General features: G+C 35.9%; 2 protein-coding genes across 2 annotated transcripts; both read left to right on the forward strand.

Moving 5' to 3' along the window:
* Nucleotides 1-4,201: 4,201 nt before the first annotated feature.
* Nucleotides 4,202-5,240, forward strand: Smp_200940 (uncharacterized protein; the record flags this gene model as incomplete). The annotated part of the gene is made up of 2 exons (XM_018793004.1): nt 4,202-4,224; nt 4,826-5,240. The coding sequence occupies 2 exons, from the start codon at nt 4,202-4,204 to the stop codon at nt 5,238-5,240; spliced, it is 438 nt and encodes a 145-aa protein (XP_018647560.1).
* Nucleotides 5,241-26,248: 21,008 nt separating this feature from the next.
* Smp_196600 (hypothetical protein) lies at nt 26,249-54,914 on the forward strand (the record flags this gene model as incomplete). Its single annotated transcript, XM_018793005.1, has 14 exons — nt 26,249-26,261; nt 27,954-27,987; nt 30,087-30,311; nt 31,221-31,448; nt 32,631-33,288; nt 33,555-33,677; nt 35,064-35,154; nt 37,309-37,425; nt 40,892-41,065; nt 42,392-43,079; nt 45,421-45,894; nt 49,530-49,662; nt 52,979-53,099; nt 54,571-54,914. The coding sequence occupies 14 exons, from the start codon at nt 26,249-26,251 to the stop codon at nt 54,912-54,914; spliced, it is 3,423 nt and encodes a 1,140-aa protein (XP_018647561.1).
* Nucleotides 54,915-66,649: the final 11,735 nt, after the last annotated feature.

The raw sequence follows: 66,649 nt of genomic DNA on the forward strand, positions 1-66,649 counted from the left end.
CATCATATCACTCAGTTTAATGCCCATATCGCAACTTGACAGATGGAATTCGGAAATGGTTAAGAGTTACTCTAAATACTGCCCGATAAATTTTAGTTGATTGTCTGTTCAAATGGCTCATTGTGGTAGTATGTATGTGATAGTGAGTATTGTGTGTGATGTGATAATGTGATGTTAGTGGTTGTGAATAGGTATGTTGATGGTGGGATTCGAACCGGCGCCGTTTAAAGGTGGTTCCCCATCCAACGCCTTAGACCACTCGGTCACACGGAAAATGATTGGAAATACACAAAACTTACTCATCAATTTCAACATTCCATTTCACCATCATCATGCAAATACACTCTGCTATTCACCACAACACTACACACTACACAACACATACTACTCACTCACTCACTCACTCACTCAATCACTCACTCACACACTCAATCACTCACTCACTCACACACTCAATCAATCAACCACACAACCACTCACCACTCATCACCCCGTGTCAATCCATCCACCACTGTCTGCTTCGACAAACTACGCAGTGTAACACGTTCAGACGATCAGTCAGTGAGGGAGAGTGTGTTTCATCCTGTCTGTTTGACACTTGTCCACTCAATGTGTCTGCATGCCATCCCACGTGCTGAATCAAGTTCACACTGAGTTAAGCAGCAATCGGCACACATCACAGTAGTAGTTGGATACAGTGAGGAGACGATGTTGTGTGTGAGTGGGACTAGGCAAGTGACTGTGACTGGTCGGTGTTGTGAATGAATTAAATGAAGTGTGGAAGTAACAGGGGACACGGGAGTGAGAATGTGGAGAGTGTGACGTGGTGATTGTGGTTTTGTTTGTGGTTGTAGTACTGTTTTTGTTTTTTCGTTGTATTTGTAGTTGTAATTGTAATAGTCGTAGTGTGGTGAACAACAACAACAACAACAAGAACACGAGTGGGGACAATCCAATGTATTGGAAGTGAAAATTGCAGAATATCTTAGTAAAATGTGAGAGGAAAACAGTAAATACTTAATTTGCAAAATATCAATGAACCTTGACTGTTCCTTTGCGAATGTCAATCAATCGTCTCACAATTCACTGTTCCTTCATTTCATACGAATCGCTTTCTGTTCCGTTCTTTCCTCCTGGAACTTCACGAATTTCTGCTGCCACACATTCTATTCCTGACTCGCCATATATACTACTTATATAGATATTAGTAGTAGTAGTAGTAGTATTCGTTGTTGTTGATGTCTGTGATGATGTTGGGCTGTGATTGTGTGATTGTGGTAGTATGTATGTGATAGTGAGTATTGTGTGTGATGTGATAATGTGATGTTAGTGGTTGTGAATAGGTATGTTGATGGTGGGATTCGAACCGGCGCCGTTTAAAGGTGGTTCCCCATCCAACGCCTTAGACCACTCGGTCACACGGAAAATGATTGGAAATACACAAAACTTACTCATCAATTTCAACATTCCATTTCACCATCATCATGCAAATACACTCTGCTATTCACCACAACACTACACACTACACAACACATACTACTCACTCACTCACTCACTCACTCAATCACGAAACGCGCGTCAAACTGGATTCCACTGATAGCCAGTGTCCATCTTTGCTTAGAATACTTGTGAATTAAGGCTATATCGAGGCAGACCGCACAGTATGCACATATGGCCAATAAGAGACTGATCAATTGCAGTCCTAACCATCAATGGGAAGATTCAAACAAACAATACCAAGTGAATTCATAATATAATACCCACTGAATGTTATTAGTGAGTTATTGGCTAACTTACACACATCAAAGTTCATAAATTCCCCCTTAGCTTTTTAAGAAATTAGTCTTCAGTATTTTCTCTTCTGTACAAAAGATAATTTATATCATGAATTCCTATTATCTAAAGAAATTGAAGAACAGTGAACATTTATTTCATCTTGAATTGGAACGTTTCAAGAGAATCCTCTTTGTTAATCAATATTCAAAGAGTTTACCTGTTAAAAGAAAGTTCCCCAGAGAGAAGAAACGATTAAATTTTAGAAAATTTCTGGTATCTCATACGAACAGAATATTCTGGAAAGTTTTAAGTGTCATTAAAACAACTGTGGTTTAAACTTATTTTTCATACCCGTTCCTACATAACCGAAGATTTTGTTGCACCTTCCATCGTTACACTCTTTAAACCTGTCACCTGACAGTGTTAATATTTTGTCACAAGTAACGTAACTGTTCATTACTGTAGGTTTACAATGAAATCACACTATCAAAAGTTTAGTTCAATGTGTAAATGATATCACAGCCCTTGATGAATAGTTTCTCGTTATGTTGTATCTTTATATATTCGGGCTCATAAGTCGGTAACGTAAACATAATGATCACTTGCTTCGATAGCGTCAAAAGATTAATTACCACTTTCTAAAGATTTACGGTTATAGTTTCAAAATTTATTAATAGAGGTAAAGAAAAAGACCTACAGTCCTCTTAATATCCTATGAGACATGCTAGTATCATTATGATTGATTTGTAATAAATACGGAATATTATCAAAAAGGGGGTTTTGTGGAGATTGTAGTAATTTAATAGTTGAATTCATGGAAAACATAGAAGTATTTCGCTCTAGTATGGGACTCGTCAACAGCACGAATCCATGACCCCTCACCAAAGGGATTCGAACCCGGGACCATTATTTTCATGAGCGAAAGCTTAACCGTGACCAGTGAAGCTAATCCGTGTCAGGTAGAGTCAAGTATCTACCTCAGACAATGGAAGATGGTCGCGCAATTTCGTGGATTGTTTGAAATTAAATATTAACACTGTTGAATGCCAGCTCAGTGGTCTACAGATTAAGCGTTTGTGTGCGAGACTGAAGGTCTCGGGTCCAAATCCCTTTGGTGGGGGTCGTGGATTTGTAATATTGAGGAGTCCCACAATAAAACGAAATGGCCATCCAGTGCTCCCAGGTTTTCAATGGTTGTCTCGCTTTAATCGACTTATAAATTCAACTATTAAAACACAGAATAGTCTTTTAAAACATTTCTACGAAAAATGTTTACTAAATAGTATGAATGAAAATAAATAGTGCTATCCATTACATAACAGTTGTCAGTTAAGAAAGTACCTGTGTGTTAACAAATGGTAAAAGTCACGTCTGTTTTCAATCCCAAATCATTGTACATAAAAATCTATCTAAACACTGTAATCTTCGATGCCTGTAGTACGGACTTTAGTACAAGGGTTATAATACATATATGGTTGTGTTTATGAACGATAAAACATATCAGACTTAAAATAATATAATATTCTTGTTTGTCAGAAACTATAATGTCTTATATGACCAAGGGACATGTCAGACATTCTTACACATTTCACATTTTTACACTACAAATCTCCACTCACTGCCTTCTCGTGGCATTACTGTTGTTTACGAAATTGAGAGAACGAAAAGCGAATGTCCGGCGTTTTAACCGGGTTGGTGAACACGGCAAGTCCACCTAGGGGAGTTGGAAAACCCTGATTCCAAACCAATGGTACACATAAGTTTCAGTATCCTAAGGGAACACATGGTGTATTAATCAATCGTAGAAATCCATGAATGAAGATTTCAAACATTTAAAAACTGATGACTATTTCTGTTGACATAATTCCAATACAACAAATGAATCATTAAATTGCTATTGTCAATGGTTAAAGGAACCCTGAATCTAGGTTTCGTGCTATTCGCCACTCGTCAATAAGGTTTATGTGTAAACCTGTGGGGACTGATACTCCCTGAGGTATTCCATCCAGTTACACCTAGCTTACCAACCACAAATGCTATGACTGAGCTAACCCGATCGTGAATGACCTCTTGTAGGACTAAGACGTATTTATAATTTATCGATCACTGAATAGTAACTAACGTCATGTACATCAAGTGCTTTTTAATTCTGATCATATACGATCGATCAAGTTAGTTTTAACAGCTGGATTCAATTTTTTTTATTTGAGCGGTTATATATTAAACTTTAGTCTTCAGTGTAGAGAGCTGGATCGTATTGCAGTGCCGTGCTTCGTTAATCGTTCACCTCGATAACCGTTATGATACAAACCTTAACGGTGCATAAAATCAGAAGGCAAAGAGAAGCGGCAGCTACAGTTTATTGTCAAATAACGCAGGCCAGAAAGTTATAAGCACATGAGCAAATATCAGCGAGTAAGCAAAAATGACGCGCATCGGAGATAACGGGTAAGCCAACTCGCTTTAATCAAGCGTTAATCAATATTTATAGTCAGATAAGAATAAGTTACAGACATTTGATGAATAAGATGAAAAATGTACATACATACGCTCATATAAAAACAGTCAGGGTTAATAAGTGAATAGTTAACAAAGTGAGAACGTGACTCAAGATAAATAAGTAAATTGGCTTGTCCAGAAGCTACAATAAGGGGGTATATTGGCCTTAACATATCAACCGACACTACAGTATTACGAACCAGATTCGCAAATCTGAATATGATAAATGAATGAATGACACATTTCAGAAAGGATCAAAGTTATAATATGTATTTTTCCAAAATACATCCATTGCTTTATAGTAAACTTATCAAATTTTCACTTGTGTTATTCTGAATACATATTTTGTTTTTCATCCAATTTCCCCTATTCTGAGGAGTCCTATAATAGGACAAAACAGCCATCCAGTACTTCCAGATTTTCCATAGTGATCTAGCTTCAATTGATTCATAATCTCAACTATTAACAATTACTATAATATCCACAAAAACCCCCCTTCTGATAATATTCTCATATTGACTTATTTTTTGTTCCTCTCTATACTTTATAGGATTTCTAAGAATAATTCAGTTACAAAAGAAAGAAACTTGTACATCAAACGTTCTTATCTATTGAATTCCTTAATTCATTCATCAAGAAAAAAAAAGAAAAACGAAAAGAGAAAAAGAAGAAAAATCTTTCGAAACAAATCAATAATAACATTCCTCCTCTTATCCAGATTATATTTTTACATTTGCTCAATAATTATAATCATCATCATCATCCTCATCATCATAATACTGATAATGATCACTGATAGTAATATCCATCCCCCCTCTTTTTATTTTATCCAATCTAATTTTCTTTTATTTATTCTTCTTTATTACTTTTTTTCTTCTTTCATTATTGATTCATTGGTTACGTCATATTTCAATGGACCCAGCAACATCAATAAAATCAGTTTATCTTACAACTTGTTATTATAACAATAACCATTACTACTACTACTACTACTATTATTATTACTATCATTACTATTATTATTATTACTATTACTATTATTACTATTATTATTACATACGATATACATACATATTACAATTAGGCAATTATTACTTTCAGGTATTTATCATACGATTACTCTAATGAATGAATTCAATAGATTACTGTTCATTGTAAAATAAAGATTACGTAATCAATGTAATGAGTAGTGATTACATATGTACAGATTAAGGTCATTCAATGTTATACGTAATAATAATAATAATAATAATCATTATTATTATTACTATTATTATTATTATTACTATTATTATTATTATTACTGTTATTATAGAACAATATTGTCAATATATACTTTTTATTCTTTATTATTTACAAAAGAGTAACATGGAGGATTGTTTAAATGACTGAAAAGAAAAAGGAATAAACTTGATTGTTTAAATTTTATTTTCAAGGTCATCTACAGTTAAATGCATATTAATTTAAAAATAAAATAAACAATTCAGAATTATGATTTGTTCATATTATTACATAATTTTTCAGTTATATATAGTTACTTAATTACTTACTTAGTTACGCCTGTTACCCCTCGTCGAGGAGCATAGGCCGTCCACCAGCATTCTCTATCCAACTCTGTCACAAACAATCCTTTCCAGTTCTTTTCAGTTAACATTCATCCTTTTCATATCTGATTTTATTTCCCGATGTAATGTGTTGTTTGGCCTTCCTCTTTTCCGCTTCCCTTCCGGATTTCAAGTTAGGGATTGCCTCGTGATGCACATTGGTGATTTCTGTAATGTATGTCCTATCCACTTCCAACGTCTTTTCCTAATTTCCTCTTCAACTGGAAGCTGGTTTGTTCTCTCCCACAGTAGACAGTTACTGATAGTATCCGGCCAGTGAATGTTGAGTATTTTGTGTAGACAGTTGTTTATAAATATTTGTACCTTCTTTACGATGAATGTAGTAGTTCTCCACATTTCAGCACCGTACAGCAGAACTGACTGTCTTGACGTTCGTATTGAAGATTCTCACTTTGAAATTAGTTGAGGGTTGTTTTGAGTTCCATATATTCTTCAGTTGTAGAGGAACATATGTAGTTACTGTATGTAAATGAAAAGTGAAGAAGAAGGAACTGTAAAACTTATTATAGATAAAATATCCTTAATAAGCTTGAAAAAAATATTGTGATGTAGTCTACTTACATACACATAAGTAGTATATGGTGATGGTCAGAGATAGAATGTATTTTGGCAGAAGATCGTTAAGGAAAGAATAGGAATGAAACGCAATCGGTATGAAAAATGCATCAACATTGAAATCAGAGAAGATGGACTGATATTTGTAGAAGAAACAGTTAAGATTGAGACAATTGATTGTTATTTTGTAAATTAACTGTTGACTGTATGGTTATCAGAATTTAGTGAGATAGTTTGTAATTTGTGTTTATATACATTCGATCGTCCCCATTCGTGTTCTTGTTCACTACACTATGAGGTGTTGACATTATTATTGGGAAAAATTGAGTCACTTCATATATTTTATTATCCTATTAAGGAATTTCGTGCAACAGTAGGTCAACAAACTTGATGAAGGCCAGTTTTTATGGATATTGACATGAAGAATGGTGAGTCTATGATATATATATAGACAACTTCTAACCGATACTAAATTGATTTTGAGAAATTTCAATCACTTATTAGTGTCGAAATAGGTCTGTAAATTACTTTGAGGACTCAGGATCAGGAGTCGGGATCAGGGATTAGAGTTGAGGCTGTCATCATCGATTGATATTGGCTTTAATTTAAGAATGCTATCTAGTCATACGGATTCATGAAATTCACGTAAAAATTCAAGGTTCATCAACATTTTATGGTCATACTTAAAGAAGTCATTCGTATTTACTATAAAATGGATTTATATAGTCGTGACTTCATAGTTCATTTACAATGACGATCAAATTATACTTTTTTAAACAAGTATCATACTGGCTGTTTCATATCCCACATCCTCAATATGTACTTAAATCTAATGTACCTACAATAAAGAATTGAAATTTGAATTGGTCTATAGTGTCTCCTAGTGGAACCAATAAATTTTCTTCTTTCTAGAAGTAAATCTTTAATGATGGGAATCGATCAAACTACTTACACAAATGAACATAGTAATGAAAATACTGACCTCTGTAGATAATTTTAAATGTTTTAACAGTGGATCGTTTAAAATTAGTGTACCACTACAGGTTATGACCAAGAGAGAAACAAAATTTGAAGTAACCAAAGATGGATAGTGGCTAGCAGTGGAATCCAGTTTGATGCGCGTTTCGTCCTATTTGGGACTCGTCAGCCGGATGTACCTGCATATCACAGTTGATTTTCACTCTCGGACTCGAACCCAGTACCTTTCGCTTCAAACGCCATCGCGCTATCCACTCGACCACTGAGTCCTGATAGCCACTTGCTTGTGCGATGGGGTTTAAACAAACAATACTAAAATGAGTTTAAAATTTGAAGTAATTTTCCGGTCTCACTTGTTTTACTCTGCTACATACGATGATCAAACATGGAATTAATTAATAACACGAATTCATACATTTAAACTGTACAATTACGAATACATTTTACAATAGGAACATTTTCAATCTTTAAGGAGAACTGACTCATATTTACAGGTTAGACTCATTGTCACTCATTACTATAATCAAAAGATTATCATCAAGGCATTCAAATCAAAAATGATCCTTGTGAGTATTAATCTATATCTAAAATTCACTCATTAAACGGTTCATACAATTTGGCCTCAGGTTTATTCTGGACATTCTAAGATAAAGATTAAGATCTCTGTAATGTCGTAAGTGTCCTATTAAGATTTACAAACACTGTTTCAGTTAATTAACTCTTGGCTATATTTCATCAAGATGCCAGATTACTAGTTCAATAACCGATTCTATTCTTTCGTTAAAAAATTTCAGTCAACATTCAGAACTCAGGTGACTCAATGCTTATCGTTTGATAGTTAAACTGTAAACATAAAATAAATATTCTTGTAATAAAATTAAACCCTACAGTATAAAAAAGTCCACTTAATGTAAGGTCAGCTGATCTAATCACTTGACATTTGGATTTGTCGTTCCATACTACGAGTAATAATAATAATAACAGTTTTATTTGGTACCATAAATTTCGTTACATCAAGGAATTCTACGTGTCTTACTCACTTACTCACGTCTCCTACCCTTCGTGGAGAAGCATAGGCCGCACACCAGCATTCTCCACCCAACTCTGTCCTGTGCAATCCTTTCCAGTTCTTTCCAGTTGCTATTCATTCTTTCGATGTCTGCTCCCAAATCCTTGAGCAATGTCTTCCAAGTTAGCGCTTGCCTCATTATGATTTCCAGAATGTATGTCCTATCCCCCTCAACCATCTTTTTCTAGTTTTCTCTTCATCTAGAAGCTGGTTTGTTCTCTCCCTACGATAGGTTGTTGTTGATGGTATCCAGTCAACGGACATTCAGTATCTTGAGTAGACAATTGTTGATAAATACTTGTACTTTTTTGATGATGGTTGCAGTAGTTCTCCAAGTTTCAGCTCCCTACAATTCTGAGTATCATTTATGCAATATTGTATTAAATTTCTCTCTAAAATACATTCAAATTGTTGTAGTTACTCGAAAGTTGAATTCTATAAATGTTTCTTTTAATCAGAAGGGGTTTTGTGGAGATTTCATTATTTTCATAGTTGAAATCATGAGTCAATTGAAGTTAGACCACCATCGAAAACCTGAAGGCACTGGACGGCCGTTTCATTCTAATATGGGACTCCTCAGCAGTGTGCATCCACGATCCCGCCTCGCGAGCGAGATTCGAACCTAGAACCTACCAGTCTCACGCCAGAGCACTTAACCGATAGTTAGTATCTGCCTTCAATGGCAAAAATTTACTATCACGTTAGGCGATAAAACCTCATTTTTCATCCATCAGACATTGAATTCATAAATTACAACATACTCATCCTTCTTTTGTTCAAAGGATATACAGAGAAGAGAATATCCTAACAAGTGCAGTGTTCCAGTTTGAGATCTCTTGTGTTTAGGTACATGACAGTAGAGATTCATAATTATTTAATTAAGACTGGAAGGTTTATTGCGGTTTATGCTTAATTGGAAAATAGGCGACTGGAACATTTAAGCAGACCACCGATGGAGAGTACTCATATAATATTTGAGATAAGCATGTTAGTTGAACACTTTAGTGTTCTGTTATGTAACCAGCATAATTGTAACATTCTCAAGCCAAAATATTTACATTTACTGTCAAATACATATATTTTTATGGTCAAACCTAGTGACCGTTGTATCATGATATGGATTAGTAAATCATATAGTAAATATGGAATAGATTCAACAAATGTCTTCTAAAGCATTTTTTACAGAAAACTTTGACCAGTAATCTAATATTAGCTTTTTTGTTATTTTTTGATCTATTTGTAGTTCATGAGAACTCAGATGGGCAGAACCAATTTAATGTAAGCAAAGATGGATAGTGACTAGCAGTGGAACCCAGTTTGACGCGCGTTTCGTCCTATTTGGGACTCGTCAGATAGATTTACTTGTATCCTACAATTAATGTTCACTCTTGAACTCTAACCCAGTACCGTTCGCTTCAAACACCATCGCGTTATCCACTTAGCTACTGAGTCAGTTTATTAGTTATAGAAACTACACTTGGATTTCATTATAGACATAATCATGGAACAAGTGTCTTGCTGCTCTGAATTCACCAGGCTACTAAAACCTATGATAACACCAGAAATATTACTATTAAAAAGTAAGTAAGAAAAGCTAGTCAGTAGTAATAAACTGGTGTTTGTATGAACTAATGATACCTTTGTATTTAATGACTACCTAATTTCGAATTCCAAATACAATACGTCCATTCGTGCTCATCTCACACTTCTTGGTTAAATTGCATTATTTCTGGGATTCCTAGTTTGTACTATACTCGTGATCATCACATAAACCTTATTCTAGAATGATCGAAAACATTTAATCTATGGTTCATTAATTCTATGACACTATGATATTTGTCTGATTTTAACATTTCAACAACTTTTGTTGATGGTTTTAAATAAAAGTATCAGCATGGTAAGTAGAGATGGATAGTGGCTAGCAGTGAAATCCAGTTTGCCGCGCGTTTCGTTCTGTTTGGGACTCGTCAGCTGGATGTACATACATCTCAGAGTTGATGTTCACTCTGGGACTCGAACCCAGTAACTTTCGCCTCAAACGCCATCGCGTTATCCACTCGGCCACTGAGTCCTGATAGCCACTTGCTTGTGCGATGGTGTGAAGTTCAAATTCATTTAGTATTGTTTATTTGAATCTTCCCATTGATGTTTAGGACTGCAACTGATCAGTCTCTTATTGACATATGTGCATATTGTGCATATTGCCTCGATATCTTTATTCAAATAGCTTGTTCTAATGCTTGTTTATCATTTATCATTATTATTATTATCATGAAAGATACTTTATTCTTATCTCTTAACTATTAAGTATACTTATTCCCCTATACTTCTTCTGTTTCTATGATCATCAACCTATTTTAATGAATGAAAAATAAAAAAGAACAACTGATTAAAGTAAATAAGGAGATTGAATAAAACAATATTATCTTTTATATATAAGTCAATGTCCAACGTTACCATTCAATGATCAATAAAATAGTATACAACTTTATAGATTAATTGTTTACTTAGTGACTGGACATTAAAAAAAATATTTATGTACAAGGATACTAGCTTAAGGCGATACATATGTATATATATGACTAATGAGTAATATTGATTTTTACATCATAATTTGTCTTGGTAATTTAATTTAAAAGTTTAGATAAGATGGTGGTTAGAGGTGGTCAACAGGAAACCTTGGACCCGGGTTTCGTGCTACTTGGCACTCGTCAGCAAGGTGTACCTGTAATCTTCAGAGAACTGGTGCTCCCTGACGTATTCGATCCCGTATCACTCAGCTTCACAGTCAGAGACGTTACCAATGAGCTATTCGGGCCGCGACCAACCTCCTGTAAGACTGAGATGTAATCACAATTGATTGATCACTGGATAGTGATCAATGTCATGCCTGTCAAATCCTTCTTTGCGCTGATCGAATGCTATCGATTATACTTGACTATTGATTATACTTTTTGATTCGTTCTGGACTATCATGATCTTGAACTGAAATCTGATATTGACCGCCCCCAACCACCATCTTATCTCAACATAGTGCACGCAGTGTCGAGCCACCTAGACTAGTGGCCACATTGCAACCTGATCGATAGCATACGATCAGCACTAAGAAGGACTTGACACGCATGACATTCATCACCACCCAGTGATCAATCAATTGTAATCTAAAAGTTCATAAGTATTATCATGTTACGTTGAAAAGCCACTGAACAAAATATTTCTTCATATTGCGAAGTTCGTTACGTGTTCTCGTTCTTATCCTCAAGATTTTCAATGCTCATTAAATGCACGGTGTCCCGAAATTGCCACCATACTTTTTTTTATTCATTTAGCCGATGGATGCTGTATATTACAATGAATTCATCAGTCGATCTAATCTAGAACACCATTGAAAACATGGAAGTATTGGAAGGTCGTTTCGTCCTAGTATGGGACTTCTCAACAAATCCCCATAATGATAATATGATCTTCGTTTTAGTTGTCTAGAGTTATCCTAAACTGTCTTCCATAAATATGAATAGTTTATTAAAGTAAGAAATATCGGATGGAAAGCGCAAATATATTATAAATGAACATTTAACATGTAATACTTAATTAAAATTACACAATATGCTGCACTCCTTAACTAAATGAATGGAAAGTGACCAAAAGTATCGGAAACGTTGCTGACAGCCTAAGCTTATAAATTTAAAATACCAGTAAGTCGCTTCGGGTTACTTGGCTGGTAATAAAATCCTACTTTCTATAGTTATTCGTAAAGGAAGAACAATGAAGTCCTTGTAATTGATTAATCACTGATTAGCTACTATTGTCACGTCCTTTTTTAGAGCTGATCAGATAATATCAATCATGTTGAAATGTAGTGATTAGTCTGTGACTAGGAATCTCATGCACAATGTCCAGATGTCGAGTGTTTGGAGGCAGTGTTATGTTTTGAGATCAGAGTTCAGTAAGGTCCTACAATGACTGCAATACGATTAAGCTTATTCTAACATTAACAGATTATGTGACTGACTTTATACAATGGTATTTGGTATATAACAACACCTTAACGTCAATAATCCACAAACTGACAAAGATAGGACTTTCAGGATAGATATATATTCCGAATAGTAGCCGAAAATTGAAGTTGAACAATTCTTTTTATATCGTAACATCCAATGGCTTGGGGTCAAAATGAGCAAACTAAATATGAAAAAAAACAAATCTGATATCAACAAAGACTATTGAGGCAATATGAGATTGAAAAATGCTCTCACGATTATTGTTTAAAGAAAGAACTAATATCGAATGACAAAAACTAGGTAATCTGAGATCTCCTTGGCAGTTAGTTGGCTGGCGATCCCGTTTGACTAAGGCTCCATGCTAGCTAGTATCCTTTAACATGACATACTCCCAATCTTTATACAACTAATGCTCTGCACTACAGTTTTAATGCTAGGATTCGATCAACACCAAAAAAGAATATACAAAAGTGACATTGGTCACTAAACAGTAGTCTATCGACTGTAAATTTTTCAGTTTTATAGGTGGTCATTCATCACTTAAATAACTCAGTAGTAACATCTTAGTCTGTGAAGCTGGGTGACACAGAGAACGTCATCTTCCCCTAGGATTACAAGTACATCTTTCTCATGAGTGTCAATTAGTATGAAACCTAGATCAGGGGTTTTCTTTCGACTGCCTCTAACCACTTAACATTTGAACTGATATTCTTGAGACTGTTAGTAAAAACTGATTGTTACCATGGATGGAATTAACCAAAGTTGGGTACTTTATTGTGAAGTAACAAACTATATTGAAACAATGTTCTTTGTTATCTAATGACTTTTCAGACAAAAAAACAAAACTCACATGATGCTTATAAGCTCAGTCATATTTAAATTTTGAGAGAAATTTCCCTGAACCAATAATCTGTGAAACCGAATAAACTTAAATGGATGACATTAGATTAATGGTTGCAATATATAAGAGATAGATTGGATTTAAGTTAACTACTAGTATATTGTGACTCAACTGGTGGTTGTTACTATTATTATTACCTTGACTAGATACTTTATGAGTTAATATTATCGAAAAGTACAAACTGAGATTTGAACAACTGTTTGATGTACTTATTTATTCAGTGGATTTAAGTGAATTTGTTTATTCTGGTTGGCAACGTTTTTAGCAGGACTTTTTTCTTCGGGATGGGGTGGCCAACCGCATACGTAACGTTCCTCCTTCACCAAGGCTCAGGACCGAGTTTGTAATTATACCTGTATGAATATACCGATTGTTATTTTGACTGAGATCATGAAACGATTGATATCAGACCATCATTGAAAACCTGGAAGCACTGGAAGGTCGTTTCGTTCTATTGTGGGACTCCTAAACAGTGCGCATCCACGATCCCGCCCGCGGGATTCCAACCCAGGGTCTATCAGTCTCACACACGAACGCTTAACCTCCAGACCACTGAGCTGGCATCCAACAGTGTTAATGTCAATCTTCAAACAATCCACGAAATTGAGCGACAATCTTCTATTGTCTGAGGTAGATACTTGTCTCTATCTGACACGGTTTAGCTCCACTGTTCACAACTTCTCACTAGAACTCCGAGTATTCCCTCACAAAGCTATTCACTAGTGAGCACAACCCCATACTGATGATTTTTATTTGTTGATTATGAAAACAAGAAAAATAATCATGATAAATGTTCAATAGATAAAAAATGACAATAATAATATTAAAATGATTCTCACTATCAAGGTTCGATTTAATACCACCATATACATTTACTGTCTTTTCATAGTTGAAATCATGAGTCAATTGAACCTAGACCACCAAGAGAAACCTGAAAGCACTTGATTGCTTTAATTGACTCGTAATTTCAACTATGAAAATACTGAAATCTCCACAAAACCCCCCTTCTGATTATAATCATATGCTCAATAGTGACTGACTTCAAGAGATATTTCCTGGAGTTCTAGTGAGAAACAGTGACCAGTGGAGTTCAACCAGGTCTGTTGGGAGATATCAACTCACTGAAGACATTGGTGAATGGTTTCTCAATTTTGTGGATTGGTTGAAGTTAGTCATTAACACCGTTGGATACCGGCCAGCTCAGTGGTCTATCGGTTAAGTGCTCTGGCGCGAAACTGGTAGGTCCTGGGTTTGAATCTCTCAAGGCGAGATCGTGGATGAGCAGTGCCACTGAGGAGTCCCAAAATAGGACGAAACGGCCATCCAGTGCTTCCAGATTTTCTATGGTGATCTAGCTTCAATTGACTCATGATCTCGACTATATAATAATTAAAAAAATGACAATAATAATATTAAAATGATTCTCATTATCAAAGAAAATTTATTATTAACGATATACGCTTATCAGTATATGACTAACATTATTCATTCATTTGATAAGCTTTGACAATGAGATAAATTGAATGAATTAAGTCACTAAATTGTTCCTATAACAGATTTACTATGGTATGATTTTGTTTTTTCATTCGGATAAATATACACAAAAAAATTTTTTCTGAAGGGGGTGTTGTGGAGAGTTTAGTTATTTTTTTTTATATAGTTGAGATCATGAATCAGTTGAACCTAGACCACCATGGAAAACCTGGAAGCACTGGACAAACAAACAAGCCAAAATGAAACTATTATAAGTAGTATATATATATATATATATATATAGAGAGAGAGAGAGAGATTATAAGACTTGTGTTTCAAATGATGAACTCACTTGGATTCCATTCTTTATTTTAACCTTTTTCGGTGAATAACATATATCCACAAATATACATACAAACACGTGTACAAATGAATAGTTTCAATCTCACTACTGAAGTTTGTTACTGATAAACAATGAATCCTCTTTTTTTCTCTTTTTTCTCTTTTTTTCTCTTTTTTTTATTTTTTCAAACTCACTCTTATCTTGAATATGGATTTATTTTATGATTGAGATTTTTTTTTTGTTATTTATGCTTATAAAAATGAATAAATAAATAAATAAATAAATGAGGGGGAAGTTTATCAATGATCACCTGTCGAGTTATCAATGAGATTGTACTCAATTATTTGTGTATATTTAAGTTTGTATGTTTGTAGGTGGGTGGGTGGGTGTGTGTATAGATGCACACGTTTTGTTACAAGTGTTGACATTTTTTCTGGGAGGGGGAAGGGAATAAAACCAGATGACCGGTAAATCACACACTTGAGACAATATTAAATCTGTGTGTTTTTAAATATATGATGAGATATATGATCTCAGTATATAATTAAAACAAATTAATTATGAGCAAAGATAGATAGTGGCTAACAGTGGAATCCAGTTTGACGAGTGTTTCGTTCTATTTGGGACTCGTCAGCTGGATATCCCTGCATCTCAGAGTTGATTTTCACTCTGGGACTCGAACCCAGTGCCTTTCTCTTCAAATGCCATCGCGTTATCCACTCAGCTACTGAGTCCTGATAGCCACTTCCTTAATCATGATTAAAAGTTTATCAAAATGAATACTTTTTTTTCAAGTATTCTATAACCGAATGAGGGATTTGTGAAGATTGTAATGATTTAATAGTTGAGTTGATGAATCGATTAAACTGTGAGGGATAGTGGATACTGTTGAGGAATCTCATACTAGAATGAAACGGTCATTTAGTGTTTCCAAGTTTTCCATGGTGGTCTAGCTTTAATCGACTTATGAATTCAACTATTAAATTACTACAATCTCCACAAACCTCTATTCGGATAATAATCATCATGTGCTCACTAGTGATTAGCTTCAAAAGGCATTTCCTGGAGTTTTAGTGAAAAATCGTGACTAGTATAGTCCACTCCTGTCTGTTGTGAGGTAGTTACTCACTGAAGACATTAGTGGACGGTCGTGAATTATGGGGGACTGTTGGAAGTCAGACATTAACACCATTGGATGCTGGCTCAGTGGTCCACCGTTTAAGCGTTCGTGCGCGAGACCGAAGGTCCTAAGTTAGAGTCCCGCGTGTGGGATCGTGGATTGGCACTGCTGAGGAGTTTCATACTACAACGAAACAGTCATCCAGTGTTTCCAGATTTTCCATAGTTGTTTAGCTTTAATCGATTCATGAATTCAACTATTATATTCTATAACAGTAGATAGATTTAAAATCTCAAAAGAATCAGCTTATATTTTTTTAAACGTAAAAACACACACATGGGGTATATATTACAATCAAATAAGGGGAAGTAAATATGGCAGGATTAATGTAGAGACTAGATGATTGAGAAAAAATGTATTCAGGTGATTAATTTCGACGCCCACATTCAACTGATGAGAACTTTTTATCGATTTTACTCTCAGTCCTGTCAATAAATTTAAACTACTGTACCACAACTCTTGAAGAAACTAATAATTCATATTACTTACTTATTTACTTACCTACTTATTTACTTACCTACTTATTTATTTACTTACTTACTTACTTACTTCCTTCCTTACTTACTCCTGTTACTCCCAATGGAGCATAGGCCGCCGACCAGCATTCACATTTGAAAATATTAGGTATTGTTACTTATGTACTAAGCTAATGAAAAAGATATGTTTTTACATGTTAACCAAATGTCATATAAGGAGTATAATTAATGTTAAACATCAGTATAAGATTGTGGAGAATGTTGAGATTTTTGATTGAGATCATGAATCGATCGATGTTAGACCACCATTGGAAACTTGGAATCACTGGATGTCCGTTTCGTCATAATGTGGGACTCCTTAGCAATGCGGAATAACATGAATTTATTTAATTTGTGAATTGTCCTCGGTTGCTTACAACCTAAAATGAAACGAGTGTACATACTTTATATCGGAAACGTTTACAATAGATTGAATTAACATATGACAGGATGAATTTAAAAAAAACAATATCAAGGAAGAATTAACATTGTTCAAGAGTTTGGTTATTTGTAGGTTAAATATACGAATATTCTAGGAGACCATAGAGACAGAATTTTTCTCGAAATCCAAGACAAATGATGAGTGAAGTTCAGAATTAAGAATTAAAGTATTTTCAAAATGAAGATTTGTGGAGATTGTAGTATTTTCACAGTTGAATTCACAAGTTGATCTAAGCTAGACCACAACTGAAAATTTGGAAGCAGTGAACGACCGTTTCGTCCTCGTATGGGACTCCTCAGAAGTGATCATCCATGGTCCCGCACGCAGGACTCGAATTCAGGACTTTCGGTCTCATGCGCGAACGCTTAACCTTAATTTATTCAAAGCATTTGATACATAAAGTTTCCTTGTTTCGTTGTTATGATCAATAATATGATTTTAGATTGAAAACAGCTGAGAATAACTGACGAAATAAGTGAATTTATGTTATTTTGTTACAATACTTGTTCTTTCTTTATTCACATTTATAAATGGGAAAAATTGCACTAAACAGACGTTATCATATTATATCAATCTCATGAAGAGGAGGTCAGTCACTACCTGAACAGTTCAGTAGTAATGTCATCAGCTGAGAAGCCAGCTTATGCATCTCTGAATCCTACAGGGACCAGTAGTTTCATCAAGATGGTAGGCACGCCTTGATTGTGTGCTTCAACTAGCAGGAAACCTGGGTCAAGGGCTTCTCGTCTACTACCTCCGATCACCTAATATCTATGACAAAAACTAATGATACATCGTTCAAGTTATGATAGATTTAATTATCTGTATGTTCAAATTCAGTTAATTCGTCGTGTAAAGCGATAATCTTTAATGTCATGAATAAAATTTATTAAAATCATAACTGAAATCATGAATCAATTGAAGCTAGACCACCAGGGAAAACCTGGAAGCACTGGACGGCCGTTTCATCCTATTATGGGACTCCTCAGCAGTATGCACCCGCGCTCCCGCCTCGCGGGAGTCGAACCCAGGACCTACCAGCCTCGCTCCAGAGCACTTAACCGATAGACCAGTGAGCCGGCACCCAGTGCTTCCAGGTTTCCGATGGTGGTCTAGCTTTAATTGACTCATGATTTCAACTATGAATATAATATAATTGGGTAACATAATTAAGAAAAGAAAGATAATGATTACTTCGATTTAAGTGTTATATTTTAGTGGATATTTTATTACTGACAAGTCGTTGATAGGCCTATGAATGAGTAAAGGAAGAACATGCATGTGAAACTTTGGTATGTAAAAGAATAAGAGAAGTTATGATTCAACTCAAGAAATATACAGGACTCATTCATATTTAATAATGATGATAATAACAGATAATCGTCAATCACACACATAAGTGCCAAATAGGATGAAACGCTCATCCTGGATTCCACTGCTATCTAATATCCATCTTTGTTTATAATGCTTGTAAACGAAGAGAATATCGAGGTAATACACACAGTATGCACATATGTCAATAAGAGACTGATCAATTGCAATTTTGAACGTTAATGGGGAAGATTCAAGTAAACAATACCAAATAAAGTAGGAGCCACTGTTTCAAATAGGTTCTATATGATATATAGTTAAGATCATGAGTCATTTGAAGCTAGACCATCGTGAAAAACCTGGAAGCACTGGACGTCCGTTTCGTCCTATTGTGGGACTCCTCAACAGTGCTCATCCACGATCCCGCCTCATGGGATTTGAACCCAGGACCTACCAGTCTCGCGCCAGAGCACTTAACCGATAGACCACTGAGCTAGCCAGCATCCACAGGTGTTAATGTTTAACCTCAACCAATCTACGAAATTGCGCGACCAACTTAGTTGTTTATTTGATAGGTTTTCAGTCAAATGATATCTTCACCTTCTCTTATCTCTATTTATTTAACATATTTGAAAAAAACAATGATAATAACCGAAGTACTGGATAACTGATTCGTTCAATTATCATGTATGACTTACTACATACATACATACATACATACATACATACATACATAAGTTACGTATCAAACGACTTTAAGTAAGGCCATTTATAGTTAATTAAATAGTAGTGTTTTTATTTTTTTTCGAAAAATCTATCCAATTAATCGAATCAGACAGAATAAAAAGGCCCGCAAAGAAAAATGAACTTGTACAAAGATAAGCTAAGTAAACAAAAACTGGAAAAAAAATAGAATAAAGGGGGAGTGTGAAGAGTTGATTTCATATTTGGAATTACTTATCATCTCTTTCTCTCTCTCTCTCTCTCACACACACACACACAGTTTTTCTATGCAAACATCAGGTAGGAAAGAAAGAAAGAGAGAGAGAAATAGATGGTCAACGAATAAAAGACTTAGACATTTGATAAGTTTGTATCTATGTATTTGCGTATATATATGTTCATTCAGGTATGTACAAGAAGATGGGGGGGGGATAGGATTGAAATTTTTTGACGAATAGAAGAAATGAATTAAAACAATAAAAAAATCTGGATATTTATTGATCATATGGATGGATATAAAGTGCCTTATGTCGACGAAATCATTAACAATGAGACAAGTGGATAAGGGGTTAGAGATTAGTTTTATAAAGTAATTACTATGATTATTATCATTATTATTACTATTAGTAGTATTAGTAGTAGTATGATTATTTTGACAGTACAAAATAGATAAAACTTTACCCTAAGTGATGATTTATATATATCTATATATAAGATAACATGAGGATACAAAATAATCAGTAATGTTCTCATTATTATCATTGTTATCATTACAAAAAAGCGAGATTCTATGACCAACTGTTACACATATTAGTTCAAGTCAAGAAACCACATATCCTTTGATAATATGATCATGTGAATGTTTAGTAGGAGGTTTAAATGATATTATGATATATATTTCTAGTGATTAGTGGAACTAAAGTGTGTCGGATGTAAGGCAATTATCTACTGAAGATAATGGAAGATAGTCGAAGAAGGTCATGAATTGATTGATATGCTGACTAGTATAGCGGATGGCTGAAAGAAAGTTAGGGGTGGCTAAACCAAAACGTGGCATCAGTGCTTGAAGTCACTAAATTCTAGTCTAACCCATGTTAGTAGATGCAGACTACCTGGTTGGGGTTCGCGTGACTATCGTAACCAATGGTTGGAGACTCTAGATAACATGGCTCAGAATCGATCACAATGGCGTAGGTGTATACACTCTTTATCTTCCCTTAAACCTTAAGATTGAAATTGCTTCATATCTCTCTTCCTTCCCATACTATATCCTTATATACAACCTACCTTTTATATATTACCACCACTAAATTAACTACTTCTATGAATCCGGTGTTCATCTTGTTGTGCTAACGAGGTATGGCGACTTGGACCGATGCATATATGTGCCTGGTCCTACGTTGTAGCTGACTGACTGATGAATTGATTGGTATTAGATATTGACACTGTTAGAACTAGGTCAATGATCTAGAGGTTAAACGTTCACACGAGAAACCGAAAGGTGTTGTGTTAGATTACCGCATCTAGGTCGTTTATGAGGTCTGCTAGGGAGCCCCATACTAGAACGAAACGTTCGTTCAGTACCTCTGGGTTTCTAATGGCGGTTCAACTTGGATCAATTTATAATTTTAACTAAGTTCAATGATCTCCATAACACAATACTGACAATATTTCTTAATCTTGAACGAAGTGTATCATTCATTATGTATTAATTCATATACATGTACTTCGGATATCATACAATCTGTAGATGGCGTCGAGTCTCGATTGTCTATGATCACCACTACAATAAGATTACGCACCAGAAAACAACTTGGTTCCTTCGATAGGTTGAAAACCAGAAAGCTGTAATTGGTCCAGATAAGGTATATTTATTGGCGATCTCGTGGTATCGAAAGAGTACCGAGACGTGCCAAAGCGTACAGGCAAGAAGAGAAGAGCGTAAGAATGTTCGGACGAACAAGATGAACAGCGGAACGAAGAGTGATTTTGATACAGTTAAACTAAATGAGTACAGTAAAACAATCACTGGTACAATTGGTTATAATAATAATTGTTTCCATTATATCAATCGCGTTCTCGTCGAGTAAAGTAGGTCACTACAAATCTATAAATTTTTTGAGAAAAGTCACATACACGCATCGATAAAACTAAACAGTATCACCGACTGTAAACTGATTAGTAAACAAATGAAGAGTAATTAAAAAAAACAACCTGTTATTATAATCAGTATCCTATAAATACTACTATAAAATGGTTATTTAGTGAGAATGAAGGGTGTAAACATTGCAAGATACTAGGGTAAGGTCATTTGTCTGGATTTTAACTTTGAGTTCATTGATTTCAATTGACACTATAAAGAAACTATATCCATTCAAATAATTGTTCTTTGAAATGTCTTACATTGAATGACATCAATAAAATTAAGTCAATAATGCTGGGAATAGAATTAAATGTTTCATTATGAACTCATAGATTCTATGAGCTATACTCTTTGACAGACCAGTTTATTCATTCTTCTTGAGCCACATTTTGATCTTTTCAGTTGCTCACTCATCAACATTGACTGCCTTTTATGTGAGCGTATATATATGTGTGTATTACTCACCCTACACAACACATGTCTGTAGCTTATTTTTGTTTGGTTATAAATATTGAGTCATACTTGACCAAATCAAGTTAGCTCATCGCTTTTTCTGACTTTTTCGCTCTCCCTTTTCTTATTTCGAATATCTATCAGAGGGTAGATAAGTGCTCGAGATAAGTTCATCCAACTCAACTCGTATTTGGCTCCTTGTTACCGCCATCACACAAACGGGGTTAACCCAGGTAACTTACGGATTTAAATGGAAAATCAATTTTCATAGCAAATTCATTTCATCTATCCAAATCGAAGTTAGATCAGCTCGCCACAAAAGACTGTTGAGTTTTTATCAAGATTATGAAATGATCAATGCTAGGCCACCAAATTACAAATGAAATTGAAACCTATCCCCTTGGCATAAATGAAGGGTTTTCTGAACTCAGTAGCTAAATGAACAACACGCTGGCGTTTGGAGCGAAAAATTGTTGGTTGTTATCTTATAATGAAGGCCGACTATGTTATCCAGGTACATCCAGACGAAGAATGATAAAATAGGGGAAACGCGAATATTGCATTCCGCTACAAGCCTCGTTCCGTTTATTCCTAATCGTCCGTTCTATGGAGACGCAAGAAATCAACTAACGATGTCTTTCAGCCACATTTAGTCTCCTCCTTCATCGACTTTAGCGAAAAGATGTACTAATTTTACACACCTGGATTTATTCAGAAATATTGCCTCATATCGTGGCATTTTGAGTTAATCAATTTTTATTATGATCAATAGGTGATATATCTTGAATCATGTATACTCCATTTCATATTTAACTATCCCCCATTTACAGTAAATATCCTCTTTGAGCCCATTCCTGAACATTAATCTAGCAATGGCCTCTCAGATAAGTAAGTTGTCTATTGCTAGTTGCTATATCATATATAGGGAACAAGAATTATCATACTTCAAAAAAACAGTTTTTAAAAACATCCTCTGCCCTGACAACTCTGAACTCGAAAAATGGTTCCATGCGTCAGTTCCCATTAGTCATCTACTCATTCCTTTTGTAATACCGTGATCTGTTTTCAGTTAGATCACATGACAATGTTATCTCTATATACATCCCAACTACCCTCGCATATCATTATTGACTTAAATCGCGTTAGTAAATAACAGAGTTATATAAGCCAGATAAAGGAAAGAATTTTGAATACACGTATTTCGCACGCTCATTGATTTAGACAATCAGAGAAACGAAGTAGAGAGGACGAAGCGAAACGAAGAGGATAATGTCGTTTGAAAAATGGGGAACTAAACGATGCGGAGGAAACGAGTTAGCCAACTTCATTTGAAAATGCAAAACCCAATATTTATAGTGAGACCAAAGATAAGTTGCAAACATGCAATCAACAGGGTGAACCATTAAAACACATGCGATCATATAAAAACAGGGTTAATCAGCGAACAAACAACGAAATGTGGCTTGAGAAGAGTGAGTGAATTGGTCTGTTCAGAAGTTGGATTATCCCACATGGGTTTGACACAGTACCAGCCGCTACAATCCTTATCTTTCCACCGTTGTCATGCTTTTCGATTCTAATTTGGACTTCCACAACCAGAGAAGGAAATAACTGGAAATCCATAAGTTCGAATCCTAAGGGTTCTGTTGGTTAGGTGGCATCTGGTGGAGGTTATTTAGAGCAAGTACTGCTCTGCTTAGAGGGTTGCAATGCAGTCGACGGTCGATTGGAACTTAATCTGGCTGCGAATGCTGTCACAGAAATAACAAATGAAGAGGTACTCATAAGTTACTTTTGGAGGAACTACAAATTATTAACCATTCTTTAGACAAATAGTTCTATTAGGCAATAAAAGCATCTTTGAAAAAAAGAAATCCTTCAACGTTTAGGAAGAAAGCGTTGAGAAGTAAACAAACTCAGTAGTCCGTTAGCCGTCAGTTAAGGCAGTTAATATAGTGGTTACTTAAATTATATATATGCACACCAAATTTATGATCGATTAGTGCCAACTGATCCTCACTCAATACATTCAAATTTATCTACTGACTTGTGATCGTGCATACCGAACTCATGTTGACCAGTGGTGCAAGAGGCGTTTGGTGTATGAAGAAGTGTTCGTTCGTTATCTTGGATCTTTCTTTGCATCGAATCAAACCAGTCTTCTTCCACTGAAAAAGTGATAGTTATCTTGCAGTTATAACAAACATTCATACGGATGCTTCATACGTGCTCAAACAAATCGTCTGTCTGAAAATAAATGGGCATCTTTGGTCGAAAAAGACCATTTCCACCCCCGTAGGTAACAGCTGTAGTCATATCTAGAGTGGTTGTCCGTAAAACGCTACCGTAGAATGAGGGAAGCACATGCCTCTGCTGCCGATGAACAGACTTTCCAGCTGGGGAAGAGCGTCTTTGAAATTCTTCCTGGTTCCAGGATGCGATGCGCCTATCAATTTGTAAACACTAGACTGTCGTAACGAATATTATTCATCGAGACATTTCTGAAAATGATCTAATGTTGCTTCCAAATTCAGATAAAAGAACGTACTGGACAAAAGAAAGGGCCGTGAGAGTGCTCTAAGACAAGAGAAGTGCTTGGGACAGATATTGAACTGTAAAGATGACTCAGATCACGGCACACAAAGGATACGGAGAGACAGGTGTAACATAAGCATTCGAAAAGATAGAAGGTATTTCTAAACAAACCTATCTACGAGACAAAAGTCAGATACAATCGCGTGCATACATTTGCGTCACATAGGTAATACACGAACCAAGAGACTTTAGTTGTTACTAGGTCACAAGAGGTGACTCCCATGAACCTCGAGGCAGTCAAAGTTTCCAACGTACGCTTCTACAAGCAGCTTGATCATCTATGTACAGTCGATTCAACAGCGACAACAATGAGCACCAATTTTTAAATGATACCTTGGATAGTGTTGGAAAAGTTTTAGGAACGGAGGACCCGTATTTCTCCTGGTCGCTGCCTAGTAAGCTAGATGCTATCGAAAGAATGTGCAGATGTCGGAGAGTATCTTTCCATGCAATGTTTCTGGACTTCGCCAGTACTGTGTTGTACGTTTTCTTACTGGTTTAGATCAACTGGATGTGGTTCATAGGATTCACTTCCAGCAGGTGTTATCACAGCCCCTCGAATTGATAGTTTCAGGAGACTCAGTAACTATATAAGTCACGTGGTTTACCGGCCTTCGCTAGGAACAGTAGTAGGCTATACGTATCCGTTAGAAAATACGTTATTAATCTGTTAACAAACCTTCACAGTAATTCGAATTTTATTCGTTTCTATTATTATTATTATTGGCAACCCCCACATACAGCCTTATCTATTATCATTGCTGTTCATTTATCTTTTATAAACGTTTGTAATTGCTCACTAATAAGCCCATTAGTTTAATCGATTTGTAGATATATTTGCCTATTTATCTTAGCTTATTTCCTCACCACGGTCCACTTTATTCTAGTTCTGAAATCCTTAATATCACAGTTACCCAGTCATCCGCCCTGTAATGTGATAGATGATTCTAACAATGTCATTTTCCTAGAGTAACACACATTTATAATCAAGAAATATTAACCTTTAAATAACTATCAGATTCACTAGGATTGATGCAGCCGAGTTGCCAGACTGTCTGGAATTGCAGTGTAACACGAAGTAAAGAGCTAGTAAAATCAATCAGTTGATGATTGAATGTTGCTACGAATTTAAAGTCCGTCCTTCAGCTGTTCGTTTTCTGAGGTGAACTAAAGCATGAACAATCGATGTGACATTGTCAACCTCAATGTTGGTGGTCGAAAGTACGCATGTAATTAAGATAAAATGGACATTCTACAGGTTTTCTACTTCTCGCAATACACTTTTGTGGAACAAAAACTCATTTTTTAGCATGTAAACTACTGCTTACTATAGTTCTTACCTTTTAGACTACTTGATGGTGCCTTGCCCACATTGAGAGATGAATCAGGGGCTGTATGTTCCTTCGATGCTAATTTGAGTGCACTAGATATTCATAGACAGAGATCCAGATATGTTCAGCGTCATTCTCAACTACCTACGAACTAGTGAGGTCAATCTTAATGGCGTAGACATTAATTCACTCAAGAACGAAGCTCAGTTTTATGCGCTGGACTCTCTAGGTATATCGAACTCTATTTGGAAACACCTTCGATTTTAGTTAAGAAATTATCTTTATGTGAAGAGAATCTTCTAGGCAAATGTGGAGACTTGTTGTTCCACGCTTACATGCCCTCACCAGGTACGTTCTAATCCTACGTATATCGCAGCTATTAGAATAGAAATCCTGTTCTACTTGGCATGTCTGAACCAATAATTCTTTCGTATCTAATTAGGTTCTCGATAAGCATTTTAGATGAATAATGTGTTTGGCTTGTGACTCAAGTTCAAAACTCACCTTGTTAGCAAAAGTCCCTGTAATTTAAACTAACTATCCCTCCAAATCCATCTATCTAACCTTATTATGTAGGTACCCGACTGAGATAGTAAGTTTGGTCTTATATTCACCATCTTTCATTATATATACTTTTATGATCCACATTTTGATAGATTTTTGATTCATAGGTAGCACAAAAAAAACCTGTTCACTATCTTGCCTACTTTCGTTTAAACGAATGGGCACCACCAGTAATCCTTAAAATGATAACTAAAAGGTAAGTATATAAGCTTGTACTTAGGCATCTAAGCCTGAATGAAACAAACTGTATTGATGTCGCGATTGGCAATATATATGAGCATTAATCATGGGTATTTGTCACTTAAACTAATGGGTTCTGGTTCTTTATATATTGCACTCATGCTCGTACAATTTGAAACCCGTCAGCAGGGTAGCAGATAAGGCATTCAATTTATCGTCTGTGCTCTTCAGCGTCCCTCTGTTGTTATTCCCATTTGGCTTATTACTGTTTGATGCTTTGAAACGTCCCTTAGTTTTCTGACGTCTAGTATTTAAGCAATTTAATTCATTTATATGCGTGATTGTGCGTGGTCAATCGTACTAGTCTCATCCATCACGTGATGATAGAGGTAATCTTTTAAACCATCGTATATTTTCAAGTGGTCGCAATTGTTTCCAGCTACTTAACAATAATTTAACCACTAATCATGTAATCACGTCACTACCGCCTAACTGGACGCTACTTTTTGTTAAGAATTATTATGTTGGTCCATGAGCGATTAAGGCTATAAATATTTGCAAGCACTTTACGTATCCAACATTACATAAACTTATACCTAAGGTCTTCATTCAAATTTACTGTAAGTCGCCTTCACTAAAAATCCTTTGGACTATGTGGCATAAAATTCCAGTCCGGATGGAAACCAGTAAAGTATGAACACGGTATCCGGACTAATAATAAGCTCGCGAAATTAGTCCTTATGTCTAAACTAAGTGGATTGTTGCCTTATAAATGTGGCAACCTGTCGCCGAAAATCATCTTCTAACCAGACATTTTAGAGTATATGGAAGGGCTGTGGCCTAATAGTTAACGCGTTCGACTTTCAGCCACTAGGTGTCAGGTTCGAATCTCATTTCATCTGCTTTGGTAGTATCACCAGCCCTTACATTTAGAATTTAGATGATACTCAAGTACCTGGTTAATGAGTCAATTTAATTTTAATTCATATCAGTGCAATTCATTTGAATATTTCAACGAGTATTGAGTTACGTCCTTTATGAAATAATTAATTCTCTTGGTATACTATTCTACCAATCGAAATGTGAACAGTAACCAAATATTTTATAACTAATACGTAACCCCTCCAATTGAATGACTCCTGTTATCGTAAATTACACTAACTATATATCTATTCATTCTAGCAAATAATCATCAGTTTATTTTACAAGTTCTTCGTGTATGGTTTGCAAATATGTAGTATAAATAATTATGCTTTGCAAAAATTAATCGAAAGCCACGTTCTACTGTTTTTCTAGAATTCATATTGGATGAATCTGGGAAAGGCTTCAGGTTCGTTTAATTCTTTAGTAAAACTGAAATTATTCACTTTATCAAAGGCATCTCATTTTGTGTTCACTTTTCGCTACTTTTGAGAATGGTTTTCCATAATATCTATTGAGTGACTACAAAATCAAGATGTTTATTCACTTCTTAAAGTTCATTCAAGACCTAGTTATCTCTTAGGTTTCGTTATCTAATTAGTAAAACACTAAACAAGTAATCTAATGACCATTATCAAATCTTGTCTCAATTCACGTTTTCTTCCAACTCAAATCATGCGTTTAACAATCTGAACTGGGTTGTACTATTTCGTATAAATACTTTGTTTAAAACAACAGTTTTGGTCTATTAATCATATGAATTCAGTGTATTCTGACCAAGGTTGTCTAAAACTGGTAAAGCTTCACGAATCTAAACATTATACATATAGTAAGTAAACATAATATTTGTTATGTGTCCAACATATGGAGACATAGACATTGTACAATAGATTACACTCAAGATAACATGTATTATCGTTGTAAACGTGTTATTCTCATCTTGTTCTGCAACTTGATAGTCTCTTAGGGTAATGTGAGCAAACATTTTTTTTCATTATTTTCATAACGGATGTCCAGTTTATGGAACGGAAAGAATACAGAAAATACATTCTGGAAATTATCGAAATCCCATCAAATTCCTTTTCTAAGCCTCTGAAACGTTACCTGCCACTCCCTGAGTTTTTCAAAATGCTGATGTCAGTAGTTCGTTTAATCCCCAGTATAACTGGGAGATGTTGAGTGGACTTGAAAAATCCCAAATGCTATGAACAAGAGTTCATAGATTTTCTTCAGAATTTCAAGCATGTCTACCATTAAATACTTACTGTAATAATTACGTAAACAAATGGAATTTATTCTGAACACTAAAATGAATATATCTTTCTGCTACAAAGTACAGTCGTAATTGCGGATTGGTACAAATAATATTTCTATTTCTAAATATATAATAAGATGACTATATGTTAATCTAGAGAATTACCCCTATCTTGGTAATGGCGTTTTCGTATTCTCTTTGTCCTTTTGTAGTCAAGATAATCGGTCGATGCATGTAGCTGTCACACAAAGTAAATCTTTCTTAACCATTGTATTATTGTATTCATGGTTACTGACCCGTTATCCTACATATCCGTAAGGAAGTATAGGTTACACATTCTACCTGTTATTTTATTATTAGTCTGGCGAATACTACTTATGTTGACAGATATACGTAGTATGTGACACCGATCAGTAGTGGGATGCATGCCAGCAAAAGATGGGAAAGATTCAACTGAAGAAAATAGAAAAGGGAACGGCAAGTAATTATGAGAACAATGGAATTGAAATAATCATGAAGCATGTAAAGGACAACTGATAGATGTGCAAATTATGTATTTAATGTATGGTTTTCATATTTTATGAAGACACTGTAATCTTGCATTAATCAATAAATTGGTTTTCCATACTTGAGTTCTTGTTTACTATAGTAGGAGTAAAGTCATCATTTTAGTAAGTAATCTGAAGTATGATCCTTTGCAGTAAATACTCACTTCTACAGGATTTCGTCCAAATTATTAAAAAAGTCAAAAATATACTAGCGTGCTTTATAGAGTACTCTAAAACTCTAGGTGGATTAAAGGATTTTGACCACTCATGTAAACCAATAGTATGTTGTGCAGCTTTGCTGCTTATGATTCCACATCGGTAACAATGTCAATTAGATCATTATTTGCAGTATGAACCTTTTAGCTTTCATAATGCACTTTGCAACTCGGTCTTTTCTTGGTATATCACCGATCATTGAATACTTTATTATTTTCATGGTTTTGTCTTCCAAAATCTATTTTGTTGTCATTTGAGAGTCGGTTTCGTAAGCTATCAGTTAGGTCACCTCAGTAAATCTCAGTATTTCACCGGACAGCTCAGTCATCATGACAAGTTTCACATAGTTGTACTTACACTTTACATTATGTAATTGTTTATTTTGATTTCATTATTGGTTTTTTCCTAAAGATAACATGAAAAATGAATCAAAGACTGTGTTAATTAGTGTAAATAGTAGTAGTTGTTACTGTTGTTGCTATATTCCAGATGGGGTGCAAATAAAGACAACCACTGTGGTAATCATTCTAGTCCTGGAAATAATGTAGGTCTACCGACTTACACCACTGCTAGTTTATCTATGAAAAAACATTCGAATGCACTGGTAAAAGGCTCCGAAAATTTGCAACATACAATAAAGAAATTGCCAATTAAGACAGGGACGGCTAATTCAATGCGTGATGGTTCTGGTTGCGGTACAAATAGAACTAAAGAGTAAGGTCATTTAATATATATATATATATATATATATATATATATAATGAGCTCTCAGCTATTATTTACTTGAAATTTCATTCATTGATAGTCACTTTTAATTTCAAATTCCCATTGTTGATAAAACGTACTTTTGAGCGTTTATTATTTCCTAGAATTAAGTTAAGTGAAATATAGTAGTATAAAATCTAACCCATTACTGTATCGTTCTGAGTTATTGCATTTCACAAATGGCCCAGAAGGATAAGTTTGTTGTAGAGTGTAATAAGCGGAAGTTGGAACCTAAAACAAATTGAGAAAACATGAAATAAATTCACAAACATTGTAAAATAAGGAAAAGATATATATGGTAAGATGTGTTCGCTCTTTAACTGCTACATCCAAAATTTTCAAAACTTAATTTTATCCCTCCTTTTATGCAGTAAATGGATAATCTGATTTGGACTTTACTACCTTACTTTTATGCTTCTTTGATGAAATTAGTGGGTCGAGCTGGATGGTAGCTTTAGCCGTACAAAATAAGATTTAACGAGGTTATATATTCGAACTTTTCATTCACATCATCTGGCAGACTTATTTCAAATGAAGATTTCTTTTTACTTGACCCCAATACTTTCTACTTTTTGGTCTAACTATCGTCAATTGACAATTGAATGAGTCGGTGTGAGTATTGCTAGTCACTCGACCACGTTTTGCTTGTACGGATTGTTAGAGCTATCGTCTTCGAAACAACCAGGGAGAGCCTTTCTAATTGTATACATCTTATAAGCATTAAAGCGAAGACACATGTACATAACCTGCTTGAATGGAAGACGCTCGTCTTTTATTGGTGCATTTCATTTTCCAATTTTTAAGGATAAGTGTTATTCTCTCTATTTTTATTGAATCTTCCGATTGCCATCACTTTAGTAATCGAAACACGTCTAAGCATGACTATCTACCCGACTTTCCTACACAAACAATTCTTGACGAGTCAGTGGCAAGTGCGTCGAATCCAGTTAATCAATCAACTAGTCAGAATTTTGAAAATAATTTACATTCGACCGATCCTGAGTTGCATCATAAACCTGTAACCTTGCTTGTTTGTCATCAAAGCATTATGGCTGCTGCTTACTCCGATTGTGTAGGTGTATTCTCGTAAGTTATTTACATGTTTATTCTGAGTCTTAATACTTGATCTTGTACGTTTTGTCACTTGTTAAGTGACCTTTTGAACATTTTGCACAGATTTTTGATTTTTATTAGCTTTTAACTCGTGATGTATCTTGCCGAACAATTTAATTTATGTTTACCCTCTAAATGTCTTAGAATACATTAAACAGGCTAAATAATTGAGTTATTATATTCTGTTCCTGGGTTTCTTCCAAAGACATTGTAAGTTTTTGTTACTTACTACAACTAGAATCGACTGAACGATTAGTTGGGCATAAAAATGTTCAGTCAGTGGATACGGGATGAGATTTTTAGCTACTAGGCAATAGTTTCAAAGCCCAGTCCACTCACGTCGTTATCGTTAGCTAGGTAGCACTACTAGTGTGGTGCATGCTACTTATATTGACAGATATCAGTATTATGTAACACTAGTCAGAAGCGGAATGCCTAACAGCAGAAGTTTAAGATCAAATTGAAGAGAACAGGAGTGTAAACGGAGACTAATTGTAGTAAAAACAGGAATGAAGAAACGATGAGATTTGTAAGGTACAAATGATGGAAGATGTGCGAATACAGCACTTAATGTATGGTTTTCATATTTTATAAAGACATTCTGTAATTTTATGTTAAACCGTAAATTGGTCTTCCCTATCTGAGTGTTCGTTCACTACACTAGTATTCAGACTAGTATTCAGAGTATGACTCAAAGCCAAGTACACGGATCTGTGCCTGACAAGTTATATCAAACAGTTTAATAAAACTGATTTATTAGTTTATGTAGTTACCTGCTGAATATTGACCCATATGTAAACATATCTTATTCACTTAGAAGCCATTGTCACTAGTTATTACAAAATGAATCATCCACTGTCTGTTGTATGAACCCATAAATAATTATGTTGTTTTCTGACTCAACAATAGTTATGGAGATTACCAGAAGTTAAAATCTCATATTATTATTAAGTATGGTCGTGACTGTTCTATTAGTAAATAATTTATCATCCGAGAGGTGAAGGTAAATGAAAACCGAATGCCATTGTATTATCAAAAAGACGAGAATAGTGGGATGTGTATATCTTGTGAAGATGTATTCATACAATATACATTGTCCTCTACATATTATCCGGTATTGTTTTATTGAATTCTGTTTTTATTTTATTCATGTAGGTTAAAAGATCCTATTGGTTGGCATTTAATATGGTTAAGTCCTATCTTGCCAGGACCGATTGATCGAATCGCTCTTACTGGGAAAACACCGAACCAAAACAGTTTCAGTCCTAATCCTACTCAACCTGGAATAATAACTACATCTCTATTCCCTTTAAATGCTACAATGAATTCATCAAATATAAATCCAGTTGGGAGTAATTCAACAAACGTTGGTATAATCAATAATGGTAGCAATAATAATAATAATTCGAATAGCTCTAATCAACCAATATCGAATAATGTCATGAATTCAAGTTTCAATACAAATTCTAACTTTCCTACTAATTTATCCTCACAGAATACAACATCACAATTGAACCAGGCTTCTACATCTGGGCCGAATAATTTACCTTCCGTGATAAACTCATCTTCATCTAGTTGTGGAGGATGTACATTAGCCGTAGCTGTTGGATCAACTATTAGACTGTGGTATTTATATCCACCATCGGGATTAATCTCTGCAGTTGTCTCATATGGTGGTACATATGGAATGACTACATCACCTGCTACTTATTTTCTCTCTCCATTATATCCATTTATGCCTATGCAAGATGTGAAAAGCTTAGATAGTTATCCACCGTTAGCTAAAATTAAAGAACCTTGGACTTGTGAAATGGTAAATGAATATTTTATCAAATAACAATTGTCTGTGTTTGTAGTTTAGGTTATTTGTTCTGTGATCTTTGACAAATGTTCATTATTAGTCCTAGATGGTAACATTATCTGTCATTTGATTTTCAAAAAATGGTTGTGGCACACCTAATTCGCAAAAAAGGGTTCACTGATTGCTTCTTTTTCATCTTTTTTTGAAATGGAAGTTCTATATCTTGTCACCAATGTTTTTCAGAAACTTTCTCTTTTTAACTTTTGTTGTTGTTAAAGGTTGGCCAATATGATTTGAATAAACGTTCAGTAGATTATTTATTATTCATTGGTGCTCATCTCGTTGCACTCAGTCGATATGGTTTAGTCGGTGTTCGACATGTAATGACTAATGCATGGCAAGTAAGTTCTAGCCATATATACGTGCATTGAAATGAACTATGTTTTGAGATTACATATAAGTTTCATTCTGTTTTATAGTCTGCTGTCATCTGAGTTTGATACCGATTTACGCGCTTCCTACATACGAGCTCAACTTGCTACTTGACTGGGACAACCAAGAGTGAGCAAGAAGCTTTTATTGGCTGATCAAATTGAAAATATATGCGTAACTCATAAGTGTCGATACATTCCCGTCAGGAAATCAAAACATATTCTCAGTCAATAGCGTACATTTGGCCCTTTAGAAAGTCAGGCTAAATCTTGTTCAGGAGCATGCACCCATCAGCATCTCTCACATATCATTTAACCTATGAGTGATTTGGCCAACGTATAACATTCGTCTTAAATTTCTCCTCTAATTGTTAGAATCTTACGGCAGGAAATCGCCTTTCTCTAAATTTTCACCAACAAACCTACTTACAGTTTTATTGTGCAATATCTTGATTAATGCTAGGTACGTACACCAGTGCGAACTGACTGATCTGGAGATTACGTATTCACGAGACTAAAGGTCCTGGGTTCGATTCTCTTTAGCAGGTTCATATGTGGGCCTCACTCGTAAATCCCATACTAGGAAGGAACGACTGTTCAGTGCTTTCTGGTTTTTAATAGTTGTCCAGTTCTTGATGTAAAAAATCAACATTCAACAATCTTGACAATTCTCCTACACTAAACAGGAAATTTTTTTGAAAACTACTTTCATATTCGTTATTAGGTGAATTAACTGGAAAGTAACATCTTAGGCAGTTACCGGTTTTAAAAAAATAACATTCTGGTTTCCAATCGATTAAAATCGTCCTAGTCATTGGCTGTGTTTGTGATATGTGGCAGTGAAAGTAAAATACGATTGATCACTGAGCGTAGACAATCAGGCACTTAGCCTACTGACTCTTAAATATGTGATTTCCTTTCCTCTGATTGTTGCCTGCTCTAAACTTACTGAGTGTGACTGTTTGTACTGTGCTGGGTAAAGTATTATCTAATGTTAATCTGGTTCTCTATTCTGAGTCGTGAATCCTGAATCTCATATATAATGTGACTAATCTCATTATCGTATTAACGTGTGATAATAGTATACCTGAAAGAGGGGAGAATATTTTAAACCATCTATTATATCGGTTTGTATGGTGAAATAGTAACTTACTGGCTAAAACATTTAGTTTCGAACCTATAGGTTAGAAGTTCAAATCCCCCTGTTTAATAGAAGAGTTTAATTGCTGCTTTCTGATCAGTCACGCACATAGTCATCTATATGAACAATCTATGATTGTATATAATTGTGAGAAAGACACACTCGTCTTAAAATTATTTTTATTTTAATTCAATTACCTATTTAATGCCTTTCAGGTATGGAGTACTGTCCCTATATTGAGTTATGCTGTTGCCGGTTCTGAGTTGTTACTTTTAGGTTGCGCAAGTGGATGTATATGCAGTATAAGTAAGTTGTAATGTTTTTTAAGAGTGTATCTGACTTCCAATGTAAACAATGCAATACATCTTGTTTTTGCTATTTGTTCAACGAATTCTTTGTAAAAATCCATCCATGATACCTCTGGGACGAGAACCAAACAAATACCACTATCAAGTATATATGTATTGACACAACGAATGGATTTAAATATTTTTCTCTCTTGCACAGGACATTACCATATTAAGACAATACGATGATAAGACTGATCTGGATGACCGAGTTAGTACCATCGCTAGATTAGATACTCTTACAATTGGATATACACAAACATTAGATCAGATGTACATTTCACAACCAAAATAGAGAATCAGAATAACTCTACACAATACTTTACTTCACACAATTACACGTAGTAACACTCAGTGAGTGCAGAAATCCATTAATAGGAAACGATATCACATATTTACTGGTCATTAAGCTTAGTGTCTTATGGGTTCAAATATTGTAGTGTTTCTTCTTTGGATTGCCTATTTTTATAAACCATCAAAGAATCACTAGGTAATTTCATTACAACCGTTTCTCACATTCGGTCATTCTTTACTTTCTACTATTCATATTGAACTGTCACTCATCAATGTAGTATGAAGTTGTAGCCTCAACGTCTTCAAGTACAATTTTAAATCCTTGAAGATAATCAGTTTGAATAAACACTGAAGTTATATCCGGGTGAATTTCTTTTTTTTTTGAGTGCATTTAACCCATTAGCATTAGGTTCGAAAACTGTTAATGTGATCGCTCACAAAATCTATGAGTTTATAAAAGATAATTAGGAAAAAATTGTAAATTGTCCCATTTTATTTTTTGGCGATTTTGTTATGCTTCATTAATGATACAAGTCTTATTTTATTCAAACATTCATTTAAACACATAAATATTAGTACAAGTAAGCACCAGATACATACACAAATCTCATTTGATTTGTGTGAGGGCTATGATACTGCCCACGTGCCCAAACTGAAGCAAGTGGTTTTCTTAGGAAGCCACTGCCGGAGCCTTTGACCTAAAGGTCTGGTCCACAAGGCAGTGCAGTGGAGCATCGTAAAGAGATGCAGTCCCATGGTAGCCGGTGACCAAAAATTGATTCATACGCCATTTGTTCCATTAGGATACTGGAGCCAGCCTATGTGCACCATTGGTTTTGAATCAGGGTTTTCCAACTCGCCTAGGTGGACTCGCTGTGTCCACCAACCCGGTTAAAGCGCCGGACATTCGCTTTTCGTCCCCTCAATTTCGTAAGCAACACCGGTGCCGCGAGAAGGCAGTGAGTAGGACTTCCCTAGGAGAGGATATATACTCGTGACCATGTGAGAGCATTTTTTGATGGAGAGCGGACTCCCCCCACTCTCGGACCTACCAGGGCATTTGGGGGCTTTTTTTCAACCTCATTGATGATCTACATCTACAAGTCTACATCTTTGTGAAACTGTAATTGATTGGTTTAGAAATCTGTTTCCTAGCTTTTTGATCCACCATAGGTTATTAGCTGCCAGGTAAAATTATTTAAACAGTACGTTTGCAACACAAGTTGTTACATACATGTGTACCTTCTAATCACATCTACGATACTTGTCAATAGTGAAATTTATGTTTTGTATAACCCCACAAGGAGGGGTGGGGTCAGAGAAGGTCGACCCTCAAAATGCACACCTCGCCTTATCTCATGGATATCCGTCTCCAGCGGTAAGGTCCCAACAAGTACGGAGCTAACACAAAAACTACCCACAAAAAGGTCGTGTGTGACCGACCTCAAGCAGTTGTCCGTTGGGCACTACGGTCACGCTCTCAGATCATTAAGACCACTTCTAACCCAATTTCCTTTTCAGGTACCTTTATAAGAACGCTTCCACGGTGTGGGCAACCGGGAAATGATAATTGCCCTCATACCTCTAACAGCACTCAAGACCACTGTATTCATAATCAATCTCCTTCATAAGCTGAAAAATTCAAGTTATTTAAGAATATGAAATTAATTCAATGAAAGTCAACACTGCTTTGTGTTGAAGCATTAAACTGTTGCATTGGATATTTTTAACTTTTCAAGTTTGTTTCTTTGCCTATAATGTTTTTGTTTTGTATTTTAGTGCAAATTATGTGTTTCTTTTCCATTGTTTACTCCAATAGATATACAAAAATTCCCTTTACGTATAGTGGATAATGATCTTTTAGTCACAGAAATGTATCGTGATCCATTACGTGATCCAATAACTGCTCTCAGTGTACATTTATCTCCAAAAACATGTAAGTGTTTCTGTTTCACAATTAATTAATTAATTTGTTTGCATTGGTATATGATATATATGAGGCTTATCGGTTGAAGGATTTGTTTATCATTCACTAGGTTGTGAGTTTAAACTTCACTACACTTATTTGGTTTTAAACAGCCTGATAATATTATTAATGTTCAAATGGGAAAAAAAGCGTAACTCAACACTAACGACACAGGCCTTAATACGTCTTGTTTCTTAAACACCTAGACGCCAACTTCCTAATCGCACTTTTCAGTTTTCAAAAATCTCTTGAATCACGGAGAAAAAAGTAAAGATTAAGAAGTTTGGGAAAAGCTTTGATTCTGATACAAAGAATAAAGGTATCTAAAGTATTGTTTATGGAGTTGAGATTCCAAAAGCTTCCTGAAAAATGCTAACCTTGTTAACGATGTCAGTAATTGTCCAGTTAGATAAAGACCACAAAATCCATCATTTTCTAGAATTCCCTTGAAAGCTCATAGAGAACGATTAAAGATTATAAATTTTATCTTATAGTGATATTAAAATTTTGATGTTAATCCTCGAATCTTATGAAGAGTAAAATATTCTCCCACGGCTAATCACCTCGATATTTATTGATTGATGTCTTGCTTCTTCAATCACTTCTTAATTGGGCTTAATATTTAAGAACCTAATATGATTGGTTGTCTTATAACATTAGCCATGACTTTAACCTAGTATTTATTCAGAAACTGGGGTTTGATCATACTCATTTATTTGTTATACTTAATTTTTACCAAACTCAGTGAATAGAGGAATCGATGAAAGTGTAGACCAATTTTCGACTTACAATCTTTTCAGGAAATCTAAAACGATAAATATTTTCTCAGGTTAACCTGAAACCGACCACCATCTAGTCAGTGGGTGAAAGTGCAAATTATTTTAAAATAGATTTCGGAATTAAAGCTAAGGATTTCATCAATAATGAACATTGACTATAGTAACAGAATCTTAAACTCTATAATCTGTTTACCTAACAACTCATTTACATTTGCTATCTCCTGATTGGCTAAATGGATTATAATCTCAAGGTCATCAAATGATATATGTATTTCAACTATACCAATTTTTATTTGCGAAAATTTTTCATTCAACTAAATGAACGCATGTAGTAAATTCATCAACTAGCATTATAATTCACTTGGTATTGTTTGTTTGAATTCAAACTTCACCCCATTACACAAGCAAGTGGATATCAGGACTCAGTAGCTGAGAGGATAACGCAATGGCGTTTGAAGGCAAAGGTACTGGGTTCGAGTGCCAGAGTGATATGCAGGTACATCCAGCTGACGAGTCCCAAATAGGACGAAATGCGCGTCAAACTGGATTCCACTGCTAACCACTATCCATCTTTGCTTATAAAGATTGTCTATTAGTTAGTTTTTTTTTCAAACAAAATCTTTAATTGACAATGGGTTTTTTAAATAAGAAGTTTGTAAACTGTGATGAATAGGATACTTTTTAATGATGAACTTATAATTGTCTGAATCGCTGAGTTATAATCGACTATTTTAAGTAAATCGTTAATTTCTGGCATTAGTTTAACTGAAAACACTTTTAATAATGATTAAAATGTAAAGAAAATTATAGTTACAAAAACTTGATACGTTAAGATAGATAGGTAAGTAGATCAGTGCCTATCCCACTTGTAAGTAATTTACAACATGGAACAAGTTGTCGAATTTTTCTTCTCTAATTTGCACTCAATGTCTGTATTAACCCATTTTGTGGTAGATTCTAGTTTCGATCCAGTTGTATAGTTATTTAATATTAGTATGCAGATTTGTGGAGGTTGTAGTATTTTAACAGTTGAATTCATGAATCGATCTAAAATAGACCATCATTGTAAACCTGCGAGTACTGTACGGCCATTTTGTGCTACAATCTCCACAAATCCCCATAATACAAACAATCACGTGCTCACTAGTGACTAGCTTCAAAATGGATTTCCTGGAGTCCTAGTGAGGAGCTGTGACTAGTGGAGTCCAATCCGTGTTGGGTGTGAGACAGTGATCCACTTCAGACAATGGACGAAGGGTTGCTCAGGATCATGGATCGATCGAAGTTAGACATTATCACGTGTGCCGGCTTAGCGGTCTAGAGGTTAGGCGTTTGCGCGCGAGACCGAAGGTCTTGTGTTCTGGTCTCGCGTGCGGGATCGCTTATGTGCACCACTGAGGAGTCCCATACTAGAACGAAACGGCCTTCCATTTCTTTCAGGCTTTCAATGGTGGTCTATCTTATTTAACTAATAGTTTCAAATTTCTCCTAAAAACAGTATTCTAGATACGATCAAATGACATTTTGCTCATTCATCATTTTCTTCATAGTGTTCTCCACCTGTTACCATTTAAGTGGGAGCAAATTATTTCGGGTGTGTCTATCATTCATTCCATAAATTAGTAATACAGGTGCATCTTTTCATATAGTCTTCTGAAAACTGCCTTTCAGTTTAAGATTCAAAACTCGTCTATCGTTCATCACAAGAATGAACTTGGTAATCGGAATTACTCATACTTTGTCTGATCTAGCGATTAGCTTGTGCTGTGACTCAGTGGTTTAATTTTGTAAATTATTCCATTCATGTTAGTCAGGTCGCCTTTGTGGCATTATTGGCCTCCAGGCAGTATAGTTTTAGGCGTGTGTTCAATGAACTGGGCTTAATTATTTGGAAATAGTAGTTAACTATTTACCCAGTTTATCAGTCATAAATGTTTGTGTAAAATCTTGCAATTTAAAAAAAGTATTTAACAAATTCTTTCAAATTTAATCGAACCCCAAGTCGTAACCGAAAATGTAACTTTGTGAACAGTATGAATATAATTTTTATTCAAACCCTTGACCACATGGCTGCTGGTACACAGGGTTCGATCCCAGTAAGAGTTTGACCTGTAAATTAAATTGTGTTCCTATAAAAATGTGAATAACTCTTCAAACTACTATTATTTCATTACAGTAGTGTAATAAATACTGCATAAATATTCCGTGCATAAATGAGAGATGATTATAATTGATAAACATAAATCCATTTATTTATTAGCTAGTAAATAAAATATTAGTGAACATTAGAATTTCAGTAATCTCCTTCTCATCTGAATTGGTTGATCGACAAAAGTAAAGAATCCACTTTGGTTTTTTGTCACTATTGTAATCTCGTTGTGGTTTTATTTGAGTCGAATTTTCTAACTATTCTGTATATTTAAGTAACTCAAAATACAGCATACTGAAAAGATTTTCCATCGACGAATGTTTCATTCCAGTGTTTGTTGTGCATCCCTGAACAAGTTATGTTCAAACCAGTATCTAAGTTGACTCCCTCGTCATTTGTAGTTGAATTATATTATGTGTACTCACCCTATTGTAATGACATCAAACCAGATGTATAAATGATATATATATATATATATATATATATATATATATGCATTTTACTGAAGCTTATTCAAGTCGTAACTGGATGGAAATTGCCTACGGTACATTATCTGGTCGTGTATGCCTAATAGTCCAACACCCGGAAACGGTTGGTTACAGTCCTCAGTTATTTCAAACTTTTAATGTTCATCGATCAATGGTTACACGTGTTGTATTGTCGGAGAAATATTTGATCTCAGGTACTTTTTGATTATGATAAATAATTTACGTTTTGTAATGCTAATTATGGTAAATATTATTAGATGAAATTCGAATTCCTTTTAATTTATTGTTCTATTTATTTATTTATTTAAACACATAAATGTTGGTACAAAGGGGCACCAGATATATATGCGCCACACAAATATCATTTGATTTGTGTGAAGGCTGTGATTCTGCCCAGGTGCCCAAACTGAAGCAGGTGGTTTTCTTAGGGGGGCACACCCGGAACCTTCGACCTAAAGGTCTGGTCCACAAGGCAGTGCAGTGGAGCATCGTGAGGCGATGCAGTCCCGTGGTAACCGATGACCAACGATTGGTTCATACACCATTTGTTCCATTAGGATACTGGAGCCAGCACATGTACACCATTGGCTTGAAATCAGGGTTTTCCAACTCCCCTAGGTGGACTTTCCATGTCCACCAACCTGGTTACAGAGCCGGACATTCGCTTTTTGTCTTCTCAATTTCGTAAACAACACCCACGCCACTAGAAGGCAGTGAGTAGGACTTTCCGTGGGAGAGGCTATATACGCCTGGCCTTGTAAGAGCATTTTTCGAGGGAGAGCGGACTCTCCCCACTCTGGGCCGTACCAGGGCATTTGTTGCAAACATTTATTCATTGATCTAAATGTATAAGATTCTTATCATTAAATTTACTTTCATCATGTAAGAAGACTTCTATCAATTAGAGACGACCTAGTAGAAATCACTATCTGGCACTAGTTCATCAATTCATTACCCTTATTATTCGAAGTCACTTGGAAGGATGTATATTTTCGTTTAGTAAAAACATACGTAATATGTTAATCAAAATTACTCAAACGTTGATCACGGACAATAATGGGTAGTGAAAGAAAACGAAGCAGAGAGAAGAAGAATTGACCTGAAATGATGATACTAGGCTTACTGAAATGATTGCAGGTTCATTCACTTTCGTTTCAATATCTTTGTTTATGTTTATATCTTTCCTTGTTAGTTTGTTTTCATTAATAGTTCTGTCCATATTAATTTCTTATATATATAATTCCAGGTTGCTTTTTGAGTGTAGGTATGAATTTGATCAGTTAAGCTAATCAGGGAAGATAAGCTCACAAGATTATTGCTCATTTTCTAAAGTAGGATACACCATTAGTTAAAGATGTAACTTAATTTTCTAAGCGAGTAAGATATATGTTCATCAGTGTGTACATAAATTCTCGATTTGGTTCCATTCTCCCTCTTGGTCTTCTTATGCTTGCTTACTTCAGATAAGTACTTTTTTACTCCATTAATGTTTTTCACTTCGAAACTTCTTTTTTTTCTAGTGTGCAATGAATTTCATCACGTCCGTACATGGAAGGTGACACGTTTCCGTGGAATCATCAGTACACAACCGAGTTCCACACCCGTAGGCTCATTTCACATGACTATACTGGATACAAATAATACCACGCAACAATTGGTCGATTCTATTTTAGAAGCTGCTCAAAAATGTCACAAACAAAATTTGAATCCAACAACGCAGAATGAAATAGTTCGAGCCCATTCTGTCCTTGGCACTAATTTATCACGTAATAATAATAATAGTAATAGTAATAATAATGATAATACAGTTAATGATACATCGAATCGTATCAATCCCTTATCCTACAATTTGTTCCAGTGGCATTCACATGGCTCAAATTCACGTTCATCCAGTGCTCAAGGTGTTCCACGTGATTTATTGACTTCTGCATCGACATCCTCACCATTATCATCATCATCATCATCTCAATCCGATACTCATCAGCAAAATCATTTTAATGCTAATTTGCCAGCTGTTTGTTCATCGAATAGACTTCAGTCACTTGATATGTCATCAAATATAACTCAACCAAATTCGTCTAATGCTACTAGATCAAATCTAGGTAATACAATTAATGAAACAGAAGGAATTGGTGATATTTTTTCAAATGCACAATCAGATATTGTTGTTCTCCCACGTACAACATGGCTTCATGAAGATGCCTCTGGGTAATCCATTTTTGTATATCACTCGATGTATTTCAATGTTCTTTGTTTGTTGTGCACAAAATATCACAAAAAAGATAGAATAGTAGTTTAGATACTGTAATACAAAAAACATCATGTTCATGAGTATCAAAAAATATTAACTACAGGGAAGGGGGCTAAATCCGACTCACACGTCCTTTTCGTGCCTCCTGGATTAATGGGACTGTTTCCATGAACTAACGTGAGCGGTTAATCGTGGGTGGTCGAGATTGACCTAATCAACCACTCTACCAATACCCAAAAAACGATTACGATTGCTACAAAGAGTCATTGCATAACTATTGAGGGTTTAAAAGTGTGGTAAAATAAAAAATGAATCTGCCCAAATAAAAATAAAAACAAAAAGACAAAAAATGGGTTGTGAGAGTTATGTAAGGGTTTTGAGTAAGCAGTGCAAAAACAGCTATCCCACCCCGGTAGTTGTGCTGTGCTTCGATGTAGCACTCTTCTCCAGAAGGGCCTACTAAGCTTCACCATTCTATATGGCTGGAAGGAGTAACTACAGGATAGTCCGAATCATTACAAATTAGGTCAAGTTCCATATCCAATGCATAATTGAATGACTGTCTAGACTCAGTGGTTAATTTGATGACGCGATGGCGTTTGAAACGAAAGGTACTTAGTCCGAGTCCCGGACTGGAAATCAGCTCTGAGATGCAAGTACATCGAGCTGATGAGTGGTTGTTTAGAGGTTAAGGGTTTGCGCGCGAAACTAAACGTCTAGGATTCAATAACCTGTGGCGTAGCATGAAAACACTACTAAGGGGTTCCATAATGAGATGAAACAGCCATCCAGTGCTTCCAGACTTCCAATGGTGGTTTAACTAAGTTCAGTTCGTGATTTAGAAACTACGAAGAAACTATTATTTCTTTATGTTATGTTTACTTCATCCACTCAATTAGCTTTTCATATGATACACTCAGTAATGTTAAATGCATGTTCGCGAAATTCTGTCAGTTTTAAACATGTAATTCATTTTTAATGACTCTATCTGAACCATCGAAAATCACAAATCAGTGGACAGTTATTTGATCCTAGTATGAGACTCATCAACAATCCCACCAGATATTGATCCCAAGAGCTTCAGTTCTCGTGATGGAGCTTGATCTTCAGATCATTAATTTGATATCTATTAGTTTGTATTTCGAACTCCAGCCAATTCACAATATTGTGCCGTCATCATTCATTATCATGGTTGATATCTATTTCACACCGGACATGGTTAAAATATACTGGTCAGTGCTTGTCAATGTGGCTCTGGGAATCACCTCTGGAAACTAGTTCCTGTTAAAAATAATAAGTAAAGAGATTCATTTTAGCACTATTTATCCAAGAGCGGTAACTTATTGGTCAAGGCGTTAGACTTTCCATCAAAACCCTACTTTGAATTTCCTTTCACTTATTTCGGTTTGGTCAGTCTGATAGCATCAATAGCCCTTACACTGATAATAAAATACCTAATGGTTGTGCTGGTTTGTTCATTTCTCTTTTATGTAAGGGAAAATTACAGCACGAAAAATTCAGAACGAGCGATAATGAATCATTCATAAATCGCAATAGTATAAGCTATTTCGGTAACCACGTTAAGGAAATAGGTTTTACGAATTTCTTATGAACACAAATGTAAGGCTTGCTTTGATAAATTATTAATTAATTATTTTAAACACATAACTATTGGTACAAGGAAGCACCAGATACATATGCGCCGCACAAATCTCATTCGATTGGTGTGAGGGCTATGATACTGCCCAGGTGCCCAAACTGAAGCAAGTGGTTTTCTTAGGAAGCCACTGCCCGGAGCCTGCGACCTAAAGGTCTGGTCCACAAGGCAGTGCAGTGGAGCATCGTAAAGAGATGCAGTTCCATGGTAACCGGTGACCAACGATTGGTTCATACACCATTTGTTCCATTAGGATACTGGAGCCAGCCTATGTGCACCATTGGTTTTGAATCAGGGTTTTCCAACTCGCCTAGGTGGACTCGCTGTGTCCACCAACCCGGTTAACGCGTCGGATATTCACTTTTCGTCCTCTCAATTTCGTAAACAACACCCACGCCACTAGAAGGCAGTGAGTAGGACTTTCCGTGGGAGAGGCTATATTCACGTGGCCATGTGAGAGCGATTCGAGAGGGAGAGCGGACTCTCCCCACTCCCGCCCGTACCAGGGCATTTGGGGGCGGTGAATATGGCCGCATCCCACCAAACAGCAGTTTATGTACCAATAGTAAATATTTTCAATGCTTTCTATTTGCTTAATGGTAATGTGTTGTTTATCTGATGATACCATTCTTTTTTATTAGGTCACACAATCAATCCGATAATGAGTTATGCAGTTCTAACGATCAAACTGATACAAATTCCTTGGGAAATAACCTCAATACCGTGGCTAATACCAATACTATTGATAATGATGTTACTAACAATCATAATAGTAATATATTAAATCATCGAGCCAAAAATCGTTCATCATCTGCTTGTAGAGGTTTACAACAATCTGTTCGACGTTATGATAATGAAAGCATTAATTGTAATAATAATAATAGTATCAATACGAATACTTGTAAAAGCAGTAGTCAAAATAATAATACTATCCTTGATACTATTACTAGTAATAATACTACGCACAAACATATAATTCGTCCAATAATCGATGTGCATAAACATGCTAATAATCCTGGTCCATACGGTGAACGAGAAGATGTTCTGGTATTTGTACAAAAATTAACACCTCAAGCTAATCAGTTATTTGTTCGTTTAGCTTCTACGGGTAAAAGGTGAGTTGTTTAAGGTTTTTTATGTTGGGGGAGGGAGGTGGGAGTTGTTATTTCTTATGCTTCTTTAGAATCTATTTTAGAATGTATTTTTGGGGTTGTCATCAGTATCTGTGATCTTTCCATAGAACTTATACTGAAGGTGAACCGAATTTTTATATGCAGCTAAACATAATGCATTGCATCTATTATCATGTTTCCACATGTTTCTTTTTTTAAACAATTTTATATCTGAAGGGGTTTTGTGGAGATTTTAGTATTTTCATGGTTGAAATCATGAGTCAATTGAAGCTAGACCACCACAGAAAACGTGGAACCACTGGACGGCCGTTTCGTCCTATGAAAATACTGAAATCTCCACAAAACCCTTTCTGATCTATAATCATAAGCTCACTAGTGACTGACTTCAAGAGATATTTCCTGGAGTTCTAGTGGGAAGCAGCGACCAGTGGAGTTCAACCACGTCTTTCGTGGAGATATCAACTCACTGAAGGCAATTGGTAAACGGTTGCTCAAACATCGTGGATTGGTTGGAGTTAGACATTAACACCATCGGATGCCGGCCAGCTCAGTGGTCTATCGGTTAAGCGCTCGAGCGCGAGACTGATAGGTCCTGGGTTCGAATCTTGCAAGTACGGGATCGTGGATGCGCACTGTTGAGGAGTCCCATAATAGGACGAAACGGCCGTCCAGTGCTTCCAGGTTTTCCATGGTGGTCTAGTTTCAATTGACTCATGATTTCAACTATGAACATTTTATATTTGTTGCTATTGGTCAAATAAGTTCATATGAGATTTTACGAACTGTTTTGACTATTTAATCAAATGGTGAGATTTCTTTAACGATATAAGTAGTGGAACTAATATTTAATTCACTAAACTGATTCTCAGATTCCACTCAAATAGATTTCAAAACGACTCATATCAATCTGGGCCATTTTTTGGCGCTGTTGTGGTGTGAGTCTAGGTCTACAATGAGCCGGTAAGAGTAGTTTCGCTGTATATGTGTAAAACCTGGCCTTTTCGGGTCGAAGTTTTTCGGTGACCGATCTTCGATCCTAGAAGGATTCATTGCATCCAGTGGGGACACCGTGTTAATAGTGTTGAGATTTGGTAATGTATGTTTAGGTTCTGTGACGACGGCGAATTAATCAGTGGCACTATCTAGAAACATCCTCTTCAGTAGCCTGGTCACATTTTACTAATCTCATCCAACAGCTTCTAAACCGAGTATTATTTGTCAACGCTGACACTGAAGGGATTGATCTCAATGTTCATCAGTTCATGATACGATGCCGAAGTGCGAAAGAAAGCTATCTAAAACTAGCATCTACTACCGGTGATCACAACCACCTGCTTGGGATCCTGGAGATTTTTCAATTCCGTCAGCTGAGAAACTGCCATCCATGACTGGAACAGAAGAAAATAGTGATTCTCTGGTAGTTTTCTTTCACACTGTTCATTTATTCCTTGTAAAATTTAGGGCGTGAATAATCAGTTGACTGACAATATGAATATGTATCATAAGTTTGAAGCTTTTAGTTTTGTACAAAATATCCAACTGTAAATGTACCAAGCTCACAAAACAACCAGTCAGTATTCAGTCTTCTTTGTTTTATTATCTATCATTCATTCTCATATTAAAGTATCCTTTATTATTGGGGCACTGTTAATTAAGTATTTTCGTGCCACATCCAAATTAACAACAAAATTCATTGAAACCTTTTTGATTCTCCATTAAGTAGAAAAAAAGTTAGCTTCTTAAATATATGTTTTTAACAATGTTGTTATTAAAACTAATCTAATCTTATCCATATTCTAGTGAACAAGAACACGGGTGGGGACAATCGAATGTATTTAAGCACAAATTACAAACTATCTCACTAAACCTGGAAGCACTGGACGACCGTTTCGTCCTATTATGGGACTCCTCAGCAGTGCGCATCCACGATCATGCACTCGCGAGATTCGAACCCAGGACCTACCAGTCTCGCGCCAGAGCAATTGACTCACGCTTTCAACTATGAAAATACTAAATCTCCACAAAACCCCTTCTGATAATAATAACATTTCACTAAAATCTGATAACCGTACAGTAAACAGTTAATTTGCAAAGCAACAATCAATTGTCTCAATCTTGACTGTTCCTTCTGTGAATATCAGTTCATCTTCTCTGATTTCATTGTTCATGCATTTTCATACCGATTGCGCTTCGTTCTTGTTCTTTCCTAATCAATCTTCTGTCAAAATACATTCTATGCCTGACTCTCACCATATACTAATTATGTGGATATAAGTAACCCACACCACAGTATCAGTAACAAACACCTAAGTTTAGAAACTTCTTACCTTATGTTATATTAACTGGAATCACACACCTGATGTCGAATAAATCGAAAGATTGGTTTGGCTTCTCAAAATATTTGTATATAATTACTAAGATTTTCTATAACAAATAATAATTTGTGTTAAACTTGCGTTCAGGACAATGAACTTGACAACAATAGTCGAACCTCAATTCATAAAATTATAAAAATGACTGGTTCAATCTAACCCAAAAGATAAAAAGTATATCAGATAGTAAGAAAACATTCTTATGTTGCTTGTTTGTATCTTCTTATTGATGTTTAGGACTGCAATTGATCCGTCTCTTATTGGTATATGTGCGCTTCGTGTTGATTGCTTTGATTATTGCCTTAAGTCACTAGCATTATAAGCAAATATGGATGATGTCCAACAGTGGAATCCAAGACGCGTGTTCCGCTCTACCTTGAACTCGTCAGCTGGATGAAACCCATATCCTTAATTCCACTGCTAGCCACCATCCATCTTTATTTACACTACGAAGCAATGGACGGCCGTTTCGCCCTATTATGGGACTCCTCAACAGTGCGCATCCACGATCCCGTACTTGCAAGATTCGAACCCAGGACCTATCAGTCTCGCGCTCGAGCGCTTAACCGATAGACCACTGAGCTGGCCGGCATCCGATGGTGTTAATGTCTAACTTCAACCAATCCACGAAATTTGGGCAACGGTTTACCAATTGCCTTCAGTGAGTTGATATCTCCACGAAAGACGTGGTTGAACTCCACTGGTCGCTGCTTCCCACTAGAACTCCAGGAAATATCTCTTGAAGTCAGTCACTAGTGAGCTTATGATTATAGATCAGAAAGGGTTTTGTGGAGATTTCAGTATTTTCATAGGACGAAACGGCCGTCCAGTGGTTCCACGTTTTCTGTGGTGGTCTAGCTTCAATTGACTCATGATTTCAACCATGAAAATACTAAAATCTCCACAAAGCCCCTTCTGATCAATATCGAGATTGTTAATAATTCCTACATGTTAGATTCTTTGCTCGGTTACAGTCAATTACGAATCATTTCTGCCCCAACAATTGAATTTTGATTGAACCTTAACAATACTTGATCAAATGAAAGGTGCTATCGATATTAATGATCTACTTATTCTATGACGTTTATCACACTACAGAGAGCTCTTATATATGGGAAGTTGTAAAACATTTACGATTTCATTCTCCATGGCTAATTAGTTTACTCACGTACACTTCTATTGTTATTTCCTTTTTCTTTTTACCATTTCCCGTGTTGACCTATTTATTTGCTTTTTCAAAAAAAGGATATGTGTTATTCACTCTGTTGACCGAAGTTCTATCAGTTCATTTACTGTACATGAACATGATGGATTTAATCGAGTTGGTGCACATCCAAGACGATATATATTTACAGGTCATTCAAATGGTACAATTCAAGTAAGTAAAATTTTTAGTTTTTTGAGTTCAGTATCGAAAATTGGTTGATATTGGAAATTATTAACTGTTAGATTCTAACTCAATGCTCAGTACAATATCCGGAAGTCCTGGAATCTATTTCATCATAGAATCGTGGATACTCATTACTGAATTGTCTCACATTAGCATAAAATATCTATTATGTCCTGTAGCCAATCGTTTATCACGTGAAAAGATTTCTAATCAGAACATCGACTTATATGATCTTGTCCCTGTGGTAAATCAATGATTCGTTAGTCAGCACAAGCAGCCTTGAGTCAAATTTGAATTCTTATTCGCTCTTCCCACTTAACCCTGCCCGTTGAGTACAGAACGTAATATCAGCTTCCACTGTATGAATCGTATATTTCAGATATACGCAGTTTACACACAAGCAAATCAGAGCGCAACTAATAAATCGGGAATAAGCTAAGAATGGTAAATCGTATTGAAATAGCCAAGTCAAATAAAAAGAATACGAGTATATATATATATCTTGTTACTTAGAAGTAATCCAACTTGAATATATGTAATATTAGTCCATAAATAATTCCTAGAAGTTACCATTCGTTTATTCTTCGTTATTTATTTACTCGAGCACATAAATATTGGTACAAACAGGCGCCAGATACATATGCACCACACGAATCTCATTTGATTTGTATGAGGGCTGTGATACTGATCAGGTGCCCAAACCGAAGAAGGTGGTTTTCTTAGGGGGTCACACCCCGAGCCTTCGACCTAACGATCTGATCCACAAGGTAGTGCAGTGGAGCATCGTGAGGAGATGCAAACCTATGGTAGCCAGTGACCAAGGGTTCATTCATACGCCATTTGTTCCTTCAGGATACTGTAGCCAGCCCATGTGCACCATTGTTTTTGGAATCAGGGTTTTCCAACTCTCCTAGGTGGACCCTGCATATCCACCGACCCGGTCAAAGCGCCAAACATTCGCTACTCATCCTCTCAATTTCGTAAACAACAGTAATGCCACGAGAAGGCAGTTAGTAGGACTTCTTTGGCAGAGGTTATATTCACGTGGCCATATGAGAGCATTTCTCGAGGGAGAGCGGACTCTCCCCACTCTCGGTTGTACCAGGGCATTCGGGGGCCTATTCTTCGTTAGAATAAAACAATACTTGTTTAATTGTTTCCTTAATTTTTCAGTGGTTTTGAAGTTGATATCGTTTAGTGATGAAAAGACTTTTTTCGTTTTAAATAACCACCTTTTAATTTTTATATTCTATCCACATAAACCCAGTTATCTGTGAATTCGATGTATGTCTATTAAATTACAGTTTATTGAAATTCAGATATAATTGAAAGTTAATTTTATGCATCATTGAATAATCATGGGAAGAAATAACGAAAAAAAAGAAAACACAAGACAGCTGTTTCACCTTAATTTGTGGTCTTAAACTTGTGTTCCCTTTACTCATAGAATCTATTGGGTGTTGTGAACTTAAGACACTTTGAGTTTTCAGTGTTTTTTTGAACTTATTGAAGTGTTCTGTTTTACGATCTTTGAGTAACAAACGTAGTAAAAATTTTTGTTAAAATTGTTTTTTTTGTTGAGTAAACATGGGAATAACTGACGTATAGAGTGAATGAATTAACTGGCCCGCCAATGCCCTGGTACGGCTGAGTGTGAGAAGAGTCCGCTCTCCCTCGAAAAATGCTCTCACATGACCACGCGTATATAGCCTCTGCCAGACAAGTCCTACTCACTGCCTTCTCGTGACATTACTGTTGTTTACGAAGTTGAGAGGACGAAAAGCGAATGTTCAGCCTTTAACCGAGTTGGTAGACACGGCGCGTCCACCTAGGGGAGTTAGAAAACCCTCATTCCAAACCAATGGTGTACATAGGTTTCTGGATCTTGAGGGAACAAATGGCGTATTAACCAATTGTTCGTCACCGGTTACCATGGGACTACATCTCCTTACGATGTCCCACTGCCTTGTGGATCAAACCTTTAGGTCAAATGCTCGGCGTGTGGCCCCCTAAGAAAACCACCTGCTTCAGTTTGGGTACCTTGGAAATATCACAACCCTCACACAAATGAAATGAGATTTGTGTGGCGCATATATATCTGGTACCTCCTTGTGTTTAAATAAATAAATAAACTGAACTTGATCATGAGTGTGAGGGACAGTGATGCTATCCAGCTACCCAGATCAAAGATGTGGCCAGGTTTGGACCTGGAACACAGTGCTTGAAAGTTGAACATGTTAACTACCAGGTCACTGATTTCTTATATTAGTGTAGATTAATGTTAACTTTTTAGATTTAGTTTGTTAATTGAAACTATTTTCTTTGAAATTGGTTAGCTATCTTTATTAACCGTTAATAATATCAATTTCTAATGATTGTTACATCAACACCTTACACTACCAGGTATTATGATCTGAAGATGTACTGTTTAGATCTACTTACTAATCATACACTGCTGTTGAAGATCTTAAGTGACATGATTCATTGTGACGTAGATGTTTCTTTTCTTTTTATCCTTGTAGATTTAAAGATTCTTACTTTTCATAAATCTCTTCCTCAGTTTCATTTGCTGCTTTTAAGTTTTTCTTCTTAACACCAAATTTCCTGATTTTCTGAAAGTTTTTTATTTATCCTGAATATGGTAAACAAAGATGGACAGTGGCTAGCAGTGGAATCCAGGACGTGCGTTTCGTCCTATTTGGGACTGGTCAGCTGGATGTACCTGTATCTCAGAGTTGATGTTCACTCTGGGACTCGAACCCAGTAACCTACGCTTCAAACGCCATCACATTATCCACCCAGCTACTGAGTCCTGACATCCACTTGCTTGTGCAATGGGTTGAAGTTTGAATTCACTTAGTATTGTTTGTTAGCCATTATCCATCTTTGCTTATAATGCTTGTGAATTAAGGCTATATCGAGGCAATACGCACAGTATGCACATATGCCAATTAGAGACTGGTCAGTTGCAGTCCTAACACATCGATGGGAAGATTCAAAAACAAACAATACTATCCTGAATTTAGTTTTGATCAGAACTGTCCAACTTACTCGTTCCCTCCTACAATTTTCAACAATTCTCCATTCCTCAGTTTTGTACGGAAATTATCTTAAGAGTTACATGACGGAATATTATTTCCAAGTGTTAACTTGGTCCCTGTCTGTTAAAACAGACGACTTTTAGTGCACTAATACTTTCTGGCATTGCAAAGTGTTGTACTTAAAAATCCCCCCACTTTTTTGTTTATCCCAATAGCAACTTTTCTCAAATATTTTCTTTTTACTTTTCTGTATTTATTCATAGGTTTGGGATTTAACAACAGCATTGAATCTTTCAAGAACTGGTTCCGGTTTACCTGGTCCTTTGATGACTATTCCAAATTCATCAACAATGAATACAGATGGAGCATACAATTTTTCACATGGCATGGCTTTTCAATATTTTGTTTAGATTTTTTTATTTCTTCTACTGTCGGCTTTGTTGTAGATAATTCAAAGTAGTTGCCTTAATAATAGTTCTGTTTGTATAAACAAGTAACTTATTTTGTAGGCTATATTTACCATATATTGATCTCAATTGGGAGTACCATTGAAAGCTAGAAAGCTCTGGATTGCTCTTTCACCCTTGTATAAAACTCTTTGGGATTTCGCACTCACGAACCCAACGAGGACGAACCCAAGACCTTTAGTTTTCGTGTCATGTGATATCTGAGTTGTATGGTTTACTTAATGAGTATCATTGTCATGTTTTGAGCAACTTTATCAGTACTTATTGTAAGCATAAGTAGGATTCTCTAAATCATTTTACAAGCACCAGGTATGTTATTCTAGTGATCTTGTTTATGATAGGTTGTCTTCACAGGATTTATCTTTATATGCTTTTAGATTTTCATCGACTAATCACTTTGTTTTCAGTCTGAGGTTGTGGAGATTGTTGAGTTTTAAGTGAGATCATGAATAATTCAATGTTAGACAACCATTGGAAACCTGGAAGCACTGGACGGCCGTTTTGTCCTAGTATGAAACTCTTCAACAGCTAGCATCTACGGGGTTCGAACACAAGACCTTCGGTTTAGTGCGAGGACGCCTAACCTCTAGACTACTGATCTGGCATTCAACGGTGTTAATGTCTAACTTGATAAATCCACGATGTCACGCAACCACCTTTCATTGTTTTCGGTGGGTAACTGCCTGACACCTACACGGTTAAAATCCACTAACCACTTGTCACCAGGTCTCCAATAATTCTCTCTCGAAGCCAATCACTAGTAGTGAGCACGTGATAATTTTCAGTTTGGGGTTATAGAGATTGTTGGATTTCATTGCAATCATAAACCGATCAGTGTTGTATATATGAATAACATACCGTAAATTATTTTGTTAATTAATTTATTTATTTGAACACATAAATGTTGGTACAAAGGGGCACCAGATATATATGTGTCACACAAATCAAATGAGGTTTGTGTGAGGGCTATGATACTGCCCAGGCGCCCAAACTGAAGCAGGTGGTTTTCTTACTGGGCCTTAACCGGAGCCTTTGACCTAAAGATCTGATCCACAAGGTAGTGGAGCATCGTGAGGAGATGCAGTCCCATGGTAGCCGGTGACCAACAATCGGTTCATACGTCATTTGTTCCCTCAAGATACTGGAGCCTATGTCCACCATTGTTTTGGAATGAGGGTTTTCCAACTCCCCTAGGTGAACTTTCGGTATCCACCATCCCAGTTAAAGCGCCGGACATTCACTTTTAGTTCTCTCAATTTCGTAAATAACACCCCCGTCACGAGAAGGCAGTGTGTAGGACTCAGATCTTTTTATTCTTTATCCACTGAATCTGTTGATCAAAGTTGAATATAATGCATCGAATCTTTTCTTTTCGAAATTCTCTTTAGAAATCACATCTTATCCTAATGGGATAATTAATAATATGAATTCTTATGGAGGGAATACTATGCTTATGATTGGTGCCAATTCTAATGGATTATTAAATCATTCAAATAATGTTCAAATTTATCCTAATCATATTTATAATAATAATAATAATCAATGTTTATATAGTACAGATTATTATCATGGTTGTTTTATTGGTGGACCGACATCATCGGAATTATTAAGATTATTAGAAAATTGTCAACTTGGTTTCTCATCTAGTGCATCCAGTATGACAGCTTTATATTCAGAACGTTTAACACCAGCAGATTCATTAAATTCAATTATTCATCACACAGGTTTGTGATATTTTTATTTGAAAAACTTTTCCTTTCTCCTCGTCATCCTCATGAAGAGATTGTTTCCGAACTACTTATTGACCATCACCACCACCACCACCACCTTATTGGCTTATTGATTATACCATCATTCCAAACTATATTTTTTTTAATATTATATAACAATCATATCAAATATATGATGCGAATATCTTTTATTATCTCACTAATACATTGTTCTATTTGCCACAACTTAGGAAACTTTATTCACTGGACATCAACTACCAGTTTTGTATTTCTATGTATCTTGTTAACCGGTTTTTCTTCCCCTTATTTAATTTATTTATTCAACTGATCGACCTGAAAAGAAGGTCTCTTTCTCTGTCTATAGCATAATCATTGTTTTATTAGTCAACATTACTAGACTCTTTTGTTTCTATCAGTTTCATTCATTTAAGTCTGTATCTATTTGGTTATTTCTGATTTTTTTCTTTTCTTTCCTTTTTTTTTCGTTTCTTGAAATACTTTTTATCATTACTTGGATACTTTTTTACATTAATCAAAATTACATAATAATTATTGAAATTAACATGAATCACAATAAAATGAATAGTGTTATTTACTGTTATGAAATAAGTTTCTTACCACCGACGTGCAATGTTTTATGGTGTAGGAGTAGGTTGAAAGAAAGCTAGGGGCGGCCAAACGAAGACGTAGGACAAATCCATGGAGTCATTGACAAGTGGACTGAACCATGTTGGTAGGTGTAGACTACCTGGTTTGGATCCACGAGATGATAGTGATCGATGGTTAGAGACGTTGAACGATATGGCTCAAAATCGTTTACAATGGTGAAGGTCCATCCAGTCTTTGTGTTCTTCTAAATTCTAATCTTTCGAATTCTTCATATCTCTATCTTTTTTCTCTTTCCAAATTTGTTTCACTGGATTGTACTTCTTGAATAACATGTTTAAACGCTAATCTTTCTGATTACTGCTTATACTCTTACTAACTGTACCACTATGGGATTTGAATCGACAACTACATCTGTGTGCTAATGTAGTATGGTAACTCGAACTGATGTACATACGTACAAAGTTCTACGTTGTGACTGACTAACTATTCATATCATTTGTTAAAAAGAAAACACTATTCACTTATTATTTCCTGTTTATATATAGTGATAGGGATTATTATTATACTGTTTAATCTTTTTTTAAGTCAGTATAATGTTGGTTATATTCTTCACTTGATTGATTGTTATTTATTATATTTGATTTGAGTAAATGTTGCATTTCCTTGTTCTTTTCTGTTAGAATTACAAATAGTATAATATATGAATATTTATATTATTGAAATCCAAATTTAGATATTCAATGAAGTTTGTGATAGTACAAAATTGAGGGGACGAAAAGCGAATGTCCGGCACTTTAATCGGGTTGGTGGACACGAAAAGTCCACCTAGGGGAGTTGGAAAACCCTGATTCCGAACCAACGGTGCACACGAGCTACAAGATCCTGAGAGTACAAATGGCGTATGAATCAATCGTTGATCACCGGCTACCATGGGACTGCATCTCCTTACGATGCTCCACTGCACTGCCTTGTGGATCAGACCTTTATATCGAAGACTCCGTGTGTGGTCCCGTAAAAAAAGCACCTGCTTCAGTTTGTGCACCTGGGCAGTATCACAGTCCTAACACAAATCAAATGATATTTGTGTGGCGCATATATATCTGGTGCCCCCTTGTACCAATATTTATGTGTTTAAATAAATAAATAATAATGTGTTTTAGAAATAATTTGATAATATTATTCGATATACTCAGAGAAAGTAGATACTATGGTGTGATTTTGAATTGGATGATAAATCGGTTTTGTCCACATGGATTTTCGTTCACTACATATAGTATCGCTTCCAAAGGGGGAGGTGGAGAGGTTCCAGTTCTGCCGACAACGTTACAGGGCTGGGAGAAGAGGTGGTAGTGGGTACATTCCGATACAGAAGGGAGACGTCGAGTGGAATGTTCTGTTAGGACAGCGTTGGGTGTAGCAGTCGCTGTTGACGGTGAGACGACGTGGAACGTCCCGATTGATGATGGCTCGGCAAGTCGTTGAAGAGCAGGAGTTAGATGTCCTGGCTGCCTGATTGACATCAGGTCTAGATTGTCCGGCAGGTCGACAGATCTACGAAGGTCAGCCAGCCGACGGGCTCGACATTTTGACGGAGAGTGTGGCACAGACTGTGACAAAGAAGTGGCACGACGAGCAGAACAACTGCAGGAACGATCCTTTAAAGGGGTATGGCTGTGGTGTATGCTACTAATGCTGACAGATATAAGTAGTATGTAGCAGCAGCCGGAAGTGGAATGGTTGTTAACAGAAGATTGAAATGAAGAAGACAGGAAGGAAATTGACGAGCGATGAAAATAACAACAGATTCAGAGGAATGGTGCAGTATGTAAAGAATGCAAATGATGTATTTAACGTATGATTGAAGAGACAATAATTTGTGGACGAACCAATCAGATTTGAGGTAATAAGTCTTGAATTTTGGTGCGAAATTCATCTATTCATTCAGCAATATAGTTTACGTCAATTTATGATAAAAACCCTAAATTTAACTCCTAACCCTAAAGTACAGCTGTAAATCCTAATGCTGATTCTTCACACTTATTTATAACCCAGTAAAGGGACATTATCAAGGTCAATGTAGCGTCACTTAAAGGTTGTCCATAAATTATAGTCACCGTATGATTTACATATTTTACTGTCATCGCGTGATTTTGCATTGAACAATAAATTGATTCTCTCCACCTGAGTTTTCGATCACTACAGTACCACTTATTTTGATGGATTAGAAAGACCTTTTTTGGAGGAAAATGTTAATTGATTTAATCATTTTCTTGGGTCTAGTACAATACTATTGAACCCATAATTTAGAATAAAATAGTCTATAAGTTTGGATGATGGCTAGTAATGAAAATTGAGACGTTAGTTCCGTTCTATTTAGGACTCACCAACTTGATCTTTTTACATCTCAGAGTTGGTTTTCACCCTGGTATTCGAATTCAGTACATTTCACTTCAAACGCCATCGTTTTATTCACGTAGCTACTAAGTATAGATAACCACTGGTAGCTACCATCCAACTCTGTTTAAAATACTTGTGACTTAATGGCAATCTGCATAGAATCCACATATACCAAATGTGACCGATTAATTTCGGTCCTAAACATCCATGGGAATGTCCAAAAATGTTAAAATACTCGACCTTTTCAATATCTGTAGCTTGTTATGGCACAATTCCTATTGAATCTCATCATTGGGTGACTACCTCACTTTCAATTTGATTGACTTAACTGAATTCAGGTTCCTGCTAAGATTTCAAGCATTCACTTCGAAACTGATAACTAGTTCGAACAATATTATCTATGTCGGGAATTCTTTTTGGATATGATTCTTTGTCTGAATGTAGCTTACATAGAAAAGATCGATATCAGCAAAGGAATAGGAAGGATTGAATACTTGCTTCTCATTTATGTATTCCTGAATAAAGAATGTTTGTCTAGATAAACTAGACTTCTTGTGACCGGATAAAAAGTAACAAATACTGAAATAAAAGTTGGTAAGCTAATAAGATTAATTTCCATGTTAGACAACTATATTTTCAGTATATGCCCCCAAATGCCCTGCTACGGCCGAGAGTGGGGAGAGTCCGCTCTCCTTCTCGAAATGCTCTCACATGGCCACGGGTATATAGCCTCTGCAGGGAAGTCCTACTCACTGCATCCTCGTGGGGGGGTTCGTTTACGAAATTGAGAGGACGAGAAGCGAATGTCCGGCGCTTTAACCGGGTTGGTGGGCATGGAAAGTTCACCTCGGGGAGTTGGAAAACCCTGATTTCAAACCATTGGTGCACATGGACTCCAGTATCCTGAGCGAACAAATGGCGTATGACCCTATTGTTAGACACCGGCTACCATGAGACTGCATCTTTTTACGATGCTCCACTGCCTTGTAGACTAGACCTTCAGGTCAAAGCCTCGGGGTGTGGTCCCCTAAGAAAACCACCTGGGCAGTATCACAGCCCTCAGACAAATCAAATGAAATTTGTGTGGCGCATATTTATCTGGTGCTTCCTTGTACCAATATTTATGTGTTTAAATAAAAATAAAAAAATTCAGTATATATTTTCATCAGATATTCAGCAGACATTCTAATGCTGATGTACGTACGTACGTACGTACGAAGTTCTACGTTGTGACTGACTGACCAATGCTGGATTAATGAAAAAAAACAAGCCCTGATTCATAATGTTTATAATACTGAAATATATTGTGGATTTTATATTCTTTGCCGATTCTCCATGCTTTTGGTACTGCAAATACCATTTATTCATAGTGTGAGTAGTTAGTATCCCAGTGTTGTTTTATGAGTAAATCAATTTTACAAATGAAATCTAATCCCAAATAGTAGTGCATAACACCAATACATTTTGCATATGTTAACCCAAAAGAAAATTGATCAATATCTCCCTTAGTTACTAGTCATGTGAAATGTTTAGAATGAATACCCATGATAAACGTTTACTAAAGGTTTGATTGAATGACTTTTTTTTTAAAGAATTACAACAACCAACATTATTTCTTTACTAACTTATTGGTCCATTATATAGCTGGGATTTAGTAGAGGCTCAAGGAATGATAAGACAATGTACCCATCTATTCTTTACTTGAAATTGACTCCTTTTAATTTGTATGTAAAATTGTTTGTCATAGTTATTACAATAACTTTCCAGTTATGGAAAAATTAAGTGTAATTTCAATTGTATTCCCAGTATCATTTTGATGTAAGTATATATGAGTCTTGAGCTGTTTTAAGTACTTAAATGCCCTGGTATGGCTGAGGGTGGAGAAAGTCAGTCCTTCCTCTCAAAACGCTCTCACATGTCCACGTGCATATAACCACTGCAAGGGAAGTCATAATCACTGCCTTCTCGAAGCATTACTATTGTTTACGAAATCGAGAGGATGAAAAGCGAATGTCCGGCTCTTTAGCCGGGTTGGTGGATATGGAGAATCCACCTAGGAGAGCTAGAAAACCCTCATTCCAAATCAATGGTATACATGGGCTACAAGATCCTGAGGGGAAAAATGGCGTACGAACCTATTGTTAGACACCGGCTACCATGGGACTGCATCCCCTTACGTTGCTCCACTGCCTTGTGAATAAGACATTTAGTTCAAATGCTCCGGGTGTGATCCTCTAAGCAAACCATCTGCTTCGGTTTGGGCACCTGGGAAGTATTACAGCCCACTCATAAATGAAGTAACTTGTGTGGTGCATATGCCTTTAGTGCCTCTTTGTACCAACATTTATGTGTTCAAATAAACAATTCTTTATATTTATTTGTAAGATCTCACGAGACTAACTCTAAAATACAAGTGAAAGGTGAATTCCAACTTATCAACTAAATATACATAAAATAATAAAAAACACCACTGTTCATTTGTACTCGAGAGTTCCATACTAAGGAGGAACAACTGTTTAGGGCTCTCTGGATAATATCAATCGGAGATTTACAGTTATCTTTAACGTAAGTATATTTTTATGTACCGTACAAATAGTACACTGTGTATTGAACGAGAACACAAGAAGAGACAACCGAATATATTTGAACACAAGATTACTGAACATCTTAGTAAAATCTGAGAGCCATACAATGAATACATAATTTGCAAAATGTCAATCGTCTCAAACTTGAGTGTTCCTTTTACGAATATTGGTCAATCGTCTCAGACTTTCTTGTTCCTGCATTTCAATACCAATTGTTTCCTGTTCCCATTCATTCCTTTCGATCTTATTGAGCTTCTGTTGTAAGACATTCTATTCCCAACTAGTGTTATGTACTACTTATGACGATATAAGTAGCACACACCACTCAGTGTTCTCGAAAAAACTACATCTTTATAACAGCGCATTGTTTTATTTAAGCATATAGTCTAAATAAAAAGTACCTTAAGTTTACCGACTAATTCATGATGTTCAGGAGAGGCTTATATATAATCGAAAACAGTAGTCAGTCCTTAATTTTTGTCACTTATGAAGGTGATATTCATCATCAGTGGAGTTCAAGTGTGTGGAGTGGGACGAAGTTATCAATGATGGCATCACCCCAGAATCGCTCACTATTATACCATCTCTTTAACATAATTATCCAAATTAGCATATTCTGTAAAAATCTCCATCGCATTGAAACACTAATGTATGAATGAAAAAGATTCTTTTCCATAAATTCTCTTCGGATGCTATAATTATATATCCAAATTAATAATCCAAAAACTGGCTAGGTTTAAGGCAAATTATATCGTTCAAAATTATAGCATATGAATCTAGGATTGTGAAATAAAATTGTTTACGTTAAAATCCACCATCCTGAACCAAAGGGACTTGAACATGAGGCCTTTGGTCTCACTCACGAACGCTTAATCTCTAGACGAATGAGCCGATATTCGTTTATTTTTTATTTATTTAAACACATAAATATTGATACAAAGGGGGCACCAGATATATGTGCGCTGCACAAATCTCATTTGATTTGTTTGAGGGCTGTGATACTGTCCAGGTGCCTAAACCGAAGCAGGCGGTTTTCTTAGGGGGGCACACCCGGAACCTTCGACCTAAAGGTCTGATCCACAAGACAGTGGAGCATCTTTAGGAGGTGCAGTCTCATGGTAGTCGGCGACCAACGATTGATTCATACTCCATTTATTTTTTCAAGATCCTGTAGCCCATGTATACCATTGGTTAGGAATCAGGGTTTTCCAATTCCCCTAGGTGAACTTTCCGTGTCTACCAACCCGGTTAAAGCGCCGGATATTCGCTTTTCGTCCTCTCAATTTCGTAAACAACAGTAATGACACGAAGAGGCAGTGAGAAGGGTCGGCATTCGACGATGTTAACGTCTAATTTCAACTAATCTACGATATTGCACCACCGTTATCTTCATTGAATAACTGTCTCTACAACACACACTGTTGAACTTTACTGGCCACGGCTTCTCACTAGAACAACATCAACAATCTCCACAACCCTATACTGATAATTATTATGTGCTCACCAGTGACTGGCTTCAAAATGAATTCCTGAAGTTCTAGTGGGAAGCCGTTGCCAGTGGGGTATATCTGAATGGTAAATTTAATTAAAACAGAAAGCCGATTTGATTAAGAAAGTCAGGACTAAAAAGGAATTAACTGCAGCATGAATGCCATTAGATAGTCTGTAAAACGCTGTGTACGTAATTAATGAACTTCCTAGTTAGTTTTTATGTCTTTGAAATAGTAAGTAACAGTGGTATAATACCTAAATTTTGGTCAGTTTTCTGTGTTCAGGCTCAAAACATCACATTAGTTACTATCTGTTGTTCAGCTTTTTCATATGATTTAATTCTTCAATTCACAAACCATTATTCTAATTAGTTTTAGGTCGCTAAACCGACTATAGTAATAAATGAATCCTGGTTCATATATCAAGTAGTCATAATGTTTTCTCAAGCTTCTAGATTGCCCCCAAAAGCCCTAGTACGGACGAGAGTGGGGAGAGTACACTCTCCCTCGAAAAATGCTCTCACATGGCCACGCGTATATATCCTCTGCCAGGGAAGTCCTACTCACTATCCTCTTGTCGCGGGGGTGTTGTTCACGAAAGTGAGAGGACGAAAAGCGAATGTTCGACACTTTAACCGGGTTGGTGGACACGGCGCGTCCACCTAGGGAAGTTGGGAAACCCTGATTCCAAACCAATGGTGTACATATTCTCCAGTATCCTGAGGGAACAAATGGCGTATGAACAAATTGTTGGTCACCGGCTACCATGGGCTGCATCTCCTCACGATGCTCCACTGCCATGTGAATCAGACCTTTAGGTCAAATGCTGCGGGTGCGGCCTCCTAAGAAAAGTACCTACTTCAGTTTGGGCACGTGTGCAGTATCATAGCCCTCACACAAATCGAATGAGATTTGTGTGGCGCATATATCTCTGGTGCCCCCTCTAGATATATACTCTTTTAAAGTATTTCTTCGATCTTAACTTCCGTTTAAATCAAATGTTCTATGACCACTTTTTTTCATTCATTTACATCACCTAATCTAAGCAACTAATTTCAGAAACAAAATGATTTTATGTCATTCAACAAGTTATTGTAAGCAAAGATGGCTAGTACCTTTCGCTTCAAACGCCATCGCGTTATCCACTCATCTACTGATTCAAACAAACAATATCATGGGTATTCAAGTTATTTTAAATTATTTTTTTCAAAACTATTCCACCTGGTGTAAGTTTAATTTGCGTATACTATTCAATTTGAGTAGCTGCTCACGTTTAAAGTTATTTCCTCAATTACTTTTCTTCTCACAAAGTAATTCTCTTAAAATTTCTTTCTTTCTTTAAGCAAAGATGGAATCCAGGACGCGCGTTTCGTCCTATTTCGGACTCTTCAGCTGGATGTACCTGCATTTCAGAGTTGATGTTCACTCTGGGACTCGAACCCAGTACCTCTCGCTTCAAATGATATATATGGCAATGAGAGACTGACCAGTTGCAGTCCTAAATATCAATGGGAAGATTCAAACAAACAACACTAATTTAATTTTCTTTCTTTAGTTTGTATCTAACCAGTAGTAATCCTTTTCTGTATACTATGATCATTAGAGTTTCTCATGTAACCAAACAGTTTATTCAGTTGGACTTTAACCAGTTTATCACCAATATAACATGTATTTGGACTTAATATTACAGAGTGATCCTGGTTGAAGAGCCATTAAACATCAGAATAAATTAAACAGTTCCTTAATTGTGCACACCCAAACTCCATCAATGATGAAATCGAAGACTTTTGGGTCTCGTGCAGAACACTTGACTTTTAGACCATTGAGTCAGCATCCTATGATTTGCACTTTTAATTTCACCGAATTCGCCATACTGCTTAACTATCACAATTGATTGATCACTTGTTAGTGATCAATGTCATGCATGTCAAGTCCTTCTTAGTGCTGATCGAATGCTATCGATCAAGTTGCAATGTGGCCACTAGTCTAGCTGGCTCGTCACGGCTCGAATAGCTCAGTGGTAACGTCTCTGACCGTAAAGCTGGGTGACACGGGATCGAATCCGCCAGGGAACACCAGTTCCCTCAAGATTACAGGTACACCTTGCTGACGAGTGCCAAGTAGCACGAAACCCGGGTCCAGGGTTTCCTGTTGACCACCTCCAACCACCATCTCATCCGTAACTATCTTCCAGTGTCGTTCGTGAATAAATACCTCACATCCAATATGTTTAAACACTTCTAACAATGACAAATTGGCACTCCTGGAGTTACCTCTTGAAATTAGTCACTAATATATATGTTTATGAAGATTGTTGAATTCTATAGTCTACATCACAATGGTGTCGTAAATGCCTACAACTCAGGAAGACTGTTCTCAAACAAAATAGCTTTCCATTACTTCATGGTTTACATCGGTTACTTAACTAAGATTGATGAGTGATATGCACTAAACAAAGTTAAATTTTGCGTTACATTTAAAACAAAATTGACTAAATCCGACTTATGCCTCGTGAATATCATAAGGCATTCTTTAAAAAAGTGGTGAATGACAAGTCAGTCAATTAAGTAGCTTAAAAAGGGTACACACACCTGAATGCTTCCATTCTGATAATAAATCTTAAGAACAAAAATAATCAAAGCAGTCATATAATTTAGTGTCTTATTGTTAAATTAAAGTAATGTTAGCGATTCCTTACTTTTTCCAATTCGGATATTCTCTGATTTCTAAGCATAAACTAGACAAATTTACTTGAATCTTTTCATTGATGTTTAGGATTGCAGTTGACCAATCTCTTATTGACATATGTGCATACTATGCGGATTGCTTCGAGATAGCCTTAATTCACAAGCATTCTAAGCAAAGATGGATAGTAACTAGCAGTGGAATCCAGTATGCATTTATGCCAGTAAGAGACTGATCGATTGGAGTCCTAAATATCAATGGGAAGATTCAAGTAAATAATACCAAGTGAATTTAAACTTCACCCTGTTGCACAAGCAAGTGGCTATCAGGACTCAATAGGTAAGTGGATAACCCGATGATGTTTAAAGCGAACGGTACTGGGTTGGAGTCTTGGAGTGAACACTAACTGTAGGATGCAGGCACATCCATCTGACGAGTCTCAAATAGGACGAAACACGTATTCTCAATTCCACTGCTAGCCACTATCCATCTTTGCTTATAATAAATCAGACAACTTTGATCAAATCATATAAGAAAATCAATTTCATGTAAGTAATTCAAAAAGTACATTTTTACACAGCAGCTTATGTAGAATTTGTCCTTAAAATGATCCCTTCTTTTTCTTTCTTTTCTATTAAATTACTTATGAATGTTCAAAGAAGAAAAGAATATACATTGAACTTTGATATTCATGGTTAAAAGTAAGAATAAGATTAAGAATATATGTATCGTTATAATTTGAACATAAGGAGATTCTAAGGAGTTTGATACAAAGAAATCTAGATAGATTTGAATGATTTATATAAACAACCTTAAAATCAGACTATGGATCCGTAGAATGATTACAGTCAATTAGGTGTTCAAGTATAGAACTCTTAATCATTCTACGGATCCACAGTCTGATTTTAAGGTTGTTTATATGATTCATTCAAATCTACCTAGATTTCTTCGTATCAAACTCCTAAAAGTAACCGAAGCTCTTACCATCCATGAGCTCAAACCAGAACTATGCGTACAAAAGAAGTACGTCTTAAAGAGATTCGCATCAAACTTTACTGTAATAGACAGTAATATTTATATGTATATGCGAAATGATTAAACTAACCAAAGTAATTTCAATAGTTGAGATCATGAATCAATTGAAGCTAGATCATAATGGAAAACCTGGAAGTACTGGACATCCAGCGCTTTAACTATTATAATTACTATAATATCCACAAAACCCCTTCTGATACTAATCGAAGTAGTTTATGTTGCAGGTTATTTAAAGTGATTTATCATATTCCTATTAGTTTTCCTTATAGGGTTCGACCTCGTTCCTTACATATATCAGAAAGCTGTAGGAATTAAAGCTAACCATCCAAGTCTTTATATTCATAGCCGAACCAGCTCCAATGAGAGACTTTATTTCTCATACTTTCTTCGTTTATCATTGTTCATCCCCTTTTTTTCAAAGATACGCTTCATTGTCCAATTAACTGAATACGTACTCTTATAGTTTTTATAAATATTACTTGAACATCTATATTTTTCAAGCCATTGATCTATTTCCCATTATGGAACATGATTTCAAGTCTTAGTTATTCTTATCAAAATTAATGCACTTTTCATCACACTATTGATTTGTACTTCTCAATTTAGTTCATAAACTGATCAATGTTAGGACACCATTAAAAATCTGGAAGGATTGGACGGCCATTTCGTCCTAGTATGGGACTTCTCAGCGGTGTGAATCCAAGATCCCCTACACAGGACTCAAACCCAGGACCTTCAGTCTCGCTTTCGAGTGCTTAAACTCTAGACCGCTTAGCCGATATCCAACTGTGTTAATGTCGAACTTTAAGTAATCCACGATATTGTGCGACCATTTTCCATCATCTTCTGTGGATAAGTGCCTTACGTATCATGTTTATTCCACTGTTATCACTGATTCATAAACCGCTTTAATTGTTTTAATAATTTCATAGATGC

This window comes from Schistosoma mansoni, chromosome 1, assembly GCF_000237925.1.
Source record: "Schistosoma mansoni strain Puerto Rico chromosome 1, complete genome".
Taxonomy (NCBI): Eukaryota; Metazoa; Platyhelminthes; class Trematoda; order Strigeidida; family Schistosomatidae; genus Schistosoma; species Schistosoma mansoni.